The 72,089-nt window shown below is 35.5% G+C and overlaps 2 long non-coding RNA genes across 2 annotated transcripts; one reads left to right on the forward strand and one right to left on the reverse strand.

Moving 5' to 3' along the window:
• Positions 1-19,347: 19,347 nt before the first annotated feature.
• LOC127979730 (uncharacterized) lies at positions 19,348-39,061 on the reverse strand. Its single transcript, XR_008158851.1, has 3 exons — positions 38,719-39,061; positions 31,266-33,032; positions 19,348-19,437 (listed from the first exon to the last, which is right to left on the reverse strand). It is a non-coding gene; the product is annotated as an uncharacterized LOC127979730 (long non-coding RNA).
• A 13,405-nt stretch (positions 39,062-52,466) lies between these two features.
• LOC127979725 (uncharacterized) lies at positions 52,467-54,277 on the forward strand. Its single transcript, XR_008158845.1, has 2 exons — positions 52,467-53,387; positions 53,879-54,277. It is a non-coding gene; the product is annotated as an uncharacterized LOC127979725 (long non-coding RNA).
• The last annotated feature ends 17,812 nt before the right edge of the window (positions 54,278-72,089 follow it).

Consider the following 72,089-nt stretch of genomic DNA (forward strand, 5'->3'; position numbering starts at 1 on the left):
CACACATCAGTATTTCTGATAGGAACTTAAATTGTGAATGGATTTTGGATAGCTTGAATGGTTTTGCCGTGGTGATTTTTTTAAATGACCTTACAAAGGGAATCATTATTGTATTTTTAAATTGCAGCTTCCAAACACGTCAAATAATTTTTTCATACAGATGAAAAAGTCATTCTGAGGAAATATGCATAGTTTCACGACTTTACAACACTGTATGGATAACAGAAAATTAAAAAACTGTCAGACATCTCATCTCACTCTGTCCCTCTGTTTTAGTATATGTGCTTCAGACTTCCATTGTCTGAGAGAAATTGCGCCCCTACAGGTTCAATTCCCGAACTTTTACTTTCACTTTTAAATCGGTTAAAAATACACATAAATACTTAGATTTAATTCACACTGACAAGCTAAACCAACATATCTGATTATTACCGGTTCAGGGCTCATGGATAAATTATTTCTGGCCAGAGATACGTGAGAAATAGGAGAGATGAATCACCGCTGTGACCACGAGCGTCTGGAGTAAAGAGCTCAGAAAAAACGAATTTATTCCTGTTTTAAAGCTTTTAAAAATAAATTATTACAGCGATATCACACAATCAACCAATTAGAACACACCAAGAGCTAAATTCAGATGTTTTTGAACTGTTTGTGTGAAAATGAAATATTTGTGGCTGCCTATCTGAAATCACGCCTCCGATCAGCGCGTACAGTGTCGAGCACAAAACAAACAAATTTATTCTTGTTTAAGAGCTTTTTTAAATAAAATATTACCACAAATGCACACAATAAACCCATTGTAACACAACAAGAGCTAAATGCAGGTGTTTGTGACCTGTTTAAGTGTGCAAGACTATTTGAAAGCGCGACTGGCAGAATAACATATATCTCTCGAGCTGCAGGATTCTGGCTTTCGTCGTAAGAACGAACACATCACGGACAAGATTATTTCAAAATACATAATAGCTTGGCGACTATAAACGAAAACAGCCACGTGAACATAAACTGGATCTACTGGATTTGAATATTAAAGTGACCACATTTACCACTTGCTTCTGTCTTCAATTTTAATCTATATAAAAAAGGAAACTCATTCGACTTGGCTGCTTTTTTAATGTGTGCGTATTTATTTATTTATCTTTTTATACATTTTGTATAATTTCATAGTTTTTGTATTACAATTATAAAAACAAAAATAAAATTAGCCACTCACATAGAAATAGCTTAGGCCTTAACCTTTTTCTGACAGTTTTAGGGATTTTTAAAAATCCTAAAAAAACCTTATTTGTGCTGCAAATAATAATTTCAAACTCATTTGATACTGACCTATGACATCCTGTGACATTATATTTATTTTAATTTACATAATCTCATGGATGTAACAGTAAATCTGTTCAGCTCACAGATCAATACTAAGCTGTAATGCAAGCAGAACTTTCACAAATGCTTATGAGTCATTTAAGGATTTGATAACACTGTAAAATAATGTCTAATTTGTTAACATTAGCAAATTCATTGATAACACTTTATAATAACTGCACTCATTATTAAATAGTCAGTTCATGCTTTATAAAGCCTTGTCCCAATATCAATAGTCAGTAGTAAGCAGTTTATAAATACAGCTATAAATAGCTTGTCCTTGGTTTATAAGCACATTTATTAAAAATGAGAGTAAGTTATCTTCCTATGAAAAATAAAAGATAAAAATAAACAAACAACAACACAGATTGATACAGAACTCAGAAATTTTATTGTGGATTTATGATAAAGCCTGCAAATGAATTCATACTCCTACTCATACTACTCCATACTCCTTTTTCAACATTATGCCTCTATACTGAGATGTTAAATTGTGAATGGGTTTAGGATAGCTTAAATGGTGTTGCCATAGAGATTTATTAAAGTAACATAAAAAAATACAATAGTTATTTTACTATATCTTTACAATTTTTCATTCTAAATCTTCATAATTTTTTATATAAGTAGAAGTCCTCATTTGAAGGAAGCACAGTAAGTTTCATAGCTTTATCACTTTCAAGAGCCAGCATAAAATTTAAACTATCATAACTTATAAATCAAGCTTGCAATTCTTAGTACCTATAATGGCCACCAGAGGGAGCTATAGGATTACTTTTAAATAATTATTGTAGAAACGAGTATGATTTAAATCATTTATAGAAATCTTTCAAAAAAAAATGAATTGTATATATTTTACTCATAAAATGACCCTCACTTAATTAGAATAACAAGCTGAAGTATTTTGAACTGTATATTAAGAATAATTCTTTATAGGCTTTATGGACAGATAACGTTTTGAGTGACTCTTGAAGGTTCAGCACCACATCCTCTTTTACCACTGTTTAAAGAATTAATCTTACAGAATAGGTGTGAATGAATTTTGGATAGCTTGAATGGTTTTGCCGTGATGATTTTTTGAAATAATAGTAAAAAAGGAACCAGTAAATGTCTTTTTATTTTTTTAAAGTGCAGCTTCTAAACACTTAAAAAAAAAAATGTACACATAGAAGACCAGTCATTCTGAGGCATATTTCCTCAGAATGACTGGTCTCATGACCATAGTTTCATGACTATACAACACTGTATGGATGATAGAAAATTAAAAAAAACTATCATACATCTGATGTCACTCAGTCCCACTGTCACTGTGGGTAGTGTGTGTGTGTGTGTGTGTGTTTGTGTGTGTGTTAAGTGAATTAGGTGTGAAACTATCAGGGTGCATTTAGTCTCCAGCGCCAACATTTTACAGAACTGCCACTTTCCTGGAGTCTCCAGAATTACTCGGTGTCAGGCTCTGAGAGACTTAAGATTCCAAAAAATGATTTAATTAGAATACCATGAAGTATTGTGAAATACTATATATTAAGACTTTATATATAGGCTTTATGAACAGATTAGAGTGACTCGTGAAGGACTAGCACCACCTACTCTTGTCCGATGGTTTGAGGAATATATCTTCCAGAATCCAGGATTAAGATTTAGGAGCTCATTTTTATTCCACCTCCTTTCCTGAAAAGTCTGTCTTGCAGAATTGACTAAAAATTAATCTTCACATTAATTCCTAATTATTTTGCAATTCTTTTTGTCAGTTCTTCTTGACCTGCTTTTTTCTTCTTCTTTTCTGACCTCATGACCCAGTCAGTATTTTTTGTACAATGGTCAAGTCTTAACTTATCCATTTCTGTATTGCATTTGTGTTTGATATTTCTCATGGGTATTTCATAATTTTCGACCTTACAGTTTGAGTTAAAAGTCTATTTTAGCGCATTTCATCTGTAAAAGAAAACATGCCTAATAATTCTGCACACATGAATATAAGGAGTTTTTCTCTTCCAGCTTTCCTGGACTATTGTATAGCACTCATAAATGATTAAATAAAAAATAATGGTAGTTATTAAGATTTATATGGTTAGGAATTGGTAAAATGTGCTTGGAAAAAAATCACAATAAAACAATGTTTTAATGTTTAAGTTTGGAATATTAACTGACGTGAATGAATGCTATATAAATATTGTTCATGTTAACATAATGTTTATGAATGGAATCTTATTGTAAAGTGTTACTAAAGTTATACATATATATTGTTCTGTGAATGTGATTTTAAAGTCTAGATGATTCGGATTAACCCTTTAACTGCCATATCCTTTAAAACCTCACTGCCAGAGGGATATTGTGAATGCATGTGCCCGCTGGGCACAGTTTACCTGATGCCACCGGGGTGGCGATGGCACTGGTGGCTTGAGCCCGCCATCGCTGCTTGCAGCTATATTTATTATTATTATTTTTAGGGCTCAAGCCTGGAGGGCGAGAGCCCTATTGTTTTCCTTAGGATTATTTGTTATTATTATTATTAGGGCTCAAGCCCGAAGGGGCGAAGAGCCCTATTGTTCTTCTAAGGATTATTCTTGTTATTATTATTAGGGCTCAAGCCTGGAGGGCGAGAGCCCTATTGTTTTCCTTAGGATTATTTTTTATTATTATTATTATTATTATTATTTTTTTCTAACGTTACGGGGGCTTTTGGGGTCCTTAACATGCTCGAAAACTCTTGAAAATTGGCACACAGATTGGAACCTGCGGCCATTAGGGTCGGGCAGAGACTGATACACGGGCGTGGCACAGGGGCTCTACAGCGCCCCCTGGAATACTGAGGGCCATATATCATACATACTTGCACGTAGACACATGAAACTCGGTACACATGTAGATCTCATTAAACCAAACAACTTTCGTACTGCATGTCATAGGCTCCGCCCAACAGGAAGTTGGCTATTTAGGGTTTATTATTCATATTTTTGGTCAAAGTTGTGGGGGCTTTTGGGGTCCCTAACATACTCAAAAACTCTTGAAAATTTGCACACACTTTGGAATCTGTGCCCTTTAGGAGCCTGCAGAGGCTGGGACCCGGGCGTGGCACAGGGGCTCTACGGCGCCCCCTGGAACACAGTCATAAATGTTGATGTATAGCTCACACATACTTGCACATATTCATATGAAATTCAGTACACATATAGATCTCATTGTGCCGAACAATTTTCGTATTGCATGTCATTGGGCTCCGCCCAACAGGAAGTCAGCTATTTAGAGTTATGTAAAAAGCGCATGCTCTGGAATTTGATATACTTGTCATAGGTTTTTTACTCGTTTACCACCAAACTCGGTCAACATGATCTCAAGACATTGGGGATGAAAAATTGCCAGGGGATTTTTGATATCTCGAACGGTTTGCTCGTGGCGAGGCGTTGAAATTATGGCGAGAATTGAGAAACAGGAAGTGTCTAATACCATCCACATACATTTCCTGATTTCAATCAAACTTCATCAGATTATTCATTGTATGATGTCGATCGCATATATGTGACTATTAGGAGTCAAAGTTATAGCGCCACCAACTGGCAGCAGGAAGTGTGTCATTTTCAAAATGCTTTGAATTCAGCATCTTATTTTTATTCGATTTGCTTCAAACTTCATCAGAATAATGTTAAAACACAGCCGATATGAATCTGCTGGGGGAAATTGGATATCTAAAAATATTGTTGCCGTGGCAACATGTCAAACTGGAATACTTCTCAGGTGATTTTGAGGCATATAACATGCTTAGAATTTCATCAAACTCAGAACACATATCAGTATTAGTGACAGCTAGACACTGGCAAAAGTTCATAAGAGGGCGTGGAAGAGGCACTCTATAGCGCCACCTTTTGTCAAAAGTGGGGGGGTTAGTTTTAGCTACAGACACCAAACTCAGTACAAAAATTGTTCTTATCAAGACGGACAACTTTCTAATTCACAGTCATCAGCTACGACCAACAGGAAGTCGGCTATTTTGATTTGAATGTGGATTGTTTTTTACATTTAGCTGTGAATTAATGCATACTGCTCAGAGGAGAGTAACACAATACACACCAAACTTGGTCTACATGTTGAAAAAACATTGAGGAACTTAAATTGTGAATGGGTTTTGGATAGCTTGGATGGTTTTGCCGTGGTGATTTTTTTAAATGACAGTAAAAATGGAATTATTAATTTTTCTGCATTTTTAAATTCCAAACACTTCAAAACCTTTTTTCATACAGAAAAAAAAGTTATTCTGAGTAAATATGCATAGTTTCATGACTTTACAACACTGTATGGATAACAGAAAATTAAAAAACTGTCAGACATCTCCTCTCACTCTGTCCCTCTGTTTGAGTGTGTGTGCTTAGACTTCCATTGTCTGAGAGAAATAGCGCCCCTACAGGTGCAGTTACCGGACTTAAAAAGGGAGGAGACTCTCTTTTGGTTTCGCTTTTAAATCGGTTAACATACAAATAAATACTTGGATTTAATTCACACTGACAAGCTAAACCAACATATATGATTATTATCAGGTCAGGGCAAATTAATAATGGATGTGTGGTCAGTGATACGTGAGAAACACGAGAGATGAATCATCGCTCTGAGCAGGAGCGTGTGGAATGATGAGCTCAGAAAAAACGAATTTATTCTTGTTTTATAGCTATTAAAAATAAAGTATTGCAGCGATATCACACAATTCACCAATCAGAACACACCAAGAGCTAAATTAAGATGTTTTTGAACTGTTTGTGTGAAAATGAAATATTTGCGGCTGCCTATCTGAAATCACTGCCTCCGATCAGCGCGCACAGTGTCACAAGTTCAAAACTAACGAATTTATTCTTGTTTAAGAGCTTTTTAAAATAAATTATTGCCATAAATGCACACAAGACACCCATTATAACACAACACGAGCTAAAATCAGGTGTTTGTGACCCGTTTATGTGCGCAAGACTGGTTGAAAGCGTGACTGGCAGAATAACATTGATCACTCGAGCTGCAGGATTCTGCCTTTCGTCGTAAGAACGAACACATCACGGACAAGATTATTTCAAAATACATAATAGCTTGGCTAATATAAACGAAAACAGCCACGTGAACAAAAACTGTTGAGAAATAAATCTGAAGTGGATCTACTGGATTTTAATATTAAGTGACCGCATATACCAGCTGCTTCTGTCTTCAATTTTAATCTATAAAAAATGAAACTCATTCATCTTGGCTGCTTTTTTAATGTGTGTACATATTTATTTATTTATTTATTTATTATTTTGCTCTAACAAGAATTAATCTATATTTAATTAAATCAATTAAATTTTATTTTACATTTGATTTGTCCATTTCTGCATCTAAACGCATAAAAAAAAAAAAAAAACTAAAACATGCTCTATTATACTATTGACTATTATATTTTCTTTATCGTCCAATTTATTTGGTGTACACACTTCCATTTTCATAATAAACTTGTTTTTTCGAATATACAGTTACAGTGGTCTATAATAAATATTAACAGGTTTTATTCAAGCTGTTTAGAATGATTGCAGTAGGCTAATTTTTTTAAATGGAAATCCCCCCAAAAAATTATTGTTATTGTACATTCAATAAATAAAAAACATTGGAAAACAATAACTGTTGTACTTTTTTATACATTTTGTATAATTTCATAGTTAATGCATTATAGTTATAAAAACAAATACATTTTGCCACTAACATAGTAATTTTAGGCCTTATCCTTTTCTGACAGTTTTAGGGATTTTTAAAAATCCTAAAAAACCTTATTTGTGCTGCAAATAATAATTTAAAACTCAAAAAGTAAATAGTCAGTTCATGCTTTATAAAGCCTTGTCCCAATATTAATAGTCAGTAGTAAGCAGTTTATAAATACAGCTATAAATAGCTTGTTCTTGGTTTATAAGCACATTTATTAAAAAGGAGAGTAAAGGGTCAGTTATCTTCCTATGAAAAATAAAAGATAAAAATAAACAAACAACCACACAGATTGATACAGAACTCAGAAATTTTATTGTGGATTTATGATAAAATCAGCCTGTAAATGAATTCATACTCCTCCTCATACTACTCCATACTCCTTTTTCAACATGATGCCTATATACTGACATGTTAAATTGTGAATGAGTTTAGGATAGCTTAAATGGTGTTGCCATAGAGATTTATTAAAGTAACATAAAAAAATACAATAGTTATTTTACTATATCTTTAAAATTTTTCATTCTTACTCTTCATAATTTTTTATATAAGTAGAAGTCATCATTTGAAGGAAGCACAGTAAGTTTCATAGCTTTATCATTTTCAAGAGCCAGCATAAAATTAAAACTATCATAACATATAAATCAAGCTTGCAATTCTTAGTACCAATAATGGCCACCAGATGGAGCTATAGGATTACTTTTAAATACTTATTTTAGAAACGAGTATGATTTAAATCATTTATAGAAATCTTTCAAAGAAAAATAATATGAATTTTATGTATTTTAATGATAAAATGACCCTCACTTAATTAGAATAACAAGCTGAAGTATTGTGAAATACTGTATATTAAGAATAATTCTTTATAGGCTTTATGGACAGATATGTTTTGAGTGACTCTTGAAGGTTCAGCACCACATCCTCTTTTACCACTGTTTAAAGAATTAATCTTACAGAACAGGTGCGAATAAATTTTGGATAGCTTGAATGGTTTTGTCGTGGTGATTTTTTGAAATAACAGTAAAAAAGGAACCAGTAAATGTCTTTTTATTTTTTTTAAGTGCAGCTTCTAAACACTTCAAAAAAATTTACACATAGAAGACAAGTCATGCTGAGGAAATATGCATAGTTTCATGACTATACAACACTATATTGATGATAGAAAATTAAAAAACTATCATACATCTAATGTCACTTTGTCCCTCTCTCACTGTGGGTAATGTGTGTGTGTGTGTGTTTTAACTGAATTAGGTGTGAAACTATCAGGGAGCATTTAGTCTCCAGCGCCAACATTTTACAGAACTGCCACTTTCCTGGAGTCTCAGAATTACAATTTGTCAGGTTCTGAGAGATCTAAGATTCCAAAAAATTATTTAATTAGAATATCATGAAGTATTGTGAAATACTATATATTAAGACTTTATATATAGGCTTTATGAACAGATTAGAGTGACTCGTGAAGGACCAGCACCACCTCCTCTTGTCCGATGGTTTGAGGAATATATCTTCCAGAATCCGGGATTAATATATATATATATATATATATATATATATATATATAAATGTGATTTTAATGTCTAGATGATTCGGATTAACCCTTTAACTGCCGTATCCTTTAAAACCTCACTGCCAGAGGGATATTGTGAATGCATGTGCCCGCTGGGCACAGTTTACCTGATGCCACCGGGGTGGCGATGGCATTGGTGGCTTGAGCCCGCCATCGCTGCTTGCAGCTATATTTATTATTATTATTCTTCTTCTCCCGAATCAATCGCATTTTTGAGGGCTTTAACATGCTCAAAAAGTCATGAAACTTTGCACACGCGTCAAACCTGGTGAAAATTTTCGTCTGATATAGGATTCAGAAGAGGGTGTGGCAAAATGACTCGACAGCGCCACCTATACTAAGAAAATCAACAGCCTTCCAGCTATGTTTCACGTACATGCACGAAAATTGGCACACATATGTAACACACCAATACCTACAAAAAAGACTCTTGGACCAAAATTCTAAACCCAACAGGAAGTCGGTTATTTTTAATATTATGAGCAATTTTTGTGTAATTTTGGTCATTTCCATGTGTTGTATTTTAATGAACTCCTCCTAGAGATTTCTTCAAATCAACACCAAATTTGGTATGCCTAATCTAAAGTCCTTTGCGATGTTAAATTGCGAAGATCTTGAGTTTTTGTTGAAGGGCGTGTCCGTGGCGGCCTGGCGAATTTCGATGATTCGCCACGAAAAATGAAGTTGCTATAACTCACACATACAATGTCCAATCTGCCCCAAACTTCACATGTTTGATGAAACTCTGAACCTGAACAGATTGACATGCCCATATTCAGTTATAGTCATAGCGCCACCTATTGGCAACAGGAAGTGTCATATTTTACGCTGTGACGAACTACTCCTAGAAATTTTTTGACATCAATGTCTTTTTTGTGGTCAGTCTAATCTAAAGGCCTGTGCGATGTTCAGTTGTGAAGATCTTGAGTTTTCGTTAAAAGGCGTGTCCAAGGCACCATGGCGAAGTTCGATGTCTCGCCATGTGAATAAAAGATGTTATAACTCAGGCATAAAATGTCCGATCTTCCCCAAACTTCACATGTGTGATAAGAGTCCTGACCTGAACAGATCTGCAGGCCAATATTCCACCGGGTGTGGCAGAATGGCTCGATAGCGCCACCTATACACTTTCAATGGAGTGTGCCTCGAGCTATGTTTCACGTACATGTACAAAAATTGGTACACACATGTAACTCACCAATATCTACAAAAAAGTCTCTCAGTACGAAATCCGAATCTCAACAGGAAGTCGGTTATTTTGAATTTTCCCTGCAAAATTGGTGCTGTTTTTGCCATTTTCAGGGGTTGTACTTTAACGAACTCCTCCTAGAGATTTATTCAGATCAACACCAAACTTGGTCAGTGTAATCTAAAGCCCTTTGCCATGTTAAATTGCGAAGGAATTGAGGTTTCGTTAAAGGGCGTGTCCATGGCGGCCTGACAAATTTCGATGATTCGCCGTGAAAAATGATGGTGCTATAACTCAGACATACAATGTCCAATCCGCCCCAAACTTCACATTTTTGTTAAGACTCTTCACCTGAACAGATCTACATGCCAATATTCAGTTATAGTCATAGCGCCACCTATTGGCAACTGGAAGTGACATATTTTACACTGTGACAAACTACTCCTAGAAATTTTATGACATCAATGTCTTTTTTGTGGTCAGTCTAATCTAAAGACCTGTGTGATGTTTAGTTGTGAAGATCTTGAATTTTTGTTAAAAGGCATGTCCATGTCGCCATGACGAAGTTCGATGTCTCGCCATGGGAATAAAAGATGTTATAACTCAGGCATAAAATGTCCGATCTTGGCCAAACTTCACATGTGTGATAAGGGTCCTGGCTTGAACACATCTGAAGGCCAATATTCCATTATAACGATAGCGCCACCTGCTGGCAACAGGAAGATTGGCACACATATGAAATAAACTTTGATATATTGCACTTATATTTATGAGTTTAAATGCATATTTCTCAACGTTCACCTTTTTACTAAAGCCACACGATGGCGGTGAGCCCGGGTGCGAGGGCCCGTTCATCGCTGCTTGCAGCTTTAATTATTAGGGCCCGAGCACCGAGGTGCGAGGACCCTCTTGTATCTGCTTTGTTTATTATTATTATTATTATTATTAGGGCTCAAGCCTGGAGGGCGAGAGCCCTATTGTTTTCCTTAGGATTATTTTTTATTATTATTATTATTTTTTTCCAACGTTACGGGGGCTTTTGGGGTCCTTAACATGCTCGAAAACTCTTGAAATTTGGCACACACCTTGGAACCTGCGGCCATTAGGGCTGGGCAGAGACAGATATACGGGCGTGGCACAGGGGCTCTACAGCGCCCCCTGGAATACTGAGGGCCATATATCATACATACTTGCACGTAGACACACGAAACTCGGTACACATGTAGATCTCATCAAACCAAACAACTTTCGTACTGCATGTCATAGGCTCCGCCCAACAGGAAGTTGGTTATTTAGGGTTTAGTATTCATATTTTTCGTCAAAGTTGTGGGGGCTTTTGGGGTCCTTAACATACTCAAAAACTCTTGAAAATTTGCGCACACTTTGGAATCTGTGGCCTTTAGGAGCCTGCAGAGACTGGGACCCGGGCGTGGCACAAGGGCTCTACGGCGCCCCCTGGATCACAGTCAGAAATGTTGATGTATAGCTCACACATACTCACACATATGCATATGAAACTCAGTACACATATAGATCTCATCGTGCCGAACAACTTTCGTATTGCATGTCATAGGCTCCGCCCAACAGGAAGTCAGCTATTTAGAGTTATGTAAAAAGCGCATGCTCTGGAATTTGAAATACTTGTCATAGGTTTTTTTGCAGATTGCCACCAAATTCGGTCAACATGATCTCAAGACATTGGGGATGAAAAATTGCCAGGGGATTTTTGATATCTCTAACGGTTTGCTCGTGGCGAGGTGTTGAAATTATGGCGAGAAATGAGAAACAGGAAGTGTCTAATACCATCCACATACATTTCCTGATTTTAATCAAACTTCATCAGATTATTCTTTGTATGATGTTGATCGCATATATGTGACTATTAGGAGTCAAAGTTATAGCGCCACCAACTGGCAGCAGGAAGTGTGTCATTTTCAAAATGCTTTGAATTCAGCATCTTATTATTACTCAATTTGCTTCAAACTTCATCAGAATAATGTTAAAACACAGCCTATATAAATCTGCTGGGGGGATATTGATATCTAAAAATATTGTTGCCGTGGCAACATGTTAAACTGGAATACTTCTCAGGTGATTTTGAGGCATATAACATGCTTAGAATTTCATCAAACTCAGAACACATATCAGTATTTATGATAACTAGACACTGGCAAAAGTTCATAAGAGGGCGTGGAAGAGGCACTCTATAGCGCCACCTTTTGTCAAAAGTGGGGGGGGTTAGTTTTAGCTACAGACACCAAACTCTGTACAAAAATTGTTCTCATCAAGACGGACAACTTTCTAATTCACAGTCATTAGCTACGATCAACAGGAAGTCAGCTATTTTGATTTGAATGTGGATTTTTTTTTACATTTAACTGTGAATTAATGCATACTGCTCAGAGGAGAGTAACACTATACACACCAAACTTTGTCTACATGATGCCAAAACATTTTAAACGACTTAAATTGCCAATGGATTTTGGATAGCTTGAACGGTTTTGTAGTGGTGATTTTTTTAAATGACAGTAAAAATGGAATTATTAATTTTCCTGCATTTTTAAATTCCAAACACTTCAAAACCTTTTTTCTTACAGAAAAAAAGTCATTCTGAGTAAATATGGATAGTTTCACGACTTTACAACACTGTATGGATAACAGAAAATTAAAAAACTGTCAGACATCTCATCTCACTCTGTCCCTCTGTTTGAGTGTGTGTGCTTAGACTTCCATTGTCTGAGAGAAATTGCGCCCCTACAGGTGCAATTACCGGAGTTTTAGTTTCTCTTTTAAATCGGTTAAAATACAAATAAATACTTGGATTTAATTCACAATGACAAGCTAAACCAACATATATGATTATTATCAGGTCAGGGCTCATTAATAATTGATGTGTGGTCAGTGATACGTGAGAAACACGAGAGACGAATCACCGCTCTGAGCAGGAGCGTGTGGAATGACGAGCTCAGAAAAAAACAAGTTTATTCTTGTTTTATAGCTATTAAAAATAAAGTATTGCAGCGATATCACACAATTCACCAATTAGAACACACCAAGAGCTAAATTAAGATGTTTTTGAACTGTTTGTTTGAAAATGAAATATTTGCGGCTGCCTATCTGAAATCACTGCCTCCGATCAGCGCGCACAGTGTCACAAGTTCAAAACTAACGAATTTATTCTTGTTTAAGAGCTTTTTAAAATAAAATATTGCCATAAATGCACCCAATACACCCATTATAACAATACAAGAACTAAATGCAGGTGTTTGTGACCCGTTTAAGTGTGCAAGACTGAAAGCGCGACTGGCAGAATAACATATATCTCTTGAGCTGCAGGATTCTGCATTTCGTCGTAAGAACGAACACATAATGGACAAGATTATTTCAAAATACATAATATCTTGGCTAATATTAACGAAAACAGCAACATGAACATAAACTGTTGAGAAATAAATCTGAAGTGGATCTACTGGATTTTAATATTAAGTGACCGCATATACCAGCTGCTTCTGTCTTCAATTTTAATCTATATAAAAAAGGAAACTCATTCATCTATTATTAAATATTAAGAGGTTTTATTCAAGCTGTTTAGAATGATTGCAGTAGGCTAATTTTTTTAAATGTAAATCCCCCCCCCCCCCCCCCAAAATTTAATAAATAAAAAACATTGGAAAACATTAAATGTTGTACTTTTTTATACATTTTGTATAATTTCATAGTTTATGCATCATAGTTATAAAAACAAATACATTTTGCCACTCACATAGTAATTTTAGGCCTTATCCTTTTCTGACAGTTTTAGGGATTTTTAAAAATCCTAAAAAACCTTATTTGTGCTACAAATAATAATTTAAAACTCAAAAAGTAAATAGTCAGTTCATGCTTTAAAGCCTTGTCCCAATATTAATAGTCAGTAGTAAGCAGTTTATAAATACAGCTATAAAAAGCTTGTTCTTGGTTTATAAGCACATTTATTAAAAAGGAGAGTAAAGGGTCAGTTATCTTCCTATGAAAAATAAAAAATTTAAAAAAAACAAACAACAACACAGATTGATACAGAACTCAGAAAGTTTATTGTGGATATATGATAAAATCAGCCTGTAAATTAATTCATACTCCTCCAAGAAGACGCAAGAAGTTCACACCAAACTTTTTTAACATGAAGCCAATATACTGAAGATGTTAAATTGCGAATGGGTTTAGGATACCTTAAATGGTGTGGCCATAGCGAATTATTAAAGTAACATAAAAAAAATACAATAGTTATTTTACTATATCTTTAAAAATTTTCATTCCAACTCTTCATAATTTTTTATATACCTAGAAGTCATCATTTGAAGGAAGCACAGTAAGTTTCATAGCTTTATCATTTTCAAGAGCCAGCATAAAATTAAAACTATCATAAGTTATAAATCAAGCTTGCAATTCTTAGTACCAATAATGGCCACCAGATGGAGCTATAGGATTACTTTTAAATAATTATTGTAGAAACAAGTATGATTTAAACCATTTATAGAAATCTTTCAAAGAAAAATAATATGTATTTTATGTATTTTACTGATAAAATGACCCTCACTTAATTAGAATAACAAGCTGAAGTATTGTGAACTGTATATTAAGAATAATTCTTTATAGGCTTTATGGACAGATACGTTTTGAGTGACTCTTGAAGGTTCAGCACAACATCCTCTTTTACCACTGTTTAAAGAATTTATCTTACAGAACAGGTGCGAATGAATTTTGGATAGCTTGAATGGTTTTGTCGTGGTGATTTTTTGAAATAACAGTAAAAAAGTAACCAGTAAATGTCTTTTACTTTTTTAGAGTGCAGCTTCTAAACACTTCAAAAAAATGTACACATAGAATACAAGTCATTCTGAGGAAATATGCATAGTTTCATGACTATACAACATTATATGGATGATAGAAAAGTAAAAAACTATCATACATCTGATGTCACTCTGTCCCTCTGTCACTGTGGTTAATGTGTGTGTGTGTGTGTGTGTGTGGGTGTGTGTGTGTGTGTGTGTTTGTGTGTGTGTGTTAAGTGAATTAGGTGTGAAACAATCAGGGAGCATTTAGTCTCCAGCGCCAACATTTTACAGAACTGCCACTTTCCTTGAGTCTCAGAATTACAATGTGTCGGGTTCTGAGAGATCTAAGATTCCAAAAAATTATTTAATTAGAATACTAGGAAGTATTGTGAAATACTATATATTAAGACTTTATATATAGGCTTAATGAACAGATTAGAGTGACTCGTGAAGGACCAGCACCACCTCCTCTTGTCCGATGGTTTGAGGAATATATCTTCCAGAATCCAGGATTAAGATTTAGGAGCTCATTTTTATTCCACCTTCTTTCCTGAAAGTCTGTCTTGCAGAATTGACTAAAAATTAATCTTCACATTAATTCCTAATTATTTTGCAATTCTTTTGTCAGTTCTTCTTGACCTGTTTTTCTCTTCCAGCTTTCCTGGACTATTGTATAGCACTCATAAATGATTAAATAAAAAATAATGGTAGTTATTAAGATTGATATGGTTTGGAATTGGTAAAATGTGCTTGGAAAAAAATCACAATAAAACAATGTTTTAATTTTTAAGTTTGGAATATTAACTGACATGAATGAATGCTATATAAATATTGTTCATGTTAACATAATGTTTATAAATGAAATCTTATTGTAAAGTGTTATTAAAGTTATATATATATATATATATATTGTTCTGTGAATGTGATTTTAAAGTCTAGATGATTCGGATTAACCCTTTAACTGCCATATCCTTTAAAACCTCACTGCCAGAGGGATATTGTGAATGCATGTGCCCGCTGGGCACAGTTTACCTGATGCCACAGGGGTGGCGATGGCATTGGTGGCTTGAGCCCGCCATCGCTGCTTGCAGCTATATTTATTATTATTATTATTATTTTTCTTCAAGGTTTCGGGGGCTTTTGGGGTCCTTAACATGCTCGAAAACTCTTGAAAATTGGCACACAGATTGGAACCTGCGGCCATTAGGGCCGGGCAGAGACTGATACACGGGCGTGGCACAGGGGCTCTACAGCGCCCCCTGGAATACTGAGGGCCATATATCATACATACTTACACGTAGACACATGAAACTCGGTACACATGTAGATCTCATCAATCCAAACAACTTTCGTACTGCATGTCATAGGCTCCGCCCAACAGGAAGTTGGCTATTTAGGGTTTAGTATTCATATTTTTCGTCAAAGTTGTGGGGGCTTTTGGGGTCCCTAACATACTCAAAAACTCTTGAAAATTTGCGCACACTTTGGAATCTGTGCCCTTTAGGAGCCTGCAGAGGCTGGGACCCGGGCGTGCCACAGGGGCTCTACGGCGCCCCCTGGAACACAGTCAGAAATGTTGATGTATAGCTCACACATACTTGCACATATTCATATGAAAATCAGTACACATATAGATCTCATTGTGCCGAACAATTTTCATATTGCATGTCATTGGGCTCCGCCCAACAGGAAGTCAGCTACTTAGAGTTATGTAAAAAGCGCATACTCTGGAATTTGATATACTTGTCATAGGATTTTTACCCGATTGCCACCAAACTCGGTCAACATGATCTCAAGACATTGGGGATGAAAAATTGCCAGGGGATTTTTGATATCTCGAACGGCTTGCTCGTGGCGAGGCGTTGAAATTATGCCGAGAAATGAGAAACAGGAAGTGTCTAATACCATCCACATACATTTCCTGATTTTAATCAAACTTCATCAGATTATTCGTTGTATGATGTCGATCGCATATATGTGACTATTAGGAGTCAAAGTTATAGCGCCACCAACTGGCAGCAGGAAGTGTGTCATTTTCAAAATGCTTTGATTTCAGCATCTTATTTTTACTCGATTTGCTTCAAACTTCATCAGAATAATGTTAAAACACAGCCGATATAAATCTGCTGGGGGGATATTGATATCTAAAAATATTGTTGCCGTGGCAACATGTCAAACTGGAATACTTCTCAAGTGATTTTGAGGCATATAACGTGCTTAGAATTTCATCAAACACAGAACACATATCAGTATTAATGATAACTAGACACTGGCAAAAGTTCGTAAGAGGGCGTGGAAGAGGCGCTCTATAGCGCCACCTTTTGTCAAAAGTGGGGGGGTTAGTTTTAGCTACAGACACCAAACTCGGTACATAAATTGTTCTTATCAAGACAGACAACTTTATAATTCACAGTCATCAGCTACGACCAACAGGAAGTCGGCTATTTTGATTTGAATGTGGATTTTTTTTACATTTAGCTGTGAATAAATGTATACTGCTCAGCGGAGAGTAACACTATACACACCAAACTTTGTCTACATGATGCAAAAACATTGAGGAAATTAAATTGCCAAAGGATTTTGGATAGCTTGAACGGTTTTGACGTGGTGATTTTTTTAAATGACAGTAAAAAGGGAATTATTAATTGTCCTGCATTTTTAAATTCCAAACACTTCAAAACCTTTTTTTCATACAGAAAAAAAGTCATTCTGACTAAATATGGATAGTTTCACGACTTTACAACACTTTATGGGTAACAGAAAATTAAAAAACTGTCAGACATCTCATCTCACTCTGTCCCTCTGTTTGAGTATTATGTGCTGAGACTTACATTGTCTGAGAGAAAATGCGCCCCTACAGGTGCAATTCCTGAAAGGGAAATTCGACTGAAAGGGAGGAGAATCTCTTTTAGTTTCACTTTTAAATCGGTTAAAATACAAATAAATACTTAGATTTAATTCACACTGACAAGCTAAGCCAACATATATGATTATTATCAGGTCAGGGCTCATTAATAATTGATGTGTGGTCAGTGATACGTGAGAAACGAGAGATGAATCACCGCTCTGAGCAGGAGCGTGTGGAATGATGAGCTCTGAAAAAACGAGTTTATTTTTGTTTTATAGCTTTTAAAATTAAAATATTAAAGCGATATCACACAATTCACCAATTACAACACTCCAGGAGCTAAATTCCAATGTTTTTGAACTGCTTGTGTGAAAATGAAATATTCGCGGCTGCCTATCTGAAATCACTGCCTCCGATCAGCGAGCACAGTGTCACAAGTTCAAAACTAACGAATTTATTCTTGTTTAAGAGCTTTTTAAAATAAAATATTGCCATAAATGCACACAATACACCCATTATAACACAAGTGCTAAGTGTGCAAGACTATTTGAAAGCGCGACTGGCAGAATATCTCTGGAGCTGCAGGATTCTGCCTTTCGTCGTACGAACGAACACATCAAGGACAAGATTATTTCAAAATACATAATAGCTTGGCGAATATAAACGAAAACAGCCACGTGGACATAAACTGTTGAGAAATAAATCTGAAGTGGATCTACTGGGTTTGAATATTAAGTGACCGCATATACCAGCTGCTTCTGTCTTCAATTTTAATCTACATATAAAAAAGGAAACTCATTCATCTTGGCTGCTTTTTAATGTGTGTACGTATTTATTTATCTATTTATTATTTTGCTCTAACAAGAAATTAATCTATATTCAATTAAATCAGTTACATTTTATTTTACATTTGATTTGTCCATTTCTGCATCTAAACGCCTAAAAACCTAAAACATGCTCTATTATACTATTGTTAGCAATTTCTTTATCGTCCAGTTTATCTGGTGTACACACTTTTATTTTCATAATAAACTTGCTTGTTAGATTATACACAGTTACAGTGGTCTATAATAAATATTAACAGGTTTTATTCAAGCTGTTTAGAATGATTGCAGTAGGCTAATTTTTTTTTATGTAAATCCAAAAAAAAAAAAAAAAAATAACATTGGAAAACAATAACTGTTGTACTTTTTTATACATTTTGTATAATTTCATAGTTTATGCATTATAGTTATAAAAACAAACAAATTTAGCCACTCACATAGAAATCTTAGGCCGTATCCTTTTCTGACAGTTTTAGGGATTTTTAAAAATCCTAAAAAACCTTATTTGTGCTGAAAATAATAATTTCAAATTAATTTGATACTGACCTCTGACATCCTGTGACATGATATTTATTTGAATTTACATAATCTCATGGATGTAACAGTAAAACTGTTCAGCTCACAGATCAAGACTAAGCTGTAATGCAAGCAGAACATTCACAAATGCTTGTAGGTCAATAAAATCATTACAAAACACAAATCATTTAAGGATTTGATAACAATGTAAAATAATGTCTAATTTGTTAACATTAGCAAATGCATTAATAACACTTTATAATAACTGCACTCATTAGAAAATAGTCAGTTCATGCTTTATAAAGCCTTGTCCCAACATTAATAGTAATTAGTAAGCAGTTTATAAATACAGCTATAAATAGCTTAGTTTATAAGCACATTTATTAAAAAGGAGAGTAAAGGGTCAGTTATCTTCCTATGAAAAATAAAAAAAATGAAAATAAACAAACAACAACACAGATTGATACAGAACTCAGAAATTTTATTGTGGATTTATGATAAAATCAGCCTGTAAATAAATTCATTCTCCTCCAAGAAGACACAAGTAGTTCACACCAAACTGTTTTAACATGAAGCCATATACTGAAGATGTTAAATTTCGAATGGGTTTAGGATACCTTAAATGGTGTGGCCATAGCGATTTATTAAAGTAACATAAAAAAAATACAATATTTATTTTACTATATGTTTAAAATTTTTCATTCCAACTCTTCATAATTTTTTATATACGTAGAAGTCATCATTTGAAGGAAGCACAGTAAGTTTCATAGCTTTATCATTTTCATGAGCCAGCATAAAATTAAAACTATCATAACTTATAAATCTAGCTTGCAATTCTTAGTACCAATAATGGCCACCAGATGGAGCTATAGGATTACTTTAAAATAATTATTGTAGAAACAAGTATGAATTAAATCATTTATAGAAATCTTTCAAAGAAAAATAATATGAATTGTATGTATTTTACTGATAAAATGACCCTCACGTAATTAGAATAACAAGCTGAAGTATTGTGAACTGTATATTAAGAATTATTCTTAATAGGCTTTATGGACAGATACGTTTTGAGTGACTCTTGAAGGTTCAGCACCACATCCTCTTTTACCACTGTTTAAAGAATGTATCTTACAGAACAGGTGCAAATGAATATTGGATAGCTTGAATGGTTTTGTCGTGGTGATTTTTTGAAATAAAAGTAAAAAAGTAACCAGTAAATGTCTTTTATTTTTTAAAAGTGCAGCTTCTAAACACTTCAAAAAAATGTACACAGAAGACAAGTCATTCTGAGGAAATATGCATAGTTTCATGACTATACAACACTATATGGATGATAGAAAATTAAAAAAAACTATCATACATCTGATGTCACTCTGTCCCTCTGTCACTGTGGGTAATGTGTGTGTGTGTGTGTGTGAGTTTGTGTGTGTGTTAAGTGAATTAGGTGTGAAACTATCAGGGAGCATTTAGTCTCCAGCGCCAACATTTTACAGAACTGCCACTTTCCTGGAGTCTCAGAATTACAATGTGTCAGGTTCTGAGAGATCTAAGATTCCAAAAAATTATTTAATTAGAATACCATGAAGTATTGTGAAATACTATATATTAAGACTTTATATATAGGCTTTATGAACCGATTAGAGTGACTCGTGAAGGACCAGCACCACCTCCTCTTGTCCGATGGTTTGAAGAAAATTATCTTCCAGAATCCGGGATTAAGATTTAGGAGCTCATTTTTATTCCACCTCCTTTCCTGAAAGTCAGACTGGCAGAATTGACTAAAAATTAATCTTCACATTAATTCCTAATTATTTTGCAATTCTTTTTGTCAGTTCTTCTTGACCTGTTTTTTTCTTCTTCTTTTCTGACCTCATGACCCAGTCAGCATTTTTTGTACAATGGTCAAGTCTTAACTTATCCTTTAAAACCTCACTGCCAGAGGGATATGGTGAATGCATGTGCCCGCTGGGCACAGTTTACCTGATGCCACCGGGGTGGCGATGGCATTGGTGGCTTGAGCCCGCCATCGCTGCTTGCAGCTATATTTATTATTATTATTATTCTTCTTCTTCTTCTTCTCCCGAATGAATCGCATTTTTGAGGGCTTTAACATGCTCAAAAAGTCATGAAACTTTGCACACGCGTCAAACCTGGTGAAAATTTTCGTCTGATATAGGATTCAGAAGAGGGTGTGGCAAAATGGCTCGACAGCGCCACCTATACCAAGAAAATCAACAGCCTTCAAGCTATGTTTCACGTACATGCACGAAAATTGGCACACATATGTAACACACCAATACCTACAAAAAAGACTCTTGGAGCGAAATTCTAAACCCAACAGGAAGTCGGTTATTTTTAATATTATGAGCATATTTTGTGTAATTTTGGTCATTTCCATGTGTTGTATTTTAACGAACTCCTCCTAGAGAGTTCTTCAAAGCAACACCAAATTTGGTATGCCTAATCTAAAGGCCTTTGCGATGTTAAATTGCGAAGATCTTGAGTTTTCGTTGAAGGGCGTGTCCGTGGCGGCCTGGCGAATTTCGATGATTCGCCATGAAAAATGAAGTTGCTATAACTCACACATACAATGTCCAATCTGCCCCAAACTTCACATGTTTAATGAGACTCCAAACCTGAACAGATTGACATGCCCATATTCAGTTATAGTCATAGCACCACCTATTGGCAACAGGAAGTGACATATTTTACGCTGCGACGAACTACTCCTAGAAATTTTATGACATCAATGTCTTTTTTGTGGTCAGTCTAATCTAAAGGCCTGTGCGATGTTCAGTTGTGAAGATCTTGAGTTTTCGTTAAAAGGCTTGTTCATGGCGCCGCGACGAAGTTCGATGTCTCGCCATGGGAATAAAAGATGTTATAACTCAGGCATAAAATGTCCGATCTTCCCCAAACTTCACATGTGTGATAAGAGTCCTGGCCTGAACAGATCTGCAGTCCAATATTCCACTGGGTGTGGCAGAATGGCTCGATAGCGCCACCTATACACTTTCAACGGAGTGCGCCTCGAGCTATGTTTCACGTACATGTACAAAAATTGGTACACACATGTAACACTCCAATACCTACAAAAAAGTCTCTTGGTACGAAATCCGGATCCCAACAGGAAGTCAGTTATTTAGAATTTTCTCTGCAAAATTAGTGTTGTTTTGGCCATTTTCAGGGGTTGGACTTTAACGAACTCCTCCTAGAGATTTATTCAGATCAACACCAAACTTGGTCAGTGTAATCTAAACCCTTTTGCGATCTTAAATTGCGAAGATCTTGAGGTTTCGTTAAAGGGCGTGTCCATGGCGGCCTGACAAATTTCGATGTTTCGCCATGAAATAGGATGTTGTTGTAACTCAGGCATAAAATGTCCAATCCTCCCCAAACCTCACATGTTCGACAAAAGTCCTGCTCTGAACACATCTGAAGGCCAATATTCCACTATAATGATAGCGCCACCTGCTGGCAACAGGAAGATTGGTACATATATGGAATAAACATTGATATATTCTACTTATATTTATGGGTTTAAACGCATATTTCTCACCGTTCACCTATTAACTAAAGCCACTCGCTGCTGGTGAGCCCGGGTGCGAGGGCCCGTTCATCGCTGCTTGCAGCTTTAATTAGGGCTCAAGCCCAAAGGGCGAGAGGCCTATTGTTTTCCTTAGGATTATTTTTTATTATTATTAGGGCTCAAGCCCAAAGGGCGAGAGGCCTATTGTTTTCCTTAGGATTATTTTTTATTATTATTATTATTATTATTATTATTATTATTATTATTATTATTATTATTATTTTTTTCCAACGTCTCGGGGGCTTTTGGGGCCCTTAACGTGCTTAAAAAGTCTTGAAAATTGGCACACAGATTGGAACCTGCGGCCATTAGGGCCGGGCAGAGACTGATACACGGGCGTGGCACAGGGGCTCTACAGCGCCCCCTGGAATATGGAGGGCCATATATCATACATTCTTGCTCGTAGACGTATGAAACTCGGTACACATATAAATCTCTTCAATCCAAACAACTTTTGTATTGCATATCATAGGCTCCGCCCAACAGGAAGTTGGCTATTTAGGGTTTAGTATTCAAATTTTTCGTCAAAGTTGTGGGGGCTTTTGGGGTCCTTAACATACTCAAAAACTCTTGAAAATTTGCGCACACTTTGGAATCTGTGGCCTTTAGGAGCCTGCAGAGGCTGGGACCCGGGCGTGGCACAGGGGCTCTACGGCGCCCCCTGGAACACAGTCAGAAATGTTGATGTATAGCTCACACATACTTGCACATATTCATATGAAACTCAGTACACATATAGATCTCATCGTGCCGAACAACTTTCGTATTGCATGTCATAGGCTCCACCCAACAGGAAGTCAGCTATTTAGAGTTATGTAAAAAGCGCATGCTCTGGAATTTGAAATACTTGTCATAGGTTTTTTTCTCGATTGCCGCCAAACTCGGTCAACATGATCTCAAGACACTGGGGATGAAAAATTGCCAGGGGATTTTTGATATCTCGAACGGTTTGCTCGTGGCGAGGCGTTGAAATTATGGCGAGAAATTAGAAACAGGAAGTGTCTAATACCATCCACATACATTTCCTGATTTTAATCAAACTTCATCAGATTATTCGTTGTATGATGTCGATCGCATATATGTGACTATTAGGAGTCAAAGTTATAGCGCCACCAACTGGCAGAAGGAAGTGTGTCATTTTCAAAATGATTTGAATTCAGCATCTTATTATTACTCGATTTGCTTCAAACTTCATCAGAATAATGTTAAAACACAGCTGATATAAATCTGCAAGGGGGATATTGATATCTAAAAAATTGTTGCCGTGGCAACATGTCAAACTGGAATACTTCTCAGGTGATTTTGAGGCAAATAACATACTTAGAATTTCACAAAACTCTGAACACACATCAGTATTTCTGATAGGAACTTAAATTGTGAATGGATTTTGGATAGCTTGAATGGTTTTGCCGTGGTGATTTTTTTAAATGACCTTACAAAGGGAATCATTATTGTATTTTTAAATTGCAGCTTCCAAACACGTCAAAGAATTTTTTCATACAGATGAAAAAGTCATTCTGAGGAAATATGCATAGTTTCACGACTTTACAACACTGTATGGATAACAGAAAATTAAAAAACTGTCAGACATCTCATCTCACTCTGTCCCTCTGTTTGAGTATATGTGCTTCAGACTTCCATTGTCTGAGAGAAATAGCGCCCCTACAGGTTCAATTCCCGGACTTTTACTTTCACTTTTAAATCGGTTAAAAATACAAACAAATACTTAGATTTAATTCACACTGACAAGCTAAACCAACATATCTGATTATTACCGGTTCAGGGCTCATGGATAAATTATTTCTGGCCAGAGATACGTGAGAAATAGGAGAGATGAATCACCGCTGTGATCACGAGCGTCTGGAGTAAAGAGCTCAGAGAAAACGAATTTATTCCTGTTTTAAAGCTTTTAAAAATAAATTATTACAGCGATATCACACAATCAACCAATTAGAACACACCAAGAGCTAAATTAAGATGTTTTTGAACTGTTTGTGTGAAAATGAAATATTTGCAGCTGCCTATCTGAAATCACCGCCTCCGATCAGCGCGTACAGTGTCCAGCTCAAAACAAACGAATTTATTCTTGTTTAAGAGCTTTTTTAAATAAAATATTACCACAAATGCACACAATAAACCCATTGTAACACAACAAGAGCTAAATGCAGGTGTTTGTGACCTGTTTAAGTGTGCAAGACTATTTGAAAGCGCGACTGGCAGAATAACATATCTCTCGAGCTGCAGGATTCTGCCTTTCGTCGTACGAACGAACACATAACGGACAAGATTATTTCAAAACACATAATAGCTTGGCGACTATAAACGAAAACAGCCACGTGAACATAAACTGGATCTACTGGATTTGAATATTAAAGTGACCACATTTACCACTTGCTTCTGTCTTCAATTTTAATCTATATAAAAAAGGAAACTCATTCGACTTGGCTGCTTTTTTAATGTGTGCGTATTTATTTATTTATCTTTTTATACATTTTGTATAATTTCATAGTTTGTGTATTACAATTATAAAAACAAAAATAAAATTAGCCACTCACATAGAAATAGCTTAGGCCTTAACCTTTTTCTGACAGTTTTAGGGATTTTTAAAAATCCTAAAAAAACCTTATTTGTGCTGCAAATAATAATTTCAAACTCATTTGATACTGACCTATGACATCCTGTGACATTATATTTATTTGAATTTACATAATCTCATGGATGTAACAGTAAATCTGTTCAGCTCACAGATCAATACTAAGCTGTAATGCAAGCAGAACTTTCACAAATGCTTATGAGTCATTTAAGGATTTGATAACACTGTAAAATAATGTCTAATTTGTTAACATTAGCAAATTCATTGATAACACTTTATAATAACTGCACTCATTATTAAATAGTCAGTTCATGCTTTATAAAGCCTTGTCCCAATATTAATAGTCAGTAGTAAGCAGTTTATAAATACAGCTATAAATAGCTTGTCCTTGGTTTATAAGCACATTTATTAAAAATGAGAGTAAGTTATCTTCCTATGAAAAATAAAAGATAAAAATAAACAAACAACAACACAGATTGATACAGAACTCAGAAATTTTATTGTGGATTTATGATAAAGCCTGCAAATGAATTCATACTCCTACTCATACTACTCCATACTCCTTTTTCAACATGATGCCAATATACTGAGATGTTAAATTGTGAATGGGTTTAGGATAGCTTAAATGGTGTTGCCATAGAGATTTATTAAAGTAACATAAAAAAATACAATAGTTATTTTACTATATCTTTACAATTTTTCATTCTAAATCTTCATAATTTTTTATATAAGTAGAAGTCCTCATTTGAAGGAAGCACAGTAAGTTTCATAGCTTTATCACTTTCAAGAGCCAGCATAAAATTTAAACTATCATAACTTATAAATCAAGCTTGCAATTCTTAGTACCTATAATGGCCACCAGAGGATTACTTTTAAATAATTATTGTAGAAACGAGTATGATTTAAATCATTTATAGAAATCTTTCAAAAAAAAATGAATTGTATATATTTTACTGATAAAATGACCCTCACTTAATTAGAATAACAAGCTGAAGTATTTTGAACTGAATATTAAGAATAATTCTTTATAGGCTTTATGGACAGATACGTTTTAAGTGACTCTTGAAGGATCAGCACCACATCCTCTTTTACCACTGTTTAAAGAATTAATCTTACAGAATAGGTGTGAATGAATTTTGGATAGCTTGAATGGTTTTGCCGTGATGTTTTTTGAAATAATAGTAAAAAAGGAACCAGTAAATGTCTTTTTATTTTTTTAAAGTGCAGCTTCTAAACACTTAAAAAAAAAAAAATGTACACATAGAAGACCAGTCATTCTGAGGCATATTTCCTCAGAATGACTGGTCTCATGACCATAGTTTCATGACTATACAACACTATATGGATGATAGAAAATTAAAAAAAAAACTATCATACATCTGATGTCACTCAGTCCCACTGTCACTGTGGGTAATGTGTGTCTGTGTGTGTGAGTGTGTGTTAAGTGAATTAGGTGTGAAACTATCAGGGTGCATTTAGTCTCCAGCGCCAACATTTTACAGAACTGCCACTTTCCTGGAGTCTCCAGAATTACTCGGTGTCGGACTCTGAGAGACTTAAGATTCCAAAAAATGATTTAATTAGAATACCATGAAGTATTGTGAAATACTATATATTAAGTCTTTATATATAGGCTTTATGCACAGATTAGAGTGACTCGTGAAGGACCAGCACCACCTCCTCTTGTTCGATGGTTTGAGGAATATATCTTCCAGAATCCAGGATTAAGATTTAGGAGCTCATTTTTATTCCACCTCCTTTCCTGAAAAGTCTGTCTTGCAGAATTGACTAAAAATTAATCTTCACAGTAATTACTAATTATTTTGCAATTCTTTTTGTCAGTTCTTCTTGACCTGCTTTTTTCTTCTTCTTTTCTGACCTCATGACCCAGTCAGTATTTTTTGTACAATGGTCAAGTCTTAACTTATCCATTTCTGTATTGCATTTGTGTTTGATATTTCTCATGGGTATTTCATAATTTTCGACCTTACAGTTTGAGTTAAAAGTCTATTTTAGCGCATTTCATCTGTAAAAGAAAACATGCCTAATAATTCTGCACACATGAATATAAGGAGTTTTTCTCTTCCAGCTTTCCTGGACTATTGTATAGCACTCATAAATGATTAAATAAAAAATAATGGTAGTTATTAAGATTTATATGGTTTGGAATTGGTAAAATGTACTTGGAAAAAAATCACAATAAAACAATGTTTTCATGTTTAAGTTTGGAATATTAACTGCAATGAATGAATGCTATATAAATATTGTTCATGTTAACATAATGTTTATAAATGAAATCTTATTGTACAGTGTTACTAATATATATATATTGTTCTGTGAATGTGATTTTAAAGTCTAGATGATTCGGATTAACCCTTTAACTGCCGTATCCTTTAAAACCTCACTGCCAGAGGGATATTGTGAATGCATGTGCCCGCTGGGCACAGTTTACCTGATGCCACCGGGGTGGCGATGGCATTGGTGGCTTGAGCCCGCCATCGCTGCTTGCAGCTATATTTATTATTATTATTATTATTTTTCTTCAAGGTTTCGGGGGCTTTTGGGGCCCTTAACATGCTTAAAAAGTCTTGAAAATTGGCACACACATTGGAACCTGCGGCCATTAGGGCCGGGCAGAGACTGATACACGGGCGTGGCACAGGGGCTCTACAGCGCCCCCTGGAATGCTGAGGGCCATATATCATACATACTTGCACGTAGACGCACGAAACTCGGTACACATATAGAACTCATCAATACAAACAACTTTCGAATTGCATATCATAGGCTCCGCCCAACAGGAAGTTGGCTATTTGGGGTTTATTATTCATATTTGTCGTCAAAGTTGTGGGGGCTTTTGGGGTCCTTAACATACTCAAAAACTCTTGAAAGTTTGCGCACACTTTGGAATCTGTGGCCTTTAGGAGCCTGCAGAGGCTGGGACCCGGGCGTGGCACAGGGGCTCTACAGCGCCCCCTGGAACACAGTCATAAATGTTGATGTATAGCTCACACATACTTGCACGTATTAATATGAAACTCAGTACACATATAGATCTCATCGTGCCGAACAACTTGCGTATTGCATGTTATAGGCTCCGCCCAACAGGAAGTCAGCTATTTAGAGTTATGTAAAAAGCGTATGCTCTGGAATTTGAAATACTTGTCATAGGTTTTTTACTCGATTGCCGCCAAACTCGGTCAACATGATCTCAAGGCACTGGGGATGAAAAATTGCCAGGGGATTTTTGATATCTCAAACGGTTTGCTCGTGGCGAGGCGTTGAAATTATGGCGAGAAATGAGAAACAGGAAGTGTCTAATACCATCCACATACATTTCCTGATTTTAATCAAACTTCATCAGATTATTCTTTGTATGATGTCGATCGCATATATGTGACTATTAGGAGTCAAAGTTATAGCGCCACCAACTGGCAGCAGGAAGTGTGTCATTTTCAAAATGCTTTGTATTCAGCATCTTATTTTTACTCGATTTGCTTCAAACTTCCTCAGAATAATGTTAAAACACAGCCTATATTAATCTGCTAGGGGGATATTGATATCTAAAAATATTGTTGCCGTGGCAACATGTCAAACTTGAATACTTCTCAGGTGATTTTAAGGCATATAACATACTTAGAATTTCATGAAATTCAGAACACATATCAGTATTTATGATAACTAGACACTGGCAAAAGTTCATAAGAGGGCGTGGAAGAGGCACTCTATAGCGCCACCTTTTGTCAAAAGTGGGGGGGGTTAGTTTTAGCTACAGACACCAAACTCGGTACAAAAATTGTTCTTATCAAGACGGACAACTTTCTAATTCACAGTCATCAGCTACGATCAACAGGAAGTCAGCTATTTTGATTTGAATGTGGATTTTTTTTTACATTTAGCTGTGAATTAATGCATACTGCTCAGAGGAGAGTAACACTATACACACCAAACTTTGTCTACATGATGCCAAAACATTTTAAACAACTTAAATTGCCAAAGGATTTTGGATAGCTTGAACAGTTTTGTCGTGGTGATTTTTTTAAATGACAGTAAAAATGGAATTATTAATTGTCCTGCATTTTTAAATTCCAAACACTTCAAAACCTTTTTTCATACAAAAAAAAGTCATTCTGAGTAAATATGGATAGTTTCACGACTTTACAACACTGTATGGATAACAGAAATTTAAAAAACTGTCGGACATCTCATCTCACTCTGTCCCTCTGTTTGAGTATTATGTGCTGAGACTTACATTGTCTGAGAGAAAATGCGCCCCTACAGGTTCAATTCCTGAAAGGGAAATTCGACTGAAAGGGAGGAGACTCTCTTTTAGTTTCATTTTTAAATCGGTTAAAATACAAATAAATACTTAGATTTAATTCACACTGACAAGCTAAACCAACATATATGATTATTACCGGGTCAGGGCTCATTAATAATTGATGTGTGGTCAGTGATACGTGAGAAACACGAGAGATGAATCACAGCAGAGCAGGAGCGTGTGGAATGACGAGCTCAGAAAAACGAGTTTATTTTTGTTTTATAGCTTTAACAAATAAAATATTAAAGCGATATCACACAATTCACCAATTAGAACACACAAAGAGCTAAATTCAGATGTTTTTGAACTGTTTGTGTGAAAATGAAATATTCGCGGCTGCCTATCTGAAATCACCGCCTCCGATCAGCGCGTACAGTGTCACAAGTTCAAAACAAACGAATTTATTATTGTTTAAGAGCTTTTTAAAATAAAATATTGCCATAAATGCACACAATACACCCATTATAACACAAGAGCTAAATGCAGGTGTTTGTGACCCGTTTAAGTGTGCAAGACTATTTGAAAGCGCGACTGGCAGAATATCTCTCGAGCTGCAGGATTCTGCCTTTCGTCGTACGAACGAACACATCAAGGACAAGATTATTTCAAAATACATAATAGCTTGGCGAATATAAACGAAAACAGCCACGTGGACATAAACTGTTGAGAAATAAATCTGAAGTGGATCTACTGGATTTGAATATTAAGTGACCGCATATACCAGCTGCTTCTGTCTTCAATTTTAATCTATATAAAAAATTAAACTCATTCATCTTGGCTGCTTTTTTAATATGTGTACGTATTTATTTATTATTTTGCTCTAATAAGACTTAATCTATATTTAATTAAATCAATTACATTTTATTTTACATTTGATTTGTCCATTGTTGCATCTAAACGCCTAAAAACCTAAAACATGCTCTATTATACTATTGTTAGCAATTTCTTTATCGTCCAATTTATCTGGTGTACACTTTTATTTTCATAATAAACTTGTCTGTTAGATTATACACAGTTACAGTGGTCTATAATAAATATTAACAGGTTTTATTCAAGCTGTTTAGAATGAATGCAGTAGGCTAATTTTTTTAAATGTAAATCCAAAAAAAAAAAAAAAAAAAAGTTTAAATAAATAAAAAACATTGGAAAAGAATAACTGTTGTACTTTTTTATACATTTTGTATAATTTTATAGTTTATGCATTATAGTTATAAAAACAAATAAATTTAGCCACTCACATAGAAATCTTAGGCCTTATCCTTTTTTGACAGTTTTAGGGATTTTTAAAAATCCTAAAAAACCTTATTTGTGCTGCAAATAATAATTTCAAATTAATTTGATACTGACCTCTGACATCCTGTGACATGATATTTATTTGAATTTACATAATCTCATGGATGTAACAGTAAATCTGTTCAGCTCACAGATCAAGACTAAGCTGTAATGCAAGCAGAACTTTCACAAATGCTTGTAGGTCAATAAAATCATTACAAAACATTTACAAATCATTTAAGGGATTTGATAACACTGTAAAATAATGTCTAATTTGTTAACATTAGCAAATGCATTGATAACACTTTATAATAACTGCACTCATTAGTAAATAGTCAGTTCATGCTTTATAAAGCCTTGTCCCAATATTAATAGTCAGTAGTAAGCAGTTTATAAATACAGCTATAAATAGCTTGTTCTTGGTTTATAAGCACATTTATTAAAAAGGAGAGTAAAGGGTCAGTTATCTTCCTATGAAAAATAAATAAAATAAAAATAAACAAACAACAACACAGATTGATACAGAACTCAGAAATGTTATTGTGGATTTATGATAAACTCAGCCTGTAAATGAATTCATTCTCCTCCAAGAAGACACAAGTAGTTCACACCAAACTGTTTTAACATGAAGCCATATACTGAAGATTTTAAATTTCGAATGGGTTTAGGATACCTTAAATGGTGTGGCCATAGCGATTTATTAAAGTAACATAAAAAAATACAATAGTTATTTTACTATATCTTTAAAATGTTTAATTCCAACTATTCATAATTTTTTATATACGTAGAAGTCATCATTTGAAGGAAGCACAGTAAGTTTCATAGCTTTATCATTTTCAAGAGCCAGCATAAAATTAAAACTATCATAACTTATAAATCAAGCTGGCAATTCTTAGTACCAATAATGGCCACCAGATGGAGCTATAGGATTACTTTTAAATAATTATTGTAGAAACAAGTATGATTTAAATCATTTATAGAAATCTTTCAAAGAAAAATAATATGAATTTTATGTATTTTACTGATAAAATGACCCTCACTTAATTAGAAAAACAAGCTGAAGTATTGTGAACCGTATATTAAGAATAATTCTTTATAGGCTTTATAGACAGATACGTTTTCAGAGACTCTTGAAGGATCAGCACCACATCCTCTTTTACCACTGTTTAAAGAATTTATCTTACAGAAGAGGTGCGAATGAATTTTGAATAGCTTGACTGGTTTTGTCATGGTGATTTTTTTTTAAATAACAGTAAAAAAGTAACCAGTAAATGTATTTTATTTTTTTAAAGTGCTGCTTATAAACACTTCAAAAAAATGTACACATAGAAGACAAGGCATTCTGAGGAAATATGCATAGTTTCATGACTATACAACACTATATGGATGATAGAAAATTAAAAAACTATCATACATCTGATGTCACTCTGTCCCTCTGTCACTGTGGGTAATGTGTGTGTGTGTGTGTGTGTGTGTGTGTTAAATGAATTAGGTGTGAAACTATCAGGGAGCATTTAGTCTCCAGCGCCAACATTTTACAGAACTGCCACTTTCCTGGAGTCTCAGAATTACAATGTGTTAGGTTCTGAGAGATCTAAGATTCCAAAAAATGATTTAATTAGAATACCATGAAGTATTGTGAAATACTATATATTAAGACTTTATATATAGGCTTTATGAACAGATTAGAGTGACTCGTGAAGGACCAGCAGCACCTCCTCTTGTCCGATGGTTTGAGGAATATATCTTCCAGAATCCGGGATTAAGATTTAGGAGCTCATTTTTATTCCACCTCCTTTCCTGAAAGTCTGTCTTGCAGAATTGACTAAAAATTAATCTTCACATTAATTCCTTATTATTTTGCAATTCTTTTTGTCAGTTCTTCTTGACCTGTTTTTTTCTTCTTCTTTTCTGACCTCATGACCCAGTCAGCATTTTTTGTACAATGGTCAAGTCTTAACTTATCCATTTCTGTATTGCATTTGTGTTTGATATTTATCATGGGTATTTCATAATTTTCGACTTTACAGTTTGAGTTAAAACTCTTTTTTAGCGCATTTCATCTGTAAAAGAAAACATGCCTAATAATTCTGCACACATGAATATAAGGAGTTTTTCTCTTCCAGCTTTCCTTGACTATTGTATAGCACTCATAAATGATTAAATGAAAAATAATGGTAGTTATTAAGATTGATATGGTTTGGAATTGGTAAAATGTGCTTGGAAAAAAATCACAATAAAACAATGATTTAATGTTTAAGTTTGGAATATTAACTGACATGAATGAATGCTATATAAATATTGTTCATGTTAACATAATGTTTATAAATGAAATCTTATTGTAAAGTGTTACTAAAGTTAAATATATATTGTTCTGTGAATGTGATTTTAAAGTCTAGATGATTCGGATTAACCCTTTATCTGGCGTATCCTTTAAAACCTCACTGCCAGAGGGCTATTGTGAATGCATGTGCCCGCTGGACACAGTTTACCTGATGCCACCGGGGTGGTGATGGCATTGGTGGCTTGAGCCCGCCATCGCTGCTTGCAGCTATATTTATTATTATTATTATTATTTTTTTTTTCCAACGTCTCGGGGGCTTTTGGGGCCCTTAACGTGCTTAAAAAGTCTTGAAAATTGGCACACAGATTGGAACCTGCGGCCATTAGGGCCGGGCAGAGACTGATACACGGGCGTGGCACAGGGGCTCTACAGCGCCCCCTGGAATATGGAGGGCCATATATCATACATTCTTGCTCGTAGACGTATGAAACTCGGTACACATATAAATCTCATCAATCCAAACAACTTTTGTATTGCATATCATAGGCTCCGCCCAACAGGAAGTTGGCTATTTAGGGTTTAGTATTCAAATTTTTCGTCAAAGTTGTGGGGGCTTTGGGGGTCCTTAACATACTCAAAAACTCTTGAAAATTTGCGCACACTTTGGAATCTGTGGCCTTTAGGAGCCTGCAGAGGCTGGGACCCGGGCGTGGCACAGGGGCTCTACGGCGCCCCCTGGAACACAGTCAGAAATGTTGATGTATAGCTCACACATACTTGCACATATTCATATGAAACTCAGTACACATATAGATCTCATCGTGCCGAACAACTTTCATATTGCATGTCATAGGCTCCACCCAACAGGAAGTCAGCTATTTAGAGTTATGTAAAAAGCGCATGCTCTGGAATTTGAAATACTTGTCATAGGTTTTTTTCTCGATTGCCGCCAAACTCGGTCAACATGATCTCAAGACACTGGGGATGAAAAATTGCCAGGGGATTTTTGATATCTCGAACGGTTTGCTCGTGGCGAGGCGTTGAAATTATGGCGAGAAATTAGAAACAGGAAGTGTCTAATACCATCCACATACATTTCCTGATTTTAATCAAACTTCATCAGATTATTCGTTGTATGATGTCGATCGCATATATGTGACTATTAGGAGTCAAAGTTATAGCGCCACCAACTGGCAGAAGGAAGTGTGTCATTTTCAAAATGATTTGAATTCAGCATCTTATTATTACTCGATTTGCTTCAAACTTCATCAGAATAATGTTAAAACACAGCCGATATAAATCTGCTGGGGGGATATTGATATCTAAAAATATTGTTGCCGTGGCAACATGTCAAACTGGAATACTTCTCAGGTGATTTTGAGGCATATAACATGCTTAGAATTTCATCAAACTCAGAACACATATCAGTATTAGTGACAGCTAGACACTGGCAAAAGTTCATAAGAGGGCGTGGAATAGGCACTCTATAGCGCCACCTTTTGTCAAAAGTGGGGGGGTTAGTTTTAGCTACAGACACCAAACTCAGTACAAAAATTGTTGTTATCAAGACGGACAACTTTCTAATTCACAGTCATCAGCTACGACCAACAGGAAGTCGGCTATTTTGATTTGAATGTGGATTATTTTTTACATTTAGCCGTGAATTAATGCATACTGCTCAGAGGAGAGTAACACTATACACACCAAACTTGGTCTACATGTTGAAAAAACATTGAGGAACTTAAATTGTGAATGGGTTTTGGATAGCTTGGATGGTTTTGTCGTGGTGATTTTTTTAAATGACAATAAAGATGGAATTATTAATTTTCCTGCATTTTTAAATTCCAAACACTTCAAAACCTTTTTTCATACAGAAAAAAAAGTTATTCTGAGTAAATATGCATAGTTTCATGACTTTACAACACTGTATGGATAACAGAAAATTAAAAAACTGTCAGACATCTCACTCTGTCCCTCTGTTTGAGTGTGTGTGCTTAGACTTCCATTGTCTGAGAGAAATAGCGCCCCTACAGGTGCAGTTACCGGACTAAAAAAGGGAGGAGACTGTCTTTTGGTTTCGATTTTAAATCGGTTAAAATACAAATAAATACTTGGATTTAATTCACAGTGACAAGCTAAACCAACATATATGATTATTATCAGGTCAGGGCTCATTAATAATTGATGTGTGGTCAGTGATACGTGAGAAACACGAGAGATGAATCACCACTCTGAGCAGGAGCGTGTGGAATGATGAGCTCAGAAAAAACGAGTTTGTTCTTGTTTTATAGCTATTAAAAATAAAGTATTGCAGCGATATCACACAATTCACCAATTAGAGCACACCAAGAGCTAAATTAAGATGTTTTTGAACTGTTTGTGTGAAAATGAAATATTTGCGGCTGCCTTTCTGAAATCACTGCCTCCGATCAGCGCGCACAGTGTCGAGCTCAAAACAAACGAATTTATTCTTGTTTAAGAGCTTTTTAAAATAAATTATTGCCATAAATGCACACAATACATCCATTATAACACAACACGAGCTAAATGCAGGTGTTTGTGACCCGTTTAAGTGTGCAAGACTATTTGAAAGCGCGACTGGCAGAATAACATATATCTCGAGCTGCAGGTTTCTGTCTTTCGTCGTAAGAACGAACACATCACGGACAAGATTATTTCAAAATACATAATAGATTGGCTAATATAAACGAAAACAGCCACGTGAACATAAACTGTTGAGAATTAAATCTGAAGTGGATCTACTGGATTTTAATATTAAGTGACCGCATAAACCAGCTGCTTCAATTTTAATCTATATAAAAAAATTAAACTCATTCATCTTGGCTGCTTTTTTAATGTGTGTACGTATTTATTTATTATTTTGCTCTAACAAGACTTAATCTATATTTAATTAAATCAATTACATTTTATTTTACATTTGATTTGTCCATTTCTGCATCTAAACGCCTAAAAACCTAAAACATGCTCTATTATACTATTGTTAGCAATTTCTTTATCGTCCAAGTTATCTGGTGTACACGCTTTTATTTTCATAATAAACTCGTTTGTTAGATTATACACAGTTATAGTGGTCTATAATAAATATTGACAGGTTTTATTCAAGATGTTTAGAATGATCGCCGTAGGCTAATTTTTTAAAATGTAAATCCAAAAAAAAAAAAAAAAAAAAAAAAAAAAAAAAAAATTAAATAAATTAAAAACATTGGAAAAGAATAACTTGTACTTTTTTATACATTTTGTATAGTTTCATAGTTTATGCATTATAGTTATAAAAACAAACAAATTTAGCCACTCACATAGAAATCTTAGGCCTTATCCTTTTCTGACAGTTTTAGGGATTTTTAAAAATCCTAAAAAACCTTATTTGTGCTGCAAATAATAATTTCAAACTAATTTGATACTGACCTCTGACATCCTGTGACATGATATTTATTTGAATTTACATAATCTCATGGATGTAACAGTAAATCTGTTCAGCTCACAGATCAATACTAAGCTCTAATGCAAGCAGAACTTTCACAAATGCTTTTAGGTCAATAAAATCATTACAAAACACTTACAAATCATTTAAGGGATTTGATAACACTGTAAAATAATGTCTAATTTGTTAACATTAGCAAATTCATTGGTAACACTTTATAATAACTGCACTCATTAGTAAATAGTCAGTTCATGCTTCATAAAGCCTTGTCCCAATATTAATAGTCAGTAGTAAGCAGTTTATAAATACAGCTATAAATAGCTTGTTCTTGGTTTATAAGCACATTTATTAAAAAGGAGAGTAAAGGGTCAGTTATCTTCCTATGAAAAAAATAAATAAAAAATAAACAAACAACAACACTGATTGATACAGAACTCATAAATGTTATTGTGGATTTATGATAAACTCAGCCTGTAAATGAATTCATTCTCCTCCAAGAAGACACAAGTAGTTCACACCAAACTGTTTTAACATGAAGCCATATACTGAAGATGTTAAATTGCGAATGGGTTTAGGATACCTTAAATGGTGTGGCCATAGCGATTTATTAAAGTAACATAAAAAAAATACAATAGTAATTTTACTATATCTTTAAAATTTTTAATTCCAACTCTTCATAATTTTTTATATACGTAGAAGTCATCATTTGAAGGAAGCACAGTAAGTTTCATAGCTTTATCATTTTCAAGAGCCAGCATAAATTTAAAACTATCATAACATATAAATCAAGCTTGCAATTCTTAGTACCAATAATGGCCACCAGATGGAGCTATAGGATTACTTTTAAATAATTATTGTAGAAACAAGTATGATTTAAATCATTTATAGAAATCTTTCATAGAAAAATAATATGAATTTTATGTATTTTACTGATAAAATGACATTCACTTAATTAGAATAACAAGCTGAAGTATTGTGAACTGTATATTAAGAATAATTCTTTATAGGCTTTATGGACAGATACGTTTTGAGTGACTTGAAGGATCAGCACCACATCCTCTTTTACCAGTTTAAAGAATGTATCTTACAGTACAGGTGCGGATGAATTTTGAATGGCTTGAATGGTTTTGTCGTGGTGATTTTTTAAAATATTAGTAAAAAAGTAACCAGTAAATGTCTTTTATTTTTTTAAGTGCAGCTTCTAAACACTTAAAAAAAATTTACACATAGAAGACAAGTCATTCTGAGGAAATATGCATAGTTTCATGACTATACAACACTATATGGATGATAGAAAATTAAAAAACTATCAAACATCTGATGTCACTCTGTCCCACTGTCACTGTGGGTAATGTGTGTGTGTGTGTGTGTGTTAAGTGAATTAGTTGTGAAACTATCAGGGAGCATTTAGTCTCCAGTGCCAACATTTTACAGAACTGCCACTTTCCTGGAGTCTCCAGAATTACAATGTGTCAGGTTCTGAGAAATCAAAGATTCCAAAAAATGATTTAATTAGAATACCATGAAGTATTGTGAAATACTATATATTAAGACTTTATATATAGGCTTTATGAACAGATTAGAGTGACTCGTGAAGGACCAGCACCACCTCCTCTTGTCCGATGGTTTGAGGAATATATTTTCCTGAATCCGGGATTAAGATTTAGGAGCTCATTTTTATTCCACCTCCTTTCCTGAAAGTCTGTCTTGCAGAATTTACTAAAAATTAATCTTCACATTAATTCCTAATTATTTTGCAATTATTTTTGTCAGTTCTTCTTGACCTGTTTTTTTTTTTTCTTCTTCTTTTCTGACCTCATGACCCAGTCAGCATTTTTGTACAATGGTCAAATCTTAACTTATCCATTTCTGTATTGCATTTGTGTTTGATATTTCTCATGGGTATTTCATAATTTTCGACTTTGAGTTAAAAACGTTTGAGTTAAAACTCTTTTTTAGCGCATTTCATCTGTAAAAGAAAACATGCCTAATGATTCTGCACATGAATATAAGGAGTTTTTCTCTTCCAGCTTTCCTGGAATATTGTATAGCACTCATAAATGATTAAATAAAAAATAATGGTAGTTATTAAGATTGATATGGTTTGGAATTGGTAAAATGTGCTTGGAAAAAAATCACAATAAAACAATGTTTTAATGTTTAAGTTTGGAATATTAACTGACATGAATGAATGCTATATAAATATTGTTCATGTTAACATAATGTTTATAAATGAAATCTTATTGTAAAGTGTTACTAAATATATATATATATATATATATATATATATATATATATATATATATATATATATATATATATATATATATTGTTCTGTGAATGTGATTTTAAAGTCTAGATGATTCGGATTAACCCTTTAACCGCCATACCCTTTAAAACCTCACTGCCAGAGGGATATTGTGAATGCATGTGCCCGCTGGGCACAGTTTACCTGATGCCACCGGGGTGGCGATGGCATTGGTGGCTTGAGCCCGCCATCGCTGCTTGCAGCTATATTTAGGGCTCAAGCCCAAAGGGCGAGAGGCCTATTGTTTTCCTTAGGATTATTTTTTATTATTATTATTATTATTATTATTATTATTATTATTATTTTTTTTTTCCAACGTCTCGGGGGCTTTTGGGGCCCTTAACGTGCTTAAAAAGTCTTGAAAATTGGCACACAGATTGGAACCTGCGGCCATTAGGGCCGGGCAGAGACTGATACACGGGCGTGGCACAGGGGCTCTACAGCGCCCCCTGGAATATGGAGGGCCATATATCATACATTCTTGCTCGTAGACGTATGAAACTCGGTACACATATAAATCTCATCAATCCAAACAACTTTTGTATTGCATATCATAGGCTCCGCCCAACAGGAAGTTGGCTATTTAGGGTTTAGTATTCAAATTTTTCGTCAAAGTTGTGGGGGCTTTTGGGGTCCTTAACATACTCAAAAACTCTTGAAAATTTGCGCACACTTTGGAATCTGTGGCCTTTAGGAGCCTGCAGAGGCTGGGACCCGGGCGTGGCACAGGGGCTCTACGGCGCCCCCTGGAACACAGTCAGAAATGTTGATGTATAGCTCACACATACTTGCACATATTCATATGAAACTCAGTACACATATAGATCTCATCGTGCCGAACAACTTTCGTATTGCATGTCATAGGCTCCACCCAACAGGAAGTCAGCTATTTAGAGTTATGTAAAAAGCGCATGCTCTGGAATTTGAAATACTTGTCATAGGTTTTTTTCTCGATTGTCGCCAAACTCGGTCAACATGATCTCAAGACACTGGGGATGAAAAATTGCCAGGGGATTTTTGATATCTCGAACGGTTTGCTCGTGGCGAGGCGTTGAAATTATGGCGAGAAATGAGAAACAGGAAGTGTCTAATACCGTCCACATACATTTCCTGATTTTAATCAAACTTCATCAGATTATTCGTTGTATGATGTCGATTGCATATATGTGACTATTAGGAGTCAAAGTTATAGCGCCACCAACTGGCAGAAGGAAGTGTGTCATTTTCAAAATGATTTGAATTCAGCATCTTATTATTACTCGATTTGCTTCAAACTTCATCAGAATAATGTTAAAACACAGCCGATATAAATCTGCAAGGGGGATATTGATATCTAAAAAATTGTTGGCGTGGCAACATGTCAAACTGGAATACTTCTCAGGTGATTTTGAGGCAAATAACATACTTAGAATTTCACAAAACTCTGAACACACATCAGTATTTCTGATAGGAACTTAAATTGTGAATGGATTTTGGATAGCTTGAATGGTTTTGCCGTGGTGATTTTTTTAAATGACCTTACAAAGGGAATCATTATTGTATTTTTAAATTGCAGCTTCCAAACACGTCAAAGAATTTTTTCATACAGATGAAAAAGTCATTCTGAGGAAATATGCATAGTTTAACGACTTTACAACACTGTATGGATAACAGAAAATTAAAAAACTGTCAGACATCTCATCTCACTCTGTCCCTCTGTTTGAGTATATGTGCTTCAGACTTCCATTGTCTGAGAGATATAGCGCCCCTACAGGTTCAATTCCCGGACTTTTACTTTCACTTTTAAATCGGTTAAAAATACAAATAAATACTTAGATTTAATTCACACTGACAAGCTAAACCAACATATCTGATTATTACCGGTTCAGGGCTCATGGATAAATTATTTCTGGCCAGAGATACGTGAGAAATAGGAGAGATGAATCACCGCTGTGATCACGAGCGTCTGGAGTAAAGAGCTCAGAGAAAACGAATTTATTCCTGTTTTAAAGCTTTTAAAAATAAATTATTACAGCGATATCACACAATCAACCAATTAGAACACACCAAGAGCTAAATTCAGATGTTTTTGAACTGTTTGTGTGAAAATGAAATATTTGTGGCTGCCTATCTGAAATCACGCCTCCGATCAGCGCGTACAGTGTCCAGCTCAAAACAAACGAATTTATTCTTGTTTAAGAGCTTTTTTAAATAAAATATTACCACAAATGCACACAATAAACCCACTGTAACACAACAAGAGGTAAATGCAGGTGTTTGTGACCAGTTTAAGTGTGCAAGACTATTTGAAAGCGCGACTGGCAGAATAACATATCTCTCGAGCTGCAGGTTTCTGCCTTTCGTCGTACGAACGAACACATCACGGACAAGATTATTTCAAAATACATAATAGCTTGGCGAATATAAACGAAAACAGCCACGTGAACATAAACTGGATCTACTGGATTTGAATATTAAAGTGACCACATTTACCACTTGCTTCTGTCTTCAATTTTAATCTATATAAAAAAGGAAACTCATTCGACTTGGCTGCTTTTTTAATGTGTGCGTATTTATTTATTTACCTTTTTATACATTTTGTATAATTTCATAGTTTGTGTATTACAATTATAAAAACAAAAACAAATTTAGCCACTCACATAGAAATAGCTTAGGCCTTAAACTTTTTCTGACAGTTTTAGGGATTTTTAAAAATCCTAAAAAAAACTTATTTGTGCTGCAAATAATAATTTCAAACTCATTTGATACTGACCTATGACATCCTGTGACATTATATTTATTTGAATTTACATAATCTCATGGATGTAACAGTAAATCTGTTCAGCTCACAGATCAATACTAAGCTGTAATGCAAGCAGAACTTTCACAAATGCTTATGAGTCATTTAAGGATTTGATAACACTGTAAAATAATGTCTAATTTGTTAACATTAGCAAATGCATTGATAACACTTTATAATAACTGCACTCATTAGTAAATAGTCAGTTCATGCTTTATAAAGCCTTGTCCCAATATTAATAGTCAGTAGTAAGCAGTTTATAAATACAGCTATAAATAGCTTGTCCTTGGTTTATAAGCACATTTATTAAAAAGGAGAGTAAGTTATCTTCCTATGAAAAATAAAAGATAAAAATAAACAAACAACAACAACACAGATTGATACAGAACTCAGAAATTTTATTGTGGATTTATGATAAAATCAGCCTGTAAATGAATTCATACTCCTCCTCATACTACTCCATACTCCTTTTTCAACATGATGCCAATATACTGAGATGTTAAATTGTGAATGGGTTTAGGATAGCTTAAATGGTGTTGCCATAGAGATTTATTAAAGTAACATAAAAAATACAATAGTTATTTTACTATATCTTTAAAATTTTTCATTCTAACTCTTCATAATTTTTTATATAAGTAGAAGTCCTCATTTGAAGGAAGCACAGTAAGTTTCATAGCTTTATCCTTTTCAAGAGCCAGCATAAAATTAAAACTATCATAACTTATAAATCAAGCTTGCAATTCTTAGTACCTATAATGGCCACCAGAGGGAGCTATAGGATTACTTTTAAATAATTATTGTAGAAACGAGTATGATTTAAATAATTTATAGAAATCTTTCAAATAAAATAATATGTATTTTAGGAATTTTACTGATAAAATGACCCTCACTTAATTAGAATAACAAGCTGAAGTATTGTGAACTGTATATTAAGAATAATTCTTTATAGGCTTTATGGACAGATACGTTTTGAGTGACTCTTGAAGGATCAGCACCACATCCTCTTTTACCACTGTTTAAAGAATTAATCTTACAGAACAGGTGTGAATGAATTTGGGATAGCTTGAATGGTTTTGTCGTGGTGATTTTTTGAAATAATAGTAAAAAAGGAACCAGTAAATGTCTTTTTATTTTTTTAAAGTGCAGCTTCTAAACACTTCAAAAAAATGTACACATAGAAGACCAGTCATTCTGAGGCATATTTCCTCAGAATGACTGGTCTCATGACAATAGTTTCATGACTATACAACACTATATGGATGATAGAAAATTAAAAAACTATCATACATCTGATGTCACTCTGTCCCTCTGTCACTGTAGGTAATGTGTGTGTGTGTGTGTTAAGTGAATTAGGTGTGAAACTATCAGGGAGCATTTAGTCTCTAGCGCCAACATTTTACAGAACTGCCACTTTCCTGGAGTCTCCAGAATTACTCGGTGTCAGGCTCTGAGAGACTTAAGATTCCAAAAAATGATTTAATTAGATTTAAAAAAAATAATGGTAGTTATTAAGATTGATATGGTTTGGAATTGGTAAAATGTGCTTGGAAAAAAATCACAATAAAACAATGTTTTAATGTTTAAGTTTGGAATATTAACTGACATGAATGAATGCTATATAAATATTGTTCATGTTAACATAATGTTTATGAATGGAATCTTATTGTAAAGTGTTACTAAAGTTATATATATATATATTGTTCTGTGAATGTGATTTTAAAGTCTAGATGATTCGGATTAACCCTTTAACTGCCATATCCTTTAAAACCTCACTGCCAGAGGGATATTGTGAATGCATGTGCCCGCTGGGCACAGTTTACCTGATCCCACCGGGGTGGCGATGGCACTGGTGGCTTGAGCCCGCCATCGCTGCTTGCAGCTATATTTATTATTATTATTCTTCTTCTTCTCCCGAATGAATCGCATTTTTGAGGGCTTTGACATGCTCAAAAAGTCATGAAACTTTGCACACGCGTCAAACCTGGTGAAAATTTTCGTCTGATATAGGATTCAGAAGAGGGTGTGGCAAAATGGCTCGACAGCGCCACCTATACTAAGAAAATCAACAGCCTTCCAGCTATGTTTCACGTACATGCACGAAAATTGGCACACATATGTAACACACCAATACCTACAAAAAAGACTCTTGGACCAAAATTCTAAACCCAACAGGAAGTCGGTTATTTTTAATATTATGAGCAAATTTTGTGTAATTTTGGTCATTTCCATGTGTTGTATTTTAATGAACTCCTCCTAGAGATTTCTTCAAATCAACACCAAATTTGGTATGCCTAATCTAAAGTCCTTTGCGATGTTAAATTGCGAAGATCTTGAGTTTTTGTTGAAGGGCGTGTCCGTGGCGGCCTGGCGAATTTCGATGATTCGCCACGAAAAATGAAGTTGCTATAACTCACACATACAATGTCCAATCTGCCCCAAACTTCACATGTTTGATGAGACTCCTGACCTGAACAGATTGACATGCCCATATTCAGTTATAGTCATAGCGCCACCTATTGGCAACAGGAAGTGTCATATTTTACGCTGTGACGAACTACTCCTAGAAATTTTTTGACATCAATGTCTTTTTTGTGGTCAGTCTAATCTAAAGGCCTGTGCGATGTACAGTTGTGAAGATCTTGAGTTTTCGTTAAAAGGCATGTCCACGGCACCATGGCGAAGTTCGATGTCTCGCCATGTGAATAAAAGATGTTATAACTCAGGCATAAAATGTCCGATCTTCCCCAAACTTCACATGTGTGATAAGAGTCCTGACCTGAACAGATCTGCAGGCCAATATTCCACCGGGTGTGGCAGAATGGCTCGATAGCGCCACCTATACACTTTCAACGGAGTGTGCCTCGAGCTATGTTTCACGTACATGTACAAAAATTGGTACACACATGTAACTCACCAATATCTACAAAAAAGTCTCTTGGTACAAATTCCGAATCCCAACAGGAAGTCAGTTATTTTGAATTTTCCCTGCAAAATTGGCATAGTTTTTGCCATTTTCAGGGGTTGTACTTTAACTAACTCCTCCTAGAGATTTATTCAGATAAACACCAAACTTGGTCAGTGTAATCTAAAGCCATTTGCGATGTTAAATTGCGAAGGACTTGAGGTTTCGTTAAAGGGCGTGTCCATGGCGGCCTGACAAATTTCGATGTTTCGCCATGAAAAAGGAAGTTGCTGTAACTCAGACATACAATGTCCAATCTGCCCCAAACTACACATGTTGGATAAGACTCTTGACCTGATCAAATCTACATGCCAATATTCAGTTATAGTCATAGCGCCACCTATTGGCAACAGGAAGTGACATATTTTAGACTGCGACAAACTATTTCTAGAAATGTTATGACATCAATGTCTTTTTTGTGGTCAGTCTAATCTAAAGACCTGTGTGATGTTTAGTTGTGAAGATCTTGAGTTTTTGTTAAAAGGCATGTCCATGGCGCCGTGACGAAGTTCGATGTCTCGCCATGGGAATAAAAGATGTTATAACTCAGGCATAAAATGTCCGATCTTCCCCAAACTTCACATGTGTGATAAGGGTCCTGGCCTGAACAGATATGAAGGCAAATATTCCATTGGGTGTGGCAAAATGGCTCGATAGCGCCACCTATACACTTTCAACGGAGTGCATATGCACTTTCAACGGAGTGCGCCTCGAGCTATGTTTCACGTACATGTACAAAAATTGGTACACACATGTAACACACCAATACCTACAAAAAAGTCTCATGGTACGAAATCCGGATCCCAACAGGAAGTCGGTTATTTAGAATTTTCTCTGCAAAATTGGCATAGTTTTTGCCATTTTCAGGGGTTGTACTTTAACGAACTCCTCCTAGAGATTTATTCAGATAAACACCAAACTTGGTCAGTGTAATCTAAAGCCCTTTGCGATGTTTAATTGCGAAGATCTTGAGGTTTCGTTAAAGGGCGTGTCCATGGCGGCCTGACAAATTTCGATGTTTCGCCATGAAAAAGGAAGCTGCTGTAACTCAGACACACAATGTCCAATCTGCCTCAAACTTCACATGTTAGATAAGACTTCTGCCCTTAACAGATCTACATGCCCATATTCAGTCATAGTCATAACGCCACCTGCTGGCAACAGGAAGTGTCAATGTTTTACACTGCAAATAACTACTCCAAGAAATTTTATGACATCAACATTTTATTTTGGTCAGTCTAATCTAAAGTTCTTTGCAATGTTAAATTGTGGAGATCTTGAGATTTTGTTAAAGGGTGTGTCCATGGCGCCATGACAAAATTTGATGTCTCGCCATAGGAAGAGAAGTTGTTGTAACTCAGGCATTAAATGTTCAATCTTCCCCAAACTTCACGTGTTCGATAAGAGTCCTGGCCTGAACACATCTGAAGGCCAATATTCCATTATAATGATAGCGCCACCTGCTTACAACAGGAAAATTGGCAGATATATGGAATAAACTTTGACATATTCCACTTATATTTCTGAGTTTAAATGCATATTTCTCAATGTTCACAGATCTACTAAAGCCACTTACTGCCTGTGAGCCCGGGTGCGAGGGCCCGTTCATCGCTGCTTGCAGCTTTAATTATGTTGGCTTGATACTGTTATGCTATTTAAACTTCTTCTTTTTCTTCTTATTATTTTTCTGACAGAAATTCTGAACGCAACTCCTCCTAGGGCTTTAAAGTCACAAGCCCCAAACTCGGCAGACACCTGCGGGATAGAGCGGTGGTGTGTGCTATATCTTTTCAGACTGATCAGACTTAAAGTTTTTTTTTTATTAATTTTTAAATGTCAAAATACATTACCCATAGACTTACATTGTCTGAGAAAAATTGCGCCCCTACAGTTGCAATGACATTTAGGGGCGGAGTCGGGTTTCGTTTCACTTTTAAACTGGTTAAAAATACTGCTGCTCAGCCCAGGCTGTCTACACGGAGCCGAGAACTAGCGAATTCATTCTTATTTAAGACCTTTTAAAAACGCGATTACACGCAATCCACACGTTAGAACACACCAAGAGCTAAATTCAGATGTTTCTGAACTGTTTAAAGTAATAACATTATATATTCGCGGCAGCCAACTGCTCGCGAGCTGGCGATGTATTTCTCTGAACACTTGAAGTCCACAGAGAATTTACAGCCTTTCGCATTAAAACACTGCAGCGAAACGGCACAAAACAATTAGAATAATATATTATATGGTTTTAAAGTAGTTTTGGCCACTGTCACGCTGGTCTTAGCTGGTTTCTAACTGAATCATCATGCTGAACGTCACAGATGAGCTCGGGATGTATTCCTCTGAACACTTGAAGTACACATTTACAGCCTTTCACATTAAAACACTGCAGCGAAACGGCACAAAACAATTAGAAGAATATATTACACATATGAAAATGAGTGTTTATATGTGCTTGTGAGATTTCTCTGTCAGGCTTAACGTCGCAGCAATTGCTCAGCGTTGCATAACATGGTAAAGCAGGGAGCTACACTGAGACCAAAAGGGTCGCATGCATCATTGATTATTTTTGTACCTACTTATGTGTTATGCTATGATTTAATATGACCATTTATTAAAACAGAAATGTGTATTTTAAGAATACGTTTTATAACGTGCTCCGAGCATTCAACACATCAAGTTGGCTTCAGCCCCGCGCTGCGGGAATCTGAACTGAGCAGCTGATGGCGCGTGTGCACGAGAGAGAGCCGCGCGTATCGCGGACAGGGACAGCAACACTGAACAGAGCTGTCGTTCAGGACGTTCACTTCCTCCTGGACCTGAACGAACAAATTCAAATCGCAGTTTAAATAAACAGAAAAAAGAGCGAAAAGCAAAAGAGCTCAATTCAGCAGCGCGGTGTTGTTCAGGGAGCAAGAAGAGACGCGTCTCAAAGTCTTCTTGCTTTTGTACCGACAACAAATACATACAAAATATGTCGAAATACCCGTGTTGGAAAGTGTGTTCGAATAAGTATGTGGTTATGTCTTAAGTGAAAGTAAAGATTTGCAAAAAAAAAATCGGATGTGTATCATCATAATGGATGCGTTTGTCTCTTAAAGGGACCGCGCCTAATTTACTAGCTCTGCTGTCAGAGTCTTTAATGTATGAAAATGAAAGTAAATCACTCACTGCTCTTGACTGAATTACCTTGTAGTACAAGAATTTATCCAAAGTCAATCCAAAAATAAGATAGAATTGTTTTACTAGTGGGTGCAGGCCACTAGTTCATTTATGTAAGTGAGTATGGCAAAATAGTGATCTGTGAAATATTATACCCACTAATTCTTCATACAGTAGGCTACCAGTGAAATTGATTTAAAAAAATAATAATTAAGGACCTGCCCATGTTTTGCTTAAGTGTTTCTTTCTTTAATTGTTAATGGAACCTTTTCACACCACAGACTGAACCAAATTAAGCATTTCTTGCTTGGTAACTGTTCAACAAAGTATTGATAGTTGTGTAAATATTGTCATACTGACAGTCTGAAGTTTTGGTTGATTCCATTACATATCTTTTTATCAAAGTTATCCGAAATTATCAAGATGAATTTGTTCTGAGTTATTGTCATATATTATTACCAGTTTCTAAACTACAGCAAATAAACTGTGATTATGTGAGAAATGTTGAAGGTGTCTGAATACATTTTGGTTTGATTGTGTATTTTATCTTACAGTGAAGACTATGCAGTGCTATTTTACATTAACAAAAACAAACTTAAAAAAATGTAAACATTATGTAAATAGCACAAATAAATAAATAGAATGAACATACAGTACAAATTAAACAATTTTAAACAGTGTGTAACTGCATCATCTATACAAACCATTGTGCTTGGACCCCTTATGATCTCCTTGATTTAAAATGCATTGTTTCAGTAATCTTGTGTGTCGTTGCCCACAACGCGACGGTGGCAGGACTGTGAAATACATACACGAGAAAAATAGGCATGACTTATTTCACATCCAGCTAGACAACCCTGTCATAGCTGTTATCATAGCCCAGGCTTTTTATTAAAAAGAGAAAACAGCAAGGGAGCATGGAAAAAGACTGTTGCAGGTGTATTTTTTTATGGCATTATTATGTGTATTAATTTTGCAGCGGGGCAACTCAATGTTGGGCACACAAGTACTTTGGCTCTTTTGCTCCTTGGCCAAGATGGCCAAGCCAACATCAAAGTTAGTTAACTAACTTTTAATTCTAGTTTCTTATTATTATTTTTCTGACAGAAATTCTAAACGCTACTCCTCCTAGGGCTTTAAAGCCACAAGCCCCAAACTCGGCAGACACCTGCGGGATAGAGCGGTGGTGTGTGCTATATTTTTTCAGAGTGATCAGACTTAAAGTTTTTTTTTTTTTTAATTTTTAAATGTCAAAATACATTACCCATAGACTTACATTATCTGAGAAAAATTGCGCCCCTACTTGCAATACCCGAGATTAAAGGGAGGAGTCGGCCGGGTTTCGTTTCACTTTTAAACCGGTTAAAAATACCAAGTAAATAATACAATTTCCCTCAAACTGACAAGCTAAACCAACATATCTGATTATTACAGGGGTCAGGGCTCATTATGTTGGCTTGGCAACAAGCCAACATACTGTTATGCTATTTAAACTTCTTTTTTTTCTTATTATTATTTTTCTGACAGAAATTCTAAACGCTACTCCTCCTAGGGCTTTAAAGCCACAAGCCCCAAACTCGGCAGACACCTGCGGGATAGAGCGGTGGTGTGTGCTATATCTTTTCAGAGTGATCAGACTTAAAGTTTTTTTTTTTTTTTAATTTTTAAATGTCAAAATACATTACCCATAGACTTACATTATCTGAGAAAAATTGCGCCCCTAGTTGCAATACCCAAAGGTTTACTTTCACTTTTAAATCGGTCAGAAATTCCGTAAATAATACAATTTCCTTCAAAATGACAAGCTAAACCAACATATCTGATTAGTACAGGGGTTAGGGCTCATTAATAATTGATTTCTGGGCAGAGAGCAGTCAGAAAGACGAGAGAAGAATCACTGCTGCTCAGCTCAGGCTGTCTCCACGGAGCTCACAACGAGCGAATTCATTCTTATTTAAGACCTTTTAAAACGGCGATTGCACGCAATCCACACGTTAGAACACACCAAGAGCTAAATTCAGATGTTTCTGAACTGTTTAAAGTAATAACATGATATATTCGCGGCAGCCAAATGTCCGCGAGCTCGCCATGTATTTCTCTGAACACTTGAAGTCCACATGACAGCCGCGTTTCGGGGCGAGATCGGACAAATAAATAGGCTACACATTTCATTCACAACATGGTAAAGTCATTTATATATATTTTTAAGAGCTTCTTAAAATATTAATGCACACAATCCACTCATTAGAACAAAACAAGAGCAAAATCCAGGTGTTTGTTGAGCCGTGCAAAACGAAATATCATTTGACATCGAGGGGAAAAAAGTAACTGTAACTTCATGAATACTCAACGAAGAGACATGAGAGATATATCTATAGAAAGCTTGACATGTCTACTTTAAAACCAAACAAGTGCTGCCGAACAAATATTCTGTGATAAAGTAATCCATATCAAAACAAGGCAATGTCCTTTTTTCACGTCTAATGTGTGGAAGGCCAAGAGGGTCAAATACACGTGAATTTTAACGTGTCTCTGTAAAGGGTCTACTTTTTTTGGATACAAACATAATAACAACAAAACTTTGGGCACTTATAAAATAAAGATAACAAACAAGGTGTGCTGTCTGCAGCCTTGGTCTGCGCTGATCTTCATTTACAAACACGTCATTAAAATGAACTGTAACTCCATGAATACTCAACGAAGAGACATGAGAGATATATCTATAGAAAGCTTGACATGTCTACATTTAAACTAAACAAGTGCTCCCGAACAAATATTCTGTGATAAAGTAATCCATATCAAAACAAAGCGATGTCCTTTTTTCACGTCTCCTTTCATTATATCTAATGTGTATGGAAGGCCAAGAGGGTCAAATACACGTGAATTTTAACGCGTCAACAACACGTTAAATACGTGTATTTCATGCGTAGACAACACGTATTTAATATTATTTATTTATCGGCGCTGCACAACATGGTAAAGTCATTTATATATTCTTTTAAGAGCTTCTTAAAATACTATATTACTCCAATGTTATATCCAATATTATTTAACGTGTTAAATACGTGTTGTTTACAAGTGAAAAATCAGCGGGTATTTAACATGTAATGTTTCATGTGAAATACACTGAAATACACCTTAAAAATCAGTTTGAAGAGGTCAATGTCATTGGCTGCTGAGGACTTGGGTCAAACCACTTCTGTGAGCTTAGAGGGGTGTACCATTCATAGACAGGCAACCACCATTTAACATGCTATAGATCAGCTTATTCAGCCTTATTATTTAGTCTTTTTTCTTTTCTGTTTTGTATAGCCTATAGAAATAATATATTTAAGTTTCAGTTTTATGAAATATTTATTTTATAATAAATAGTAATTAAAATTTTGTGGTGATAGTATAAAGTTTATAAAAGTTACAGTATTTTGTAATGAATCTGGACTTTTTGTTTAGCTCTTGACTCGCCAAAGTATACTATATATAGTGTCCCTTCTTTAACTTTTCAGTAATGTGTGATAACTTAAAATATGTTGTCAGTACTATTAAAATAAGATTAAATTGAATGGTATTTAGGAGATTATGGTTTTTGCATGACTTATTTCGCATTCAACTAGACAACCCTGTCGTAGCTGTTATCATAGCCTAGGCTTTTTATTAAAAAAGGAAAAAGCAAGGGACCATGGAAAAAGACTGTTGCAGGTGTATTTTTTATGGTATTATTATTTTATTTTTTTTGCAGCTGGGCAACTCAAGAATGTTGGGCACACAAGTACTGTGGCTCTTTTGCCCCATGGCCAAGATGGCCAAGCCAACATCAAAGTTAGTTCACTAACTTTTAATTATGTTGGCTTGTGGCTTGTGCCAAGCCAACATACTGTTATGCTATTTAAACTTCTTCTTTTTCTTATTATTATTTTTCTGACAGAAATTCTGAACGCTACTCCTCCTAGGGCTTTAAAGCCACAAGCCCCAAACTTGGCAGACACCTGCGGGATAGAGCGGTGGTGTGTGCTATATCTTTTCAGACTGATCAGACTTAAAGTTTTTTTTTTATTAATTTTTAAATGCCAAAATACATTACCCATAGACTTACATTATCTGAGAAAAATTGCGCCCCTAGTTTGCAATACCCGAGATTAAGGGAGGAGTCAGGTTTCGTTTCACTTTTAAACCGGTTAAAAATACTAAATAATAAGTAAATAATACAATTTCCCTCAAACTGACAAGCTAAACCAACATATCTGATTATTACAGGGGTTAGGGCTCATTAATAATTTATTTCTGGGCACAGAGCAGTCAGAAAGATGAGAGAAGAATCACTGCTGCTCAGCTCAGGCTGTCTCCACGGAGCTCACAACGAGCGAATTCATTCTTATTTAAGACCTTTTAAAACGGCGATTGCACGCAATCCACACGTTAGAACACACCAAGAGCTAAATTCAGATGTTTCTGAACTGTTTAAAGTAATAACATGATATATTCGCGGCAGCGCAACTGCCCGCGAGCTCGCGATGTATTTCTCTGAACACTTAAAGAGAATTTACAGCCTGTCACATTAAAACACTGCAGCGAAACGGCACAAAACAATTAGAAGAATATATTATACACATGAAAATGAGTGTTTATATGTGCTTGTGAGATTTTATCTGTCAGGCTGAACCTCACATCAATTGCTATCCATCGTCACAACATGGTAAAGTCATTTATATATATTTTTAAGAGCTTCTTAAAATAAATATTCCTGCGAATGCACACAATCCACCCATTAGAACACACTAAGAGAAAAATCCAGGGGTTTTTGAGCCGTGTATGTGTGCAAAATGCAATATTTGACATCGCGAAGGGAAAAAAAGTCACATGACAGCCGCGTTTGGGGCGAGATCAGACAAATAAATAGGCTACCCATTTCATTCACTCTGAAAAGCTAAATCAACATATCCCAGCAAACATTGGTCCGACGGCGACGTCGTGTGGCCGGCCAAAAATAGTCGCGGTAGGACGGCATAAATCGGTAGAAATATGTAACACAGAACATTTCCTAAAAATGCATTCAGATATGTTTGTACACGTTTATAGTTCTATGGGGTTTCATGTATAATTGTTTTTTTGACTTTTAGATACGTGTAGTTCAAAATTTACCCACGTTGTGAATCGGTTGTGAGAGGACGTCACCTAGTGACGTCATTTACACGTCCGTTACACGTCCATCATGACCCTATGTGAAATCCTTGTGGAATATGCAAAAGCTGTGCTTACACCTTGATTAATACTGCAATATTTAATTAAAGTGCACCAAGTAGTTTTTAAGAGGTTTTAAAGAGGTTGTGAATAGACGTCCACTGACGTCTTTTACACGTCTCGTCATGGTTTGTGAAAAAATGTCCAAGCAAGACTAGCAGGAAAAAAAAATATATATATATATACAAAGTAAATATATTCACTTTATCTTTAAAAAAAAATTATAATCAAAAAGAGCCCAGTGTGGTTAAGTGATTGCAAAGCAATGCTGCAATTTAGTCATTATTTCAACCTGTTTTATGTATTTGTTGTTATTATTTTTATTGAGTCTATGCATACACATGTGAAACAGATATATACCCGGTCACAATTTCGGTCTGAGTTGGATGTAATTGCCAAAACGGTGCTGCCAAGATGTAGACACAAAACATACTGATATATTTCGTGATATTACAAAATCCCGCGATAGGATAGATTATCTCGCGAGATCTCGCTTTCTTCCGGAAGTTCCCTTCCGGAAGTTCCGGTACATCAAGCAGGCAACCACCACGAGGAGGAGAGGACTCGAAGAGGACTCTTGGAGGGAGATTTGTCGATATAAATTACATAAAATCTACCGTGGGGTAAGTACATTTTGTATTATTTGAATAACGTGCTTGAGTTTTACTTGTTTGACACGAAGGAACCGAGATAAATGATGCCCACGTTGTCAACTGAAATTCACTGAGTATGGCTAAAATTAGCTAACGTTAGAAGGCTAAAAGTTACTTATATTGATGTAATTTTTATTGGTACGCTTTAATTAATTATTCAGGGGACATCACAGCTCTCCTGTCTTATCAGAAATGTCCTGTTCACTTTCTCACAGTTAACTTACACTGTGAGTGTTTCTCAAGGGCATCACATTAAAGCATTACACCTTTTGTACAATACAAATAAAATCTAATTCTTGTTGATTACCTTTTTTTCCTAATGTTTCATTCATCTTGGTCCAAGTTTTTTTTCTTTTTTTTTAGCGGTAGACCATAAAGATATTTTGAAATTAAGTGCATGTCATTCATCTCAAATGTTTTATTTTATTTATTTTAAAAAGAAATGTATTCTCTTGCCTCAGATGCTGTGAAGAGGTGGAGACTCTGAATGGGATGCAGCAATGACAGAACACCTGAAGCTCGCTCCAGGAAGAGATGGGGGTGGAGGTTACAAGAAATGAGCCAAACAACTGTAGTTTGTTTAAGGGATAGTTCATCCAAAAATGAAAATAGTCATAATTTTCTCACCCTCATGTTACGATCATAATAATTTTTCCTACAGTGGCAGTTAATGGTTTGTGAGATCTGCTTGGTTACAAACATTCTTCCAAATATCTTTGTGTTTATAAGACAACTGTGTAAGTCAATGACAAGATTAATAAAGCATTGATAAAAAGAAACCATCTTTTAACATTCTAGTAGAAAACATTCTCAGAAATGTAATATTTTAATAAATGTTGGTTCTATACTGTTTAAAATCATTTACACCACTTTGATTTCATAAATAGCAATGATTTCAAACATATTTTATGATGAGGATCTTATGTTTTATGATTTTCTTGTCACAAGACAACAATGGCTCCTGCAAGGTGTTTATGCCACATGTTCAAATATTAATAATATTCTTAATATTATATGATTAAAGTATTTTAAAATAAATGCAATTAATATTGATTTATATTATATATTAAAAACATTAATAAACCAAAACTGCAAATATAAATTTTTAACAATAATAATGCACTTTAAGATTGAGTATTTCAGCACTTTTTATTCAGTGATGCCCCTCATTAAATCATATTTCTGATGAAAAAAATGGTAGGCCTGTAAACTTATTTCAGAAATCCAAAATGGATACAAAGATAACATTGAAAAACTAATTTTTAAATATATTATCATCTTTAAGATTCTTATTTGTCATTTTCCCAGTAAAGCAAACATGAAAACAATATGGTAAGAACAAAGAAAAGGTATACAGGTTTGAAACATGAGGGTGAGTAAGTGAAAGAATTTTCCCTTATATATAAAAATTCAGTATTTTGTAATTAGTATTTTAGTTTGGTTAACAGATGCTAAACTGTTCAAAAACAATAAAGTGTGCTAAATCAGAACATGCTTCTTTGTTTGCATATGTCCACAAATAATGTGTTATTGTTAGTGATGTACACGTGATTAAGATGTTTTATGAACGTTCATGTCTGACTGGACCAATCTTGAACTTTTGTCAAGATGTTTTAAACCTCAAGACATAATTGATTGCCTTTCACGATGTTACACAGTGGGTGTGTGATTATTTTATATGCAGGCTTATATATACATACACTTAAACTATGCAGCAACGCATTTAAAAATCCAGAAGACAACGACGTCCAGAAATCGACGCATTTAGACGTCCAGAAGACGACACATTTAGACGTCCAGGGACGTGCAGAAAAGACGTGCATTTCACGTCTAGAAGACGTCAAAGACGTCGGTTCAACTTTCATTTTGGAACTATTTTTCAACCATGACGGGACGTCTCGGATGGACGTCTTTTCAACGGTCAAAAGACGTCCAAATGTTTGCTGGGATGTTATTATTACCGGGTCAGATATCTCATTAATAAATTATGTCTCTGACCAAAGAACAGAGAGAAAGACTTCATCAGCATTTTTTAAGAGCTTCCAAAAATAATAATCCACCCATTAGAACACAACAAGAGCAGAATTCAGGTGTTTTTGAGATGTTTATGTGTGCAAAATGAAATATAATTTGACAGCGTGATACATGAATACTGGAAGGAAAAAATTCACGACAGCCTTTTAACTCTGGAGTCGATTAACGCATATATGCGTTTTGAGGCATTTTCTCCTGATAACCCCGACAATTACTTTAATTACATTTTCAGTTTTAATCGTACAGATAAGAGCAATACATCAATCGAATCTGTAAAGGGTCTACTTTTTTTTGGATACAAACATAATAACAACAAAACTTTGTGCACTTATAAAATAAAGATAACAAACAAGGTGTGCTGTCTTCAACCTTGTCTGCGCTGATCTTCATTTACAAACACGTCATTAAAATGAACTGTAACTCCATGAATACTCAACGAAGAGACATGAGAGATATATCTATAGAAAGCTTGACATGTCTACTTTTAAACTAAACAAGTGCTGCCGAACAAATATTCTGTGATAAAGTACGCGATGTCCATTTTTCACGTCTCCTTTCATTTTATCTAATGTGTATGGAAGGCCAAGAGGGTCAAATACACGTGAATTTTAACGTGTCAACAACACGTTAAATACGTGTATTTCACGCGTAGACAACACTTATTTAAAGCGTTAAATACGTGTTGTTTACTCGTGAAAAATCAGCGTGTATTTAACGTGTATTTCACGTTTTAAATACACGTTAAATACACGTGAAATACATGTGAAGTACGCCTTAAAAATCAGTTTGAACAGGTCAGTGTCATTGGCTGCTGAGGACTTGGGTCAAACCACTTCTGTGAGCTTAGAGGGGTGTACCATTCATAGACAGGCAACCACCATTTAACATGCTATAGATCAGCTTATTCAGCCTTATTATTTAGTCTTTTTTCGTTTCTGTTTTGTATAGCCTATAGAAATAATATATTTAAGTTTCAGTTTTATGAAATATTTATTTTTTAATAAATATTAATTAAAATTTTGTGGTGATAGTATAACGTTTATAAAAGTTACAGTATTTTGTAATGAAACAGGACTTTTTGTTTAGCTCTTGACTCACCGAAGTATACTATATATACTGTCCCTTCTTTAATTTTTCAGTAGTGTGATAACTTAAAATATGTTGTCAGTACTATTAAAATAACATTAAATTGAATGGTATTTAGGAGATTATGGTTTTTGCATGACTTATTTCACATTCAGCTAGACAACCCTGTCGTAGCTGTTATCATAGCCTAGGCTTTTTATTAAAAAAGAAAACAGCAAGGGACCATGGAAAAAGACTGTTGTAGGTGTATTTTTTATGGTATTATTATTTTTTATTTTTTGCAACGGGGCAACTCAAGAATGTTGGGCACACAAGTACTGTGGCTCTTTTGCCCCATGGCCAAGATGGCCAAGCCAACATCAAAGTTAGTTCACTAACTTTTAATTCTAGTTATGTTGGCTTGGCAACAAGCCAACATACTGTTATGCTATTTAAACTTCTTCTTCTTTTTCCTCTTTTTATGTTGGCTTGGCAACAAGCCAACATACTGTTATGCTATTTAAACTTCTTCTTCTTCTTTTTCTTATTATTATTTTTCTGACAGAAATTCTGAACGCTACTCCTCCTAGGGCTTTAAAGCCACAAGCCCCAAACTCGGCAGACACCTGCGGGATAGAGCGGTGCTGGTTGCTATATCTTTTCAGACTGATCAGACTTAAAGTTTTTTTTTTATTAATTTTTAAATGTCAAATACATTACCCATAGACTTACATTAACTGAGAAAAAATGCGCCCCTAGTTGCAATAACCGAGATTAAAGGAGGAGTCGGCCGGGTTTCGTTTCACTTTTAAACCGGTTAAAAATACCAAGTAAATAATACAATTTCCCTCAAACTGACAAGCTAAACCAACATATCTGATTATTACAGGGGTCAGGGCTCATTAATAATTGATTTCTGGGCAGAGAACAGTCAGAAAGATGAGAGAAGAATCACTGCTGCTTTCTCCACGGAGCTCACAACGAGCGAATTCGGTTTACTTTCACTTTTAAATCGGTCAGAAATTCCGTAAATAATACAATTTCCTTCAAACTGACAAGCTAATCCAACATATCTGATTATTACAGGGGTCAGGGCTCATTAATAATTTATTTCTGGGCAGAAGAGCAGTCAGAAAGACAAGAGAAGAATCATGGCTGATCAGCTCAGTCATTGTCTCCACGGAGCTCACAACGAGCGAATTCATTCTTATTTAAGACCTTTAAAAACGGCGATTGCACGCAATCCACACGTTAGAACACACCAACAGCTAAATTCAGATGTTTCTGAACTGTTTAAAGTAATAACATGATATATTCGCGGCAGCTGCCCGCGAGCTCGCGATGTATTTCTCTGAACACTTGGAAGTCCACAGAGAAATTACAGCCTTTCACATTAAAACACTGCAGCGAAACGGCACAAAACAATTAGAATAATATATTATACACATGAAAATGAGTGTTTATATGTGCTTATGAGATGTTCTCTGTCGGACTGAACGTCACAGGGATTGCTCAGCGTTGCATGACATGGTAAAGCAGGGAGCTACACTGCGACAAAAATGATCGCATATGCATCACTGATTATTTTTGTACCTGCTTATGTGTTATGCTATGATTTAATATGAGCATTTATTAAAACAGAAATGTGTATTTTAAGAATACGTTTTATAACGTGCTCCGAGCATTCAACACATCAAGTTGGCTTCAAGAGATTCCAAAAATAATATCACAGCACTAATCCACCCATTAGAACACAACAAGAGCAGAATTGAGGTGTTTTTGATATGTTTATGTGTGCAAAATGACATATAATTTGACAGCGTGATACAGCTTATGAATACTGGAAGGAAAAAAGTCACGACAGCCTTTTAACTCTGGAGTCGATTAACGCATATACGCGTTTTGAGTCATTTTCTGCTGATAACCCTGACAATTACTTAAATTACATTTTCAGTTTTAATCGTACAGATAAGAGCAATACATCAATCGAATCTGTAAAGGGTCCACTTTTTTGTATAAAAACATAATAACAACAAAACTTTGTGCACTTATAAAATAAAGATAACAAACAAGGTGTGCTGTCTCCAGCCTTGGTCTGCGCTGATCTTCATTTACAAACACGTCATTAAAATGAACTTTAACTCCATGAATACTCAATGAAGAGACATGAGATATATATCTATAGCAAGCTTGACATGTCTACTTTTAAACCAAACAAGTGCTGCCGAACAAATATTCTGTGATGAAGTAATCCATATCAAAACAACGCGATATCCTTTTTTCACGTCTAATGTGTATGGAAGGCCAAGAGGGTCAAATATACACGTGAATTTTAACGTGTCTCTGTAAAGGGTCTATTTTTTTTTTGGATACAAACATAATAACAACAAAACTTTGGGCACTTATAAAATAAAGATAACAAACAAGGTGTGCTGTCTGCAGCCTTGGTCGGCCCTGATCTTCATTTACAAACGCGTCATTAAAATGAACTGTAACTCCATGAATACTCAAGGAAGAGACATGAGAGATATATCTATAGAAAGCTTGACATGTCTACTTTTAAACCAAATAAGTGCTGTTGAACAAATATTCTGTGATAAAGTAATCCATATCAAAACAACGCAATGTCCTTTTCTTCACGTCTAATGTGTATGGAAGGCCAAGAGGGTCAAATACACGTGAATTTTAATGCGTCAACAACACGTTAAATACGTGTATTTCATGTGTAGACAACACGTATTTAATATTATTTATTTATCGGCGCTGCACAACATGGTAAAGTCATTTATATATATTTTTAAGAGCTTCTTAAAATACTATATTACTCCGATATTATATCCAATATTCCTGTCGTAGCTACGCTGTCGTAGCTGTTATCATAGCCTAGGCTTTTTATTAAAAAAGAAAACGGCAAGGGACCATGGAAAAACACTGTTGCAGGTGTATTTTTTTATGGTATTTGTTTTGCAGCGGGACAACTCAAGAATGTTGGGCACACAAGTACTGTGGCTCTTTTGCCCCATGGCCAAGATGGCCAAGCCAACATCAAAGTTAGTTCACTAACTTTTAATTCTAGTTCTTATTATTATTTTTCTGACAGAAATTCTGAACGCTACTCCTCCTAGGGCTTTAAAGCCACAAGCCCCAAACTCGGCAGACACCTGCGGGATAGAGCGGTGCTGGTTGCTATATCTTTTCAGACTGATCAGACTTAAAGTTTTTTTTTTATTAATTTTTAAATGTCAAAATACATTACCCATAGACTTACATTATCTGAGAAGAATTGCGCCCCTAGTTGCAATACCCGAGATTAAGGGAGGAGTCGGCCGGGTTTCGTTTCACTTTTAAACCGGTTAAAAATACCAAGTAAATAATACAATTTCCCTCAAACTGACAAGCTAAACCAACATATCTGATTATTACAGGGGTCAGGGCTCATTAATAATTGATTTCTGGGCAGCGAGCAGTCAGATAGATGAGAGAAGAATCACTGCTGCTGTCTCCACGGAGCTCACAACGAGCGAATTCATTCTTATTTAAGACCTTTTAAAACGTCGATTGCACGCAATTCACACGTTAGAACACACCAAGAGCTAAAATCAGATGTTTCTGAACTGTTTAAAGTAATAACATGATATATTCGCGGCAGCGCAACTGCCCGCGAGCTCGCGATGTATTTCTCTGAACACTTGAAGAGAATTCACAGCCTGTCACTGCAGCGAAACGGCACAAAACAATTAGAAGAATATATTATACACATGAAAATGAGTGTTTATATGTGATTGTGAGATTTTATCTGTCAGGCTGAACCTCACATCAATTATTATCCATCGTCACAACATGGTAAAGTCATTTATATATATTTTTTAAGAGCTTCTTAAAATAAATATTCCTGCGAATGCACACAATCCACCAATTAGAACACACTAAGAGAAAAATCCAGGGGTTTTTGAGCCGTGTATGTGTGCAAAATGCAATATTTGACATCGCGAAGGGGAAAAAAAAGTCACATGACAGCCGCGTTTAGGGGAGAGATCAGACAAATAAATAGGCTACACATTTCATTCAGACTGACAAGCTAAACCAATATATGTTATTATTACCGGGTCAGATCTCATTTATAAATTATGTCTCTGGCCAAAGAACAGAGAGAAAGACGAGAGAGAAATGAGGACTTCATCAGCATTTTTTAAGCGCTTCCAAAAATAATATCACAGCGAATTGCACTAATCCACCCATTAGAACACAACAAGAGCAGAATTCAGGTGTTTTTGAACTGTTTATGTGTGCAAAATGAAATATAATTTGACAGCGTGATACAGCTTATGAATACTGGAAGGAAAAAAAGTCACGACAGCCTTAACTCTGGAGTCGATTAACGCATATACGCGTTTTGAGTCATTTTCTCCTGATAACCCCGACAATTACTTAAATTACACTTTCAGTTTTAATCGTACAGATAAGAGCAATACATCAATCGAATCTGTAAAGGGTCCACATTTTTTTGGATACAAACATAATAACAACAAAACTTTGTGCACTTATAAAATAAAGATAACAAACAAGGTGTGCTGTCTCCAGCCTTGGTCTGCGCTGATCTTCATTTACAGCACGTCATTAAAATGAACTGTAACTCCATGAATACTCAACGAAGAGACATGAGAGATATATCTATAGAACGCTTGACATGTCTACTTTTAAACCAAACAAGTGCTGCCAAACAAATATTCTGTGATAAAGTAATCCATATCAAAACAACGCGATGTCCTTTTTTCACGTCTAATGTGTATGGAAGGCCAAGAGGGTCAAATATACACGTGAATTTTAACGTGTCTCTGTAAAGGGTCTACTTTTTTTGGATACAAACATAATAACAACAAAACTTTGGGCACTTATAAAATAAAGATAACAAACAAGGTGTGCTGTCTGCAGCCTTGGTCTGCGCTGATCTTCATTTACAAACACGTCATTAAAATGAACTGTAACTCCATGAATACTCAACGAAGAGACATGAGAGATATATCTATAGAAAGCTTGACATGTCTACCTTTAAACTAAACAAGTGCTCCCGAACAAATATTTTTTGATAAAGTAATCCATATCAAAACAACGCGATGTCCTTTTTTCACGTCTCCCTCATTATATCTAATGTGTATGGAAGGCCAAGAGGGTCAAATACACGTGAATTTTAACACGTCAACAACACGTTAAATACGTGTATTTTATGCGTAGACAACACGTATTTAATATTATTTATTTATCGGCGCTGCACAACATGGTAAAGTAATTTATATATATTTTTAAGAGCTTCTTAAAATACTATATTACTCCGATATTATATCCAATATTAGTTAACGCGTTAAATACGTGTTGTTTACACATGAAAAATCAGCGGGTATTTAACGTGTATTTCACGTGTTAAATACACGTGAAATACACTTGAAGTACAAGTTAAAAATCAGTTTGAAGAGGTCAATGTCATTGGCTGCTGAGGACTTGGGTCAAACCACTTCTGTGAGCTTAGAAGGGTGTACCATTCATAGACAAGCAACCACCATTTAACATGCTATAGATCAGCTTATTCAGCCTTATTATTTAGTCTTTTTTCTTTTCCGTTTTGTATAGCCTATAGAAATAATATATTTAAGTTTCAGTTTTATGAAATATTTATTTTATAATAAATATTAATTAAAATTTTGATTAAAATTCTTTAATTTTTCAGTAATGTGTGATAACTTAAAATATGTTGTCAGTACTATTAAAATAAGATTAAATTGAATGGTATTTAGGAGATTATTGTTTTTGCATGACTTATTTCACATTCAGCTAGACAACCCTGTCGTAGCTGTTTTCATAGCCTAGGCTTTTTATTTAAAAAGAAAACAGCAAGGGACCATGGAAAAAGACTGTCGCAGGTGTATTTTTTTATGGTATTATTTATTTATTTTTTTGGCAGCGGGTCAACTCAAGAATGCTGGGCACACAAGTACTGAAGATGGCCAAGCCAACATCAAAGTTAGTTCATTAACTTTTAATTCTAGTTATGTTGGCTTGGCAACAAGCCAACATACTGTTATGCTATTTAAACTTCTTCTTTTTCTTATTATTATTTTTCTGACAGAAATTCTGAACGCTACTCCTCCTAGGGCTTTAAAGCCACAAGCCCCAAACTCGGCAGACACCTGCGGGATAGAGCGGTGGTGTGTGCTATATCTTTTCAGACTGATCAGACTTAAAGTTTTTTTTTATTAATTTTTAAATGTCAAAATTCATTACCCATAGACTTACATTGTCTGAGAAAAATTGCGCCCCTACAGTTGCAATGAGATTTAGGGGAGGAGTCGGGTTTCGTTTAACTTTTAAACCGTTAAAAATACAAGTAAATAATACAATTTCCTTCAAACTGACAAGCTAAACTAACATATCTGATTAGTACAGGGGTTAGGGCTCATTAATAATTGATTTCTGGGCAGAGAGCAGTCGAGAGAAGAATCACGGCTGCTCATCTCAGGCTGTCTCCACGGAGCTCACAACGAGCGAATTCATTCTTATTTAAGACCTTTTAAAACGCGATTGCACGCAATCCACACGTTAGAACACACCAAGAGCTAAATTCAGATGTTTCTGAACTGTTTAAAGTAATAACATGATATATTCGCGGCAGCCAAATGTCCGCGAGCTCGCGATGTATTTCTCTGAACACTTGAAGTCCACATGACAGCCGCGTTTCGGGGCGAGATCGGACAAATAAATAGGCTACACATTTCATTCACACTGACAAGCTAAACCAACATATGTTATTATTACCGGGTCAGATCTCATTTATAAACTAGAATTAAAAGTTAGTGAACTAACTTTGATGTTGGCTTGGCCATCTTGGCCATGGAGCAAAAGAGCCAAAGTACTTGTGTGCCCAACATTGAGTTGCCCCGCTGCAAAATTAATACAAATAATAATGCCATAAAAAAATACACCTGCAACAGTCTTTTTCCATGCTCCCTTGCTGTTTTCTTTTTTTAATAAAAAGCCTGGGCTATGATAACAGCTATGACAGGGTTGTCTAGCTGGATGTGAAATAAGTCATGCCTATTTTTCTCGTGTATGTATTTCACAGTCCTGCCACCGTCACGTTGTGGGCAACGACACACAAGATAACTGAAACAATGCATTTTAAATCAAGGAGATCATAAGGGGTCCAAGCACAATGGTTTGTATAGATGATGCAGTTACACACTGTTTAAAATTGTTTAATTTGTACTGTATGTTCATTCTATTTATTTATTTGTGCTATTTACATAATGTTTACATTTTTTTAAGTTTGTTTATGTTAATTTAAAATAGCACTGCATAGTCTTCACTGTAAGATAAAATACACAATCAAACCAAAATGTATTCAGACACCTTCAACATTTCTCACATAATCACAGTTTATTTGCTGTAGTTTAGAAACTGGTAATAATATATGACAATAACTCAGAACAAATTCATATTGATAATTTCGGATAACTTTGATAAAAAGATATGTAATGGAATCAACCAAAACTTCAGACAGCTGTCAGTATGACAATATTTACACAACTATCAATACTTTGTTGAACAGTTACCAAGCAAGAAATGCTTAATTTGGTTCAGTCTGTGGTGTGAAAAGGTTGCATTAACAATTAAAGAAAGAAACACTTAAGCAAAACATGGGCAGGTCCTTAATTATTATTTTTTTAATCAATTTCACTGGTAGCCTACAGTATTAAGAATTTGTGGGTATAATATTTCACAGATCACTATTTTGCCATACTCACTTACATAAATGAACTAGTGGCCTGCACCCACTAGTAAAACAATTCTATCTGATTTTTGGATTGACTTTGGATAAATTCTTGTACTACAAGGTAAATCAGTCAAGAGCAGTGAGTGATTTACTTTCATTTTCATACATTAAAGACTCTGACAGCAGAGCTAGTAAATTAGGCGCGGTCCCTTTAAGAGACAAACGCATCCATTATGATGATACACATCCGATTTTTTTTTGCAACTCTTTACTTTCACTTAAGACATAACCACATACTTATTCGAACACACTTTCCAACACGGGTATTTCGACATATTTTGTATGTATTTGTTGTCGGTACAAAAGCAAGAAGACTTTGAGACGCGTCTCTGCTTGCCCTGAACAACACCGCGCTGCTGAATTGAGCTCTTTCGCTTTTCGCTCTTTTTTCTGTTTATTTAAACTGCGATTTGAATTTGTTCGTTCAGGTCCAGGAGGAAGTGAACGTCCTGAACGAGAGCTCGGTTCAGTGTTGACGCGCGGCTCTCTCTCGTGCACACGCGCCATCAGCTGCTCAGTCCAGTTTCCCGCAGTGCGGGGCTGAAGCGCGAGCTCACTGTGACGTTCCGCCTGATGATTCAGTTAGAAACCAGCTAAGACCAGCGTGACAGTGGCCAAAACTACTTTAAAACCATTTAATATATTATTCAAATTGTTTTGTGCCGTTTCGCTGCAGTGTTTTAATGTGAAAGGCTGTAAATGTGTACTTCAAGTGTTCAGAGGAATACGTCGCGAGCTCGCTGTGATGTTCAGCCTGATGATTCAGTTAGAAACCAGCTAAGACCAGCGTGACAGTGGCCAAAACTACTTTAAAACCATTTAATATATTAATCTAATTGTTTTGTGCCGTTTCGCTGCAGTGTTTTAATGTGAAAGGCTGTAAATTCTCTGTGGACTTCAAGTGTTCAGAGAAATACATTGCCAGCTCGCGAGCAGTTGGCTGCCGCGAATATATCATGTTATTACTTTAAACAGTTCAGAAACATCTCAATTTAGCTCTTGGTGTGTTCTAACGTGTGGATTGCGTGCAATAGCGTTTTTAAAATGTCTTAAATAGGAATGAATTCGCTTGTTGTCGGCTCCGTGTAGACAGCCTGAGCTGAGCAGCAGTGATTCTTCTCTCGTCTGACTGCTCCCCTCCCCTAAATCTCATTGCAACTGTAGGGGCGCAATTTTTCTCAGACAATGTAAGTCTATGGGTAATGTATTTTGACATTTAAAAATTAATAAAAAAAAAACTTTAAGTCTGATCCGTCTGAAAAGATATAGCACACACCACCGCTCTATCCCGCAGGTGTCTGCCGAGTTTGGGGCTTGTGGCTTTAAAGCCCTAGGAGGAGTAGCGTTCAGAATTTCTGTCAGAAAAATAATAATAAGAAAAAGAAGAAGAAGAAGTTTAAATAGCATAACAGTATGTTGGCTTGTTGCCAAGCCAACATAACTAGAATTAAAAGTTAGTGAACTAACTTTGATGTTGGCTTGGCCATCTTGGCCATGGAGCAAAAGAGCCAAAGTACTTGTGTGCCCAACATTGAGTTGCCCCGCTGCAAAATTAATACACATAATAATGCCATAAAAAAATACACCTGCAACAGTCTTTTTCCATGCTCCCTTGCTGTTTTCTTTTTTTAATAAAAAGCCTGGGCTATGATAACAGCTATGACAGGGTTGTCTAGCTGGATGTGAAATAAGTCATGCCTATTTTTCTCGTGTATGTATTTCACAGTCCTGCCACCGTTGCGTTGTGGGCAACGACACACAAGATTACTGAAACAATGCATTTTAAATCAAGGAGATCATAAGGGGTCCAAGCACAATGGTTTGTATAGATGATGCAGTTACACACTGTTTAAAATTGTTTAATTTGTACTGTATGTTCATTCTATTTATTTATTTGTGCTATTTACATAATGTTTACTTTTTTTAAGTTTGTTTTTGTTAATGTAAAATAGCACTGCATAGTCTTCACTGTAAGATAAAATACACAATCAAACCAAAATGTATTCAGACACCTTCAACATTTCTCACATAATCACAGTTTATTTGCTGTAGTTTAGAAACTGGTAATAATATATGACAATAACTCAGAACAAATTCATCTTGATAATTTCGGATAACTTTGATAAAAAGATATGTAATGGAATCAACCAAAACTTCAGACTGTCAGTATGACAATATTTACACAACTATCAATACTTTGTTGAACAGTTACCAAGCAAGAAATGCTTAATTTGGTTCAGTCTGTGGTGTGAAAAGGTTGCATTAACAATTAAAGAAAGAAACACTTAAGCAAAACATGGGCAGGTCCTTAATTATTATTTTTTTAAATCAATTTCACTGGTAGCCTACTGTATGAAGAATTAGTGGGTATAATATTTCACAGATCACTATTTTGCCATACTCACTTACATAAATGAACTAGTGGCCTGCACCCACTAGTAAAACAGTTCTATCTTATTTTTGGATTGACTTTGGATAAATTCTTGTACTACAAGGTAATTCAGTCAAGAGCAGTGAGTGATTTACTTTCATTTTCATACATTAAAGACTCTGACAGCAGAGCTAGTAAATTAGGCGCGGTCCCTTTAAGAGACAAACGCATCCATTATGATGATACACATCCGATTTTTTTTTTGCAAATCTTTACTTTCACTTAAGACATAACCACATACTTATTCGAACACACTTTCCAACACGGGTATTTCGACATATTTTGTATGTATTTGTTGTCGGTACAAAAGCAAGAAGACTTTGAGACGCGTCTCTGCTTGCTCCCTGAACAACACCGCGCTGCTGAATTGAGCTCTTTTGCTTTTCGCTCTTTTTTCTGTTTATTTAAACTGCGATTTGAATTTGTTCGTTCAGGTCCAGGAGGAAGTGAACGTCCTGAACGACAGCTCTGTTCAGTGTTGCTGTCCCTGTCCGCGATACGCGCGGCTCTCTCTCGTGCACACGCGCCATCAGCTGCTCAGTTCAGTTTCCCGCAGCGCGGGGCTGAAGCCAACTTGATGTGTTGAATGCTCGGAGCACGTTATAAAACGTATTCTTAAAATACACATTTCTGTTTTAATAAATGGTCATATTAAATCATAGCATAACACATAAGTAGGTACAAAAATAATCAGTGATGCATGCGACCCTTTTGGTCTCAGTGTAGCTCCCTGCTTTACCATGTTATGCAACGCTGAGCAATTGCTGCGACGTTAAGCCTGACAGAGAAATCTCACAAGCACATATAAACACTCATTTTCATATGTGTAATATATTCTTCTAATTGTTTTGTGCCGTTTCGCTGCAGTGTTTTAATGTGAAAGGCTGTAAATGTGTACTTCAAGTGTTCAGAGAAATACATCGCGAGCTCATCTGTGACGTTCAGCATGATGATTCAGTTAGAAACCAGCTAAGACCAGCGTGACAGTGGCCAAAACTACTTTAAAACCATATAATATATTATTCTAATTGTTTTGTGCCGTTTCGCTGCAGTGTTTTAATGCGAAAGGCTGTAAATTCTCTGTGGACTTCAAGTGTTCAGAGAAATACATCGCCAGCTCGCGAGCAGTTGGCTGCCGCGAATATATAATGTTATTACTTTAAACAGTTCAGAAACATCTGAATTTAGCTCTTGGTGTGTTCTAACGTGTGGATTGCGTGTAATCGCGTTTTTAAAAGGTCTTAAATAAGAATGAATTCGCTAGTTCTCGGCTCCGTGTAGACAGCCTGGGCTGAGCAGCAGTATTTTTAACCAGTTTAAAAGTGAAACGAAACCCGACTCCGCCCCTAAATGTCATTGCAACTGTAGGGGCGCAATTTTTTTATTTTTTTTTTACATTTAAAAATTAATAAAAAAAAAACTTTAAGTCTGATCACTCTGAAAAGATATAGCACACACCACCCCTCTATCACGCAGGTGTCTGCCGAGTTTGGGGCTTGTGGCTTTAAAGCCCTAGGAGGAGTAGCGTTCAGAATTTTTTTCTCAGAAGAATAATAATAACTAGAATTAAAAGTTAGTGAACTAACTTTGATGTTGGCTTGGCCATCTTGGCCATGGAGCAAAAGAGCCAAAGTACTTGTGTGCCCAACATTGAGTTGCCCCGCTGCAAAATTAATACACATAATAATGCCATAAAAAAATACACCTGCAACAGTCTTTTTCCATGCTCCCTTGCTGTTTTCTTTTTTTAATAAAAAGCCTGGGCTATGATAACAGCTATGACAGGGTTGTCTAGCTGGATGTGAAATAAGTCATGCCTATTTTTCTCGTGTATGTATTTCACAGTCCTGCCACCGTTGCGTTGTGGGCAACGACACACAAGATTACTGAAACAATGCATTTTAAATCAAGGAGATCATAAGGGGTCCAAGCACAATGGTTTGTATAGATGATGCAGTTACACACTGTTTAAAATTGTTTAATTTGTACTGTATGTTCATTCTATTTATTTATTTGTGCTATTTACATAATGTTTACTTTTTTAAGTTTGTTTTTGTTAATGTAAAATAGCACTGCATAGTCTTCACTGTAAGATAAAATACACAATCAAACCAAAATGTATTCAGACACCTTCAACATTTCTCACATAATCACAGTTTATTTGCTGTAGTTTAGAAACTGGTAATAATATATGACAATAACTCAGAACAAATTCATCTTGATAATTTCGGATAACTTTGATAAAAAGATATGTAATGGAATCAACCAAAACTTCAGACTGTCAGTATGACAATATTTACACAACTATCAATACTTTGTTGAACAGTTACCAAGCAAGAAATGCTTAATTTGGTTCAGTCTGTGGTGTGAAAAGGTTGCATTAACAATTAAAGAAAGAAACACTTAAGCAAAACATGGGCAGGTCCTTAATTATTATTTTTTTAAATCAATTTCACTGGTAGCCTACTGTATGAAGAATTAGTGGGTATAATATTTCACAGATCACTATTTTGCCATACTCACTTACATAAATGAACTAGTGGCCTGCACCCACTAGTAAAACAATTCTATCTTATTTTTGGATTGACTTTGGATAAATTCTTGTACTACAAGGTAATTCAGTCAAGAGCAGTGAGTGATTTACTTTCATTTTCATACATTAAAGACTCTGACAGCAGAGCTAGTAAATTAGGCGCGGTCCCTTTAAGAGACAAACGCATCCATTATGATGATACACATCCGATTTTTTTTTTGCAAATCTTTACTTTCACTTAAGACATAACCACATACTTATTCGAACACACTTTCCAACACGGGTATTTCGACATATTTTGTATGTATTTGTTGTCGGTACAAAAGCAAGAAGACTTTGAGACGCGTCTCTGCTTGCTCCCTGAACAACACCGCGCTGCTGAATTGAGCTCTTTTGCTTTTCGCTCTTTTTTCTGTTTATTTAAACTGCGATTTGAATTTGTTCGTTCAGGTCCAGGAGGAAGTGAACGTCCTGAACGACAGCTCTGTTCAGTGTTGCTGTCCCTGTCCGCGATACGCGCGGCTCTCTCTCATGCACACGCGCCATCATCTGCTCAGTTCAGTTTCCCGCAGCGCGGGGCTGAAGCCAACTTGATGTGTTGAATGCTCGGAGCACGTTATAAAACGTATTCTTAAAATACACATTTCTGTTTTAATAAATGGTCATATTAAATCATAGCATAACACATAAGTAGGTACAAAAATAATCAGTGATGCATGCGACCCTTTTGGTCTCAGTGTAGCTCCCTGCTTTACCATGTTATGCAACGCTGAGCAATTGCTGCGACGTTAAGCCTGACAGAGAAATCTCACAAGCACATATAAACACTCATTTTCATATGTGTAATATATTCTTCTAATTGTTTTGTGCCGTTTCGCTGCAGTGTTTTAATGTGAAAGGCTGTAAATGTGTACTTCAAGTGTTCAGAGAAATACATCGCGAGCTCATCTGTGACGTTCAGCATGATGATTCAGTTAGAAACCAGCTAAGACCAGCGTGACAGTGGCCAAAACTACTTTAAAACCATATAATATATTATTCTAATTGTTTTGTGCCGTTTCGCTGCAGTGTTTTAATGCGAAAGGCTGTAAATTCTCTGTGGACTTCAAGTGTTCAGAGAAATACATCGCCAGCTCGCGGACATTTGGCTGCCGCGAATATATCATGTTATTACTTTAAACAGTTCAGAAACATCTGAATTTAGCTCTTGGTGTGTTCTAACGTGTGGATTGCGTGCAATCGCCGTTTTAAAAGGTCTTAAATTAGAATGAATTCGCTCGTTGTGAGCTCCGTGGAGACAGACTGAGCTGAGCAGCAGTGATTCTTCTCTCGTCTTTCTGACTGCTCTTCTGCCCAGAAATAAATTATTAATGAGCCCTGACCCCTGTAATAATCAGATATGTTGGTTTAGCTTGTCAGTTTGAGGGAAATTGTATTATTTACTTGGTATTTTTAACCGGTTTAAAAGTGAAACGAAACCTGACTCCTCCCTTTAATCTCGGTTATTGCAACTAGGGGCGCAATTTTTCTCAGATAATGTAAGTCTATGGGTAATGTATTTTGACATTTAAAAATTAATAAAAAAAAAACTTTAAGTCTGATCAGTCTGAAAAGATATAGCACACACCACCGCTCTATCCCGCAGGTTTCTGCCGAGTTTGGGGCTTGTGGCTTTAAAGCCCTAGGAGGAGTAGCGTTCAGAATTTCTGTCAGAAAAATAATAATAAGAAAAAGAAGAAGAAGAAGTTTAAATAGCATAACAGTATGTTGGCTTGTTGCCAAGCCAACATAACTAGAATTAAAAGTTAGTGAACTAACTTTGATGTTGGCTTGGCCATCTTGGCCATGGAGCAAAAGAGCCAAAGTACTTGTGTGCCCAACATTGAGTTGCCCCGCTGCAAAATTAATACACATAATAATGCCATAAAAAAATACACCTGCAACAGTCTTTTTCCATGCTCCCTTGCTGTTTTCTTTTTTTAATAAAAAGCCTGGGCTATGATAACAGCTATGACAGGGTTGTCTAGCTGGATGTGAAATAAGTCATGCCTATTTTTCTCGTGTATGTATTTCACAGTCCTGCCACCGTTGCGTTGTGGGCAACGACACACAAGATTACTGAAACAATGCATTTTAAATCAAGGAGATCATAAGGGGTCCAAGCACAATGGTTTGTATAGATGATGCAGTTACACACTGTTTAAAATTGTTTAATTTGTACTGTATGTTCATTCTATTTATTTATTTGTGCTATTTACATAATGTTTACTTTTTTAAGTTTGTTTTTGTTAATGTAAAATAGCACTGCATAGTCTTCACTGTAAGATAAAATACACAATCAAACCAAAATGTATTCAGACACCTTCAACATTTCTCACATAATCACAGTTTATTTGCTGTAGTTTAGAAACTGGTAATAATATATGACAATAACTCAGAACAAATTCATCTTGATAATTTCGGATAACTTTGATAAAAAGATATGTAATGGAATCAACCAAAACTTCAGACTGTCAGTATGACAATATTTACACAACTATCAATACTTTGTTGAACAGTTACCAAGCAAGAAATGCTTAATTTGGTTCAGTCTGTGGTGTGAAAAGGTTGCATTAACAATTAAAGAAAGAAACACTTAAGCAAAACATGGGCAGGTCCTTAATTATTATTTTTTTAAATCAATTTCACTGGTAGCCTACTGTATGAAGAATTAGTGGGTATAATATTTCACAGATCACTATTTTGCCATACTCACTTACATAAATGAACTAGTGGCCTGCACCC

Source organism: Carassius gibelio, chromosome B19, assembly GCF_023724105.1.
Source record: "Carassius gibelio isolate Cgi1373 ecotype wild population from Czech Republic chromosome B19, carGib1.2-hapl.c, whole genome shotgun sequence".
Classification (NCBI taxonomy): domain Eukaryota; kingdom Metazoa; phylum Chordata; class Actinopteri; order Cypriniformes; family Cyprinidae; genus Carassius; species Carassius gibelio.